Below are 72,089 nucleotides of genomic sequence, written 5' to 3' on the forward strand. Positions count from 1 at the left end.
TTCCGGTCAAGCGCCAAGTTCAATCCCAAGAATAGCTTGAACCTATCTCTTATTTGTATTCCTCGGTCAAGTGGCTAGTTCGACCCAAAGAACAACTTGTACCCTTTTTTTCTCTATCCCTAGTTTGTCTACCCTGTCAGTGTCTATCTGAATCCCCAGTGACATGACAGGTTCCATAGACTCCAGTTGTTTGTCTTGCATTCATAATCAAAGTATTGCATGGCATTCACATCTTTGAAACTCTGAAAATGTATTTTTATGTCCAAAAGCAGTGCAAATGTTAATATTTAAGTATCTTCGTCCCGTCAAATCAAAGACTTCGTCTCTTGACTCTCCGGACAAAGAAACTTAAATAGGGGCAGCTGTTATACCCTAATTTTGGACCTAAAAATACCAACTCAATTCTTCTTTTGTATTTCAAGTCATTTGATATGTCTCTGATCAATTGCATCTTTCTCTGCATTTTATTTCAATTTTATTTGCAAAATTCACAACAGAAGGGTATTTTGGTCATTTCCTATGTCAAGATTTCTTTCAATCTTTTAAAATTTTGTTTGAGTCCTTTCAAATAGTCTGAATAAGTCCTTGCTTCCATCCTATGTCAAAACCCTTTCCAAAAGTTGCATTTGGAGTCATTTTGAGTCAGTTTTGCCCCTAGGGGCATTTTAGTCTTTTCAAGTGTCAAAGCACTGTTTAAATCCTAAAAATTGTCTCTGAGTCTTTTAGTTTTGCTTGTATGAGTCTTTGCTTCAATTTCTTGTAAAAAATCCATTTTAAAATTTGTATCTGAGTCATTTTCAGTCGTTTTAGCCCCAGGGGCATTTTGGTCATTTCACACGAAATTTCGGCAGAGAGAGGTTACTTTAAAGTACCTCATTTAGGCCATTGGTTCGTTTTAGTCCGTTTTGTCAATTTTATTCGTCTCACTTTACGTTATTTTCCAAATTACCAATTTTAATTCATTTTATTTTTTTTATTTTTTTTTTAGTCCTAAAATTCCTAAAAATTGCATTTTAGTCCTTAATTGTCCAAGTCAGCAGTCCAGGTGCCACGTGTCAGTCTTTTATTTGTCCAAGAGTTAGTTATGCCACATGTCATCATCTAACAGGTCCAGGCAGTCACACATCAGCTATAAAAGCTGACTCAAGGGCCAACTCATCAGATTCACCAATCACTTTCTGCACAGTCATCACAAACAGATTCTTTTCTCTCTCTCTCCACATTTTCAGATCAAAGCACCAAATTCTTGATGAACTTGATGAATGTTCATCAAGAACACCAAGAACAAACCCTAACAAACTTTTCCAGAAATCAATTCTGCATCAACACATAATCATCAACGCAGAATCAACAACACAGAATCATCAATCACGCAAAAACTCGATCCAAAAATCATCACAACACAAAAATCGAAACTGTAATTCAACAAGAACACGTCAAATCCAGTTCCAGATTCAATCACGAATCCAATTCCACAGTCATCATCGTCGCTGGTTCAACCTTAACACAAAAGCTTTCAGAAAGATGCGAATCCAGTAACACGTGTGAGAAAGATCCGATCCAAACAGAATCGAAGCTAAAGCTCACAAATCCGAAACCGAATTCGTTGTTGTGTTCATCTGTGTTCGTAAAACAACTCTGCACCTCCGTTTGAGTCTGGATCGAAGCAAGAAAGAGAAGGTCGTGAATCTTGAAGATTCCTGTTATCCCGTTCGTTTTTCCGATCTCAAACAGAGGTAAATCATACACGTCTCATTCTATTTTCGTTCTTTGTTGCTTTGATTCAAAAACTGCGAACACGTCTTTGATAGATTTAGGACATGTTAAGGCCGATTTGCAAAAACTAGCGTCAAAACAAGAAAGAGAAGAAGGAGAGGATCATTTTCGTATAAAAGATTTCAAAAAAGGACGAAAAATAGACTCCGGCACGGCGGCGTTAACGCCAACCACCGTGCCGGAGGTGTTTCCGACCGACCTCAGCCTTCTTCTCCGTTTTTGTTCTGCAACTAGAGAGAGTTGATAGGGTTTAGGGCATTAGAGAGAGAAAGAGAGTTTAGAATGAGTAGAAAACCGGATTTGTGCATATATATAGGTGTGAACCGGACCGGTTCACGTGGACCAGGCCGGTTCACCATCGGTTCAGTTTTCCCCATAGCGTAGACCGTTAGATCTTGGTCTGATCCATCCGGATCGATCTAACGGTCCCTGAATATCCTGCGTGAGGTGGATCTCTTTGTGTTGGGCCTGGGCTGGCTTTGCTAACGTTTTGTTAATTTCCTCACTATTTTGACATTGCTTACTGCTTTTCACACCTCTGTTGGGCTTAAAACCTTTGTGAAAAATCAAAAATAAATCATACATGTGCTTGGTGATTTTGTGATAATTTTGTGATATTTTTGCACGTGAAAATTGATAAAAAAATATATATAGCATTTTTTCTTGTTTTTGTTAAGAATTGGTAATTTTCTTGCACTTTTTAGCCTAAAAATCCTTTAAAAAATTCCTAGAAAATTCATATAGGTTTCTTGATAGTTTTGTAGCGTTTTGTGATATTTTTTTTTTTTACATATTAAAATTGGTTAAAAAATAAGGTGTTAATTTTCCTACTATTTTGTGGTATTTTGTGCTAAAAATGAGTGAAAATTTGCTTGATTTTAATCCAAGTTGCTTGATGAATGTTGATGACCTCTACCACTTGATTTCATAGGGTTTTAGCTACTGTTTGTGTTTAATATTGTTGCATAATTGTGAATCTTGGTAGGTTGCTTAGCTTACAAGTCATTGTGTAAATAAATAATGTAAATATGCTTAAAGTTTGTTTTAAAATGCCAAGTAAATCATGTTGCCTTAATTCCCATTCCAAGACTTGATTCTAAACCTTTAAAAATGCATTGGAATGTGAGAATTATAGGTCATATGGTTCTTGCATTTTATGAACAAATTTTAGTCATGTTTGCACTCATTTTGCCTTTATTTTCTATCCTTTATATTCTAGTGTTTCTCTTGCTTTATTTCCTTTGATATTGTCATGTGCTACTAACTCCTTTCATTTCATGTTTCATCATTTCATAAGCATCTCCATTTCATCCTATATTCATCTCTATTTTTCTTGCAATTTAATTTGTACCAAAATTAGAATGTAATACTTATGAAATTCTTGTATTTTACTTTCATACAATTTTAACTTCTTGGCAAAGAGGCCATAGAATGTATCTAGGGCAATGATGTAAAGGACAATGGACTCTAATAATGTACACCGACACAAGCACCGACACATGCACATACATCACTTTAGATATAGCTAGAATATGCATGTTTAGATGTATGTTTAGGATTGTATGTTTAGATGAATGCCTAGGGTTTATACTTAGAAAAATCAATTTCCCAAAAAACTTAAACAAACTTCACTCAAATCATTTTCAAAACAAACCTTGGGATCAAAATCCCATTGCATTTTCTTTTTTCATTTTCTTAATCAAATCTTAAAAAAAAATCTTAACCATACTTAGACCCTTTTGCAAGTAACTAATTTCACCTCACTTTTTTTCAATCTCATGCCCTTGAGGCCTCCCTCCCTTATTCTTCAAAATCCCATTTTCAAACTTAAAATCAACCAACAAAAACAAAAACATTTTTTGAGAGAGAACTACGGTGGATTTGATCCCTTAATCGGGTACGTAGGCAAGGAACAAAATTCCTTCAATTCAACTAAAATAAAATTCCAAAAACATTCTTCTCCCTCCAATTCTTCACTTAGAACATTCTTAGGTTTAATAAACACTTTCAAAATAGCATTTAAAAATAAAGCGCTCGCGTAGAAATTAAAGACGGTTCCTATAGGATACTATAGTCGTTATGGGTGCCTAACACCTTCCCGTAGCGAAAACAACTCCCGGACCTCGATTCTCAAGGGTTTTGCTTACTTTTTCCCTTCCCAAGAAAAAATAAGATATCACCGGTTTAAAAAGGTTCAAACGTAATCAATGTTTGACACCCGAAAAACCAAGATAAAACAATGACCTGATGAAATAAGGTAAAACACTTTTAGAAAAACAGTTGAAATGATCTTTTTTATTACCAGATTATTCTCCTAGCCTAATGTACTTGTAAGAGTTCCTTTCACTACTTTCTTTTTTCCAGCTGTGGCAAGATATAGTCAATTTAAGGACCTTCCAACGCCTTATACCATTACTTTCAGAGACCAGAAGAAAAGAAGACTTCAATATTGTAAGATTTAATTTGTAGCAATGCTCGTAAAAAATCAAAAACTACTTCAAATTAAAATTTTGAGCACACTCTTCCACTATAATCATAATAATATAGACTTATAAAGTTTCTAGGAAAATTACAGTAAAAGTTGAGTAAAAACTTCAGGTACACCATGTTTTCATTGATGAATGAGTTTTCACAGACTACTTTGCATAAATGTAAAAACCTGAGTATGCAATCAATGTATAATCATTCATTTTTGTTTTAAGCTTTGGTCAAATTACCATAAAATTTAGATGCTTTCTAATATCTATTGGGTTGAAAAATATTCATTTTAACATTCCTAAGATTGAATTGAAGAGTATGTTAAAAAGAGAATTTAGTTCCTTCCTTCTTTGAGAACGAATTAAAATCCAACCGGTATGAAAACAAAGAAGTAATTAACATGTAAAATATAGGCCTGGTCGTTGTTCAGTTCGGTACTCTGCTAAACCAAATTGAACTTATGAAATAGTTTTATGAACTGAACCTAACTGTTTAAAATATATGAGAACCAAACTAAACTGATTCTGAACTTCGGTGCACTGCTAAACCAAATTGAAAACAAAGAATGACTTAGGCACTACTGATGCTTATGCCTCCTAATCTCGTGATTTTCTTCTGTATACGAAGTTAGTGTCTGACTTGGTTAAAAAAGATCTTTTTTAAATAAGAAAAACTGAAGCAGTATCACTCTTCCACTATAATCTATTGGGTTGAAAAATATTCATTTTAACATTCCTAAGATCGAATTGAAGAGTATGTTGAAAAGAGAATATAGTTCCTTCCTTCTTTGAGAACGAAATAAAATCCAACTGGTACGAAGTAACATGTAAAAAATAGGTCTCGTCATAGTTCAGTTCATACATAAAACCAAATTGAACTCAAAAATAGTTTGATGAACTGAACCTAACTGTTTAAAATTTTTATGAACCAAAATAAACTGATTCTGAACTTCGGTGCGATGCTAAACCAACTCGAAAACAAAGAATGACATAGGCATTGATCCTTATTCTCCTAATCTTGTGATTTTTTTTGTTGAGGTCACAATGTGAGTATAGATGAAGTCAATGTCTAACATGATTAAAAAATATATGAAAATCTGAAGAAAGATATAGTGGGAGTCTATAAAGAAGTAAGCATGTGGAGGAAAAACCAGGCTATTTCTTCCTACCATTCCACTTCATTGTCATTACTCATTCTTTTCCAACCCTCAGTTATTCGGTTATCAAATTGAACTGCATAAAGGATTTGGGTACTGAACCATGTTTCACATCAATTCCGTTCGGCAACCTTTGTTAACAATTTGATTATTTTCAGTTTGGTTCAAGGGCAATTCACAGTTTGGTTCATTTTTTTATGCTAACTGGACTGGAAAGCTTGGGAAAAGGAAACTAATTACACTGCACAAATCCTCCCATTAAGGATAACTATTCCGATAATAAAGATATGAAACCTGAAATGGTAAATGAGTTTATGATTTTAATTTGTTTTATGACAAATTATAAGTACTTTCTGTCAATTTCATATATGTAAATTTTAGCTCTCACCAGAATCCCACCAGCAATTACTTTCGTTCGACAGTTAATATCCTGCGCTGCTGCGAAAACTATTAGGACGGTGTTTTTTCTGATATAGAAGTACATTGAGATATTATGACTTCAAATTGCATTGAGATATTTTTCTGATATAGTATGTGTACCTTTGCTTTTCCAGTTGCTTTTCATGTATTTTTTTTTACTTGTAGAATACTTCATTAATGTTTCTGATATAAAAAGTTATTACAAGTTGCAACACTCAACTCAACTAGAGACTAGTGCACAAGAGATAAATGACATAACCATGTATAACAAAGATAGATAGTTTCTCCTCGGCCATCAACATCTCTCTAAACACTCAATTTGTCCTGATTACATAATCCGGATGTGTAAAACCAGGTGCCTTTTGAACGTCTGAATTGTATAATCAAAACAAATCAAGTATTTTGAGACATGTTGGGAGAAATCATGTTCCTAGATTTACAATGCAAATAATTCACAAACCATTCATAAAAGAAAATAAACCATTCATCTTCCTATAGTAGATCTTTGACTGCACACCTTAATCTGATTCACCACCAACGCACTATCGAGTACCGTTTGGTGAAGATGGCACCTATATAATAGTTTAAGTGTTAACCTCATTACATATAAAGTCTAAAATATAAATATTTAGAAAACTTGTAACTTGAAACACAATATCATGAAAGATAACTTTTGAGTTATGAACATATATGGCTTACACTATCATCAAAGATAGATAGATACAAGTGTGGTATAAAAACATATGCTTATTTTAAAGGAAGTAAGAAAAAATTCCTTTAAACTCTTCAGAATTACTAAGAACACATTATTTAAGAAACTGTAGACACTAAAAATGAACAGTATTTCAATAGAAATCATATGTAAAAATATATTATTAGATAGTAAACTTAATGATGTATTATGATGACAATTTGATGTTAAATGTAAGTATATATGAGATTTATAAAGTTAAAGTATTATTACCAGTTAACCATTTAGCCCCCATCTGCATTTGACGTAAATTTTACCCATCAAATTGTTCATGAACTTGAAATAAGCATGTCTCCATGAACGCTTGATTAGGATTGAGCCAAATACTCCCCAGAAGCCTATAATAAATCCAAATATCAGACTGATGTAAAATCCATGGTTGAGAAGCAAATCTTCATCGCCTTGATCTTCTACTTTTGGTTCATGTGGTGGTTTCCCTTCAACACACAATTTTACAAGTGGTGGTCCACAAAGATCAAGATTATCATCGTAACTTGAGGTATTGAAACTTTGTAGTTGTGTACTCGTTGGAATCTCTCCAGATAATTGATTATGTGACAAATCTAACATACCAAGCCGGTCTATTTGAGAGAGACTAGCAGGAATTGAACCAACCAACTTATTTTGTGACAAATCAAGAAAGTCAAGTGATGTTAACTTTCCGATATTTGATGGAATTTTCCCTGTCAAGTTGTTTCTTGATAAATTTAGTGACACCAATTGAATCAAAGTTGCTATTTCAGGCGGAATCTCTTCTGAAAAGTGATTGCTTGAGAAATCTATGCTCTTTAGAAGATACAATTCATTGTTGTTGAACACATGTTCTACACCTTTCCATGTCAAGAATGCATTCATTTGATAGTCTATCTCAGAAAACCAAATTCCTTGGCTGACATCATAATAATGATGGGTAAAATCTTCTGATGAAGCTTGTTGAGTCATTGAAGTGAGATTTTTAATGCATTTGGGAATTCTTCCCGATAGATTGTTGAATGAGAGATCAAGAAGTTGAATGCTTTGTAGATGACAGAGTTCAAATGGTAAACTTCCAAAGAAGTGATTCCTTTGTAAGCTTAAGATTTGCAACTCTTTTAATTTGCTTCCAATCCAATGAGGGATGAGTCCTTCTAATCCATTGTCTCTCATATCAAGCATTACTAACTTGGTGCAGTTCATTAAGGAGAAAGGGATCTCCCCTGTTAAGCTGTTGTTCCTCAATAGTAATGCTTGCAGTTCTACAAGTGATCCCATTGAACTAGGAATCTTCCCTGAAAAATTGTTGTTGCTCAAATCTACAAAAGCTAATGACTTGAAATTGCTCCAACAATCTGGAACTCGTCCAGATAATTGATTATTTGAAAGGTCAAGTTGGCCTAACATTGCGTCAATGCCATTTGCACATAAGAATGGAATAGAATCACAGAATTTATTTTTGGACAAATCAATAATTGTAGAACCTTTTAGAAATGGTGGAATGGGCCCTTCAAATTCATTTGATGAAAGATATAGAAAAGAACAATGATTTTTGAGTTGAAGATTTGGAATTGATCCTTTGAGATGATTGTTTGAAATGTTGATGCTGATGCACTCTTGTGATGATAGTTTAGCCCAAAACCACTCTGGAACATTATCTGAAATTCCAGCATTCGAAATATCAAGATCTTTCAGGTATTTTTGTGTCTGAATCCATTTAGGAAATGTAGGACCAAGTTTGCATGATCTCAATTCTATATGGTACAGTTGAAAAGGTGGCACCCAATTTTCGGTAAATCTCAATGCTAGTGAATTGTCTGACAAGTCTAAATAATTTAACATTGACATACCAGAAAAATGGAAGTCAGAGATCACACCACTTAAAGAGTTCGAATCCAACTTCAATTTCCATAGTTTAGTTGGAAATCGAATATCTTCAAATATCTTCCCGTTTAGTCTATTTTCAGAAATATCAAATATTTCCAAAAATGAGAATATTGAGAGATCAGGTAGTGTGCCATTGATTTGATTACTGCTTAGATCTAATTGTTGAAGTGAGTATCTTGCACATCTAGATAAGTGATGGATTATTACTTGAAGCTCACCACTGAAACTGTTATTGGACAGATCCAATGATTTCAACTTACATGCATTCATCCAAAATGATTTTGGAATCCCCCCTTCTAATGAGTTTGATCTGATTTCGAAATATTCCAACTGAAACTGTTCCAGTGATTCCATTATAACTGAGGTCTAACACTTGAAGTGAGTTTCTAACACAACCACTAGACAAATTATGAAGAATTGTTTGAAGGTCTTCCGCGAAATTGTTTAGAAACAGATTTAAAGAACGTAAGGTGCATACATTCATGAAGGATTTAAACACCCCACCCCTCAAGCTATTACGTGACAGGTCAAGTACCTCAAGAGACTTCATCACTATGCCGTAGCCATTTGATGGTGGATCCACCATTTGATTACCACTAAGGTCAAGCTCAACAAGATTGAAACATATGTTTGACACCCACTGGAATATCAAAGATGACGCAAAGTTGTTTTCAGAGAGATCAAGGATAGAAAGAGAAGTGGAAAAGTTGAACTTGGATTGACTCAAGGAATGGATAAAATGATCAGAAAGGCCACAATCTCTTAAACTTAGTTCTCTCAGTTTTGGCAACTTACCAACCATTTCCAGCCAACTATTAAATTTATTAAGATTAGACATCCTCCACATGTGATCCTCCACTGTGATCCTCGTTGTCAATTGTTAGAGAACTATCATATCCTCCAAAGTAAAGCTCTTGTAGGTTCGAAAGCTTTCCAAGTTGAGATGGTATTATTCCTTTAACGGAATTTCCAAGGAGATCAAGATACTGCAAGTTGGAGAGATTTCCAAGTTGAGATGGAATGCTTCCTTCCAAACCATTCCAGCTGAGATCAAGAAATTGCAAGTTGGAGAGATTTCCAAGTTGAGATGGAATGCTTCCTTCCAAATCATTGCGGTTGAGATCAAGAAATTTCAAGTTGGAGAGATCTCCAAGTCGATGAGGAATCAAACCATCTAGAAGATTTTTGGAAAGATTCAAGTATTTCAAATGTGAAAGAGACTCAAGTTGAATAGGAATTTGTCCTCCAAAATAACAATTTGAAAGATCAAGGTATCTTAGGTTTCTTAGAGATCCAAAGAAACCTGGGATATATTTGCCTTCAAAATTATTTCTACCAAGGTTTAAATATTGTAATTGTTGCAACTCAATCAGTGACTTGTGGATATCACCGCTGATATAAAATTTATGGCCATCATAATCATAAACATAATGAGAAGCATAACCATAACTATAATCATAATCACCATATAGGTCAAGCATAAGTACATGGCCAGTGAGGTTGCTGCAACCAATTCCATACCATTGGCAGCAATCTTCTGTTGTCCAAGATGACAACATGCCATACTCATCAGCAAGGCCAGACTTAAATTGCAGGAGTGCCTGCCTTTCACTTTGAATGCATCTAACAACCTCTTTTGAACAAACATGCAAGTCTGCTTGCAACACCAAAGACATGAGAAATATGGATTGAATCAATTTCAAACAAAATGGATTCATAATTGACATTGTGGTCATCACAAGTTATGTATCAAAATATGTATGTAATTTGATTGATTGTTTTGTGTACTTAATCACATTGCCAGTAGCCGAATTTATAACATAGACGACTTTAGAGAAAAGATAACTTAGAAAACTTTAGAGTCATCCATAATAAGCAAAATACGCAGACTTGGAAAATTCTTAGTCAATATTCTTATTCTCTATCATTTAACATATTCAATTCCTCAAGCTCAAACTTATTGAGCTACCCCATCTCCAATTATATTTTAGTTTTTAGTAAACCTTTTAAAAAAAAATTAAAAATATAGAAAAGCATAATTTATACCATTATTATGGCATTATATACAGGGTAACTCCAAAATTTTCCACCCGTTAACACTTTTTTATCATACCTTTTTCTGGACAAAATTACTTACTAAATTAGTTAATTTTCAAATTTAAATTTAAATTTATATTCATCCCAAATATACCAAATTTAAAAAGTATCTATTTTTGAGTGGAACATTTTTTTGCTACAAATTTACTCATAACAACCTAACATATTTTTCAAATTTAAAAAGAAAAATTTAAAATATAAATACAATGAAATATAAAAGAAAAAATGCGGAAAGACAGCAATCACATAAACATCTTCCAATCATAAGCACTGTAGCTTACTTATTTGAACTAAATAATTAAATGAGTTAATGAATCCAAAGTCCTGCGTTTGAATCTTAAAAAAACCCAAAAATTAACATAAAAAAACCCAAAAATTATTGAATAAAATAAAATAATTACAAAAAAACATACTAACATGTACCATTAAAAAAAAACCAAAAATTATTAAATAAAATAAAAATAGACAATAGATTTGGGGCTACATAAATCAAAATCAATCAACAAAAAAGATACAAACTAGTTTTTTTCAACAATAGCCCTTTGGATTAAGTTTTTATGACGAAAATAGAAACGTGAAAAGAAAAAAAAAATGAAGTCTCTCCTCTCTCTCTTTATCCATAAATACGAGTTAAGGCTTTGGACTTAGTCTCTTTCTATCTTTTCCTTTGTACTAAGAACCAATTTTAATTGAGTTCTAGTGTATCAATTTTACCTTTCACATAATAATGAATTCACCATTATCAATTTATCACACTTCATTTTAGAGACCATTACAGAATCTTACATTATTTCTACACAAACTGTTGTGAACTTTTTTCAAAATGATGTCATGATGAAAATAAGGACACTCAGAAAAATCAGTACTACAAAGACTTGGAAATTGTCGGGTCTTCAGAGCAATCAACACGTCAAGTAATAAATAATTGATGACTTATAACCACCACATGTAGAAAATATTAATCAGAAATTAATGATTTTGAAAGATTATTCATGAAATTTGTGTGGACTAGTATTCTCAAACTTATTTTTCGGTGAAGGCAATAAATTTTTTTAGGTGAAGGTACATCATTGTTCTTATTTATCATTCTCGTGTAACTGTCCCAATAACGAAAGCTTAGACTTTTAGGTGAAGGTACATAAATAGTTTTTTTAAGAAGAAAAAATAAAATTTATTAGATTAAACATAAAACATCCCAAAGTACAAGATATACTATATTTTGACATTTTTATAGCATATTTTTCTTTAAAAAAAAAAAATATGCTATTAAAATGTCAAAATAAAAGACAAGATCAAAGATTACAGAGGACAAAACCCTCTGAGCACCAAAAACAACAACCAGGATGCTAAATAACTCCGAAAGGGATAAATAAATTTGAGCACTAAGATAACAACTAAAGTCACCTAGGCAAAACCAAGACAAAAGCTTTAATGCCAAAGAGTTGAAGCTCCAAAGTGAATTAGTAAAAAAGCTAAAACTCCACCAAAGAGCACCTTTCGAGCGAATTGATCAAGAACAAATGACCGAGGATCGAAAAGAAAGAGGCACTTTAGGATCTCGCTCCAAGCCACTAACGAGCTACCAGAAGACTGTAGACAATGCAAGGAACATCAACTATTACGCAGGAGCAAACGGGCTATGATATGAGATCTGTTACGGATGATGGCAAAATAGCCGGGACAGAACTGAATGGAGAAAATGCAAATGGCTGCTACGGAGAAAAAGAAAAACAGAACAAGCACAACGAAAGTGCAACACAAATATGCTGCAACTACGGCAGCAAAGGACTTTCTTCTTCCAAATGCACTTGGGCTATTTCATCAATAATGGACTGAAGACGATATAGTCAACTTATGCTATTTCTTTTAGGGACCAGAAGAAAATAAGACTTCAAAAAGAAGTCACTATCATTTGGAGATTGCAAAAATTTAATTAAAATTATTAAATCAGTTGGAATCTTGAATAAACTTTAAATGTTGAATGCTGATGGCTTGGGACTTTTCCACCGTTAAAGTTGAGCTCTTTGAAAACTCGAGATTTCACCGTGTTACTGTCTGAAGAGTTTTCCATAAATATTATGAAAGATAGAAAATATAACAATGTTTGATTTACTGGACTCCGATAAAAGAACTTCCGTTTACAATTCACAATCTCACCCGACTTGAAAGAGTGGTACTGATTGGTTGTGGAGTTGTTCAGTTACCAAGTAGTAGTTTTGTGATGCCGGAACTTCATGAATTGATAGTTGGGGAACGCACGTTGTTATCACCAAAATCAGCCGATTTTGAAGCCCAATCGAGCTCAGTGGTCTTAAATTTAGGTCTTTCAGGCTGCCACGTATCAGAAGATTTCCTTCGAATTCGTCTGCCTTTGTTTTCTAACGTGAAAGAGTTATACTTGTCGCAGAATAAATTTACAATTCTTCCTGCATGTATCAAATAATGTTACTTTTTAACCGAAATTCATTTGAATGGTTGCAAGAATGTTAAAAAAAATTGTGGGGTTCCTCCATACTTGGAAACATTATCTGCAAAGTGGTGAACATCCTTGGTAAATTTAGTTTGGATAACTGCCGGAATCTTCAACAAATTAGAGGAATTTCGCCCAACATTAGATCTTTCTCTGCCAGAAACTGCCTTTCCTTAATTTCTGGTGTAGAATCATGTCACTGAATGAGGTTCTTATTTTTCTATTTCTTATGTATTTGATTTGATGATACTAATATATATGTTTTTAATTTTTGAATCGATTAATATTATCAGAAACTGCACGCGGAGGGTGGCAACAAGGAGTTTCACTTGCCAGAAAGACGTATTCCATTGTGGTTTGATCACCAAGTCTATGGTCATGATGCATCAATTACTTTCTGGTTTCGTCAAAAGATCCCTGCAATATCTCTCTGTCTTGTTGTTCGACCAGGTTCATATGAAGAAATTATTCAGCCCAGATTTATCATCAATGGGAGTCGAGAAACAGATGTATTAGAGCAAAATTTCGAAGACAGTGGCCATGTGCATGACAGAGTAGCAGATCATATAATAGTTTTTGATATTAAACAGATACCATTAGATTCCAAGGATGTTATTTTCAAAAACGAATGGAATCGTGTGGAGTGTACACTATTTAGCCTCAGAAACAAACTTTTCATTGATAAAATTGGAATCAGTGTATTCAAACAAGGAATCAACATGGAGGACATCCGATTCACCAATCCAGATTTTCCGAAAGATAAAATTGGAATCAGTGTATTCAAACAAGGAATTAAAAGAGTTTTTTACAGACATCCTATGGATTTTTTGAGTATGTTGTCTTGGAATTGGCATAGGAAGACCGACCGCTATTTCTGTTATTTAGGGGAGTTTGGGCACAAGATTCTTGGTATCTCTTTTTACTTTTTGATTTATTCCATATAGTTTTCAAATGTACTGAATATTGCATATCACATCAGTTAACAACAATTAGTTAGGAAGAGGTCTATCATCATACATACCTGTTATCGACAAATCTCCTCAGTTAAGATATAATGTTTATACACCTTCAAGTTTGAGACTCTCTAGATCTAATAATATTTGAAGCAGTGTCATGCTTCAAATGAGTGAGTGGTTGTAAGGTGGTATTTTTGGAATTGCAACCGTTGTGCTCTCATGTTCAGTCAATTTTGAGGTCTTAGTCCAATCACTTTTCCTACGTGTATTCTTATGTTTTCGATGGATGTGAACTTCAATCAGTTTAATTTTGGTTAGTAAGGTTTTGATATTGAGGCCAGTAAATGAAAAATAGAGAAAATAAATGGTGATTGAATATAAGAACACGAAATGATGTGTAAAATTGGCATGTATACCACATGTACTATATTTTTTTTATCATGTCTTATTACAAAGTGATCATCGCCGTTTAAGAGTGATTGATCTCCGTATGGAAACTTCTTTATGTTATTTACAATGCATGTGAAAGCCCGCTAGGCTTTATATATTATACGGATGCAAAAAGCCAAAAACTACTTAAAATTAAAATTTTGAAACACACTTTGCAGAAATTCAATGAAGTCATGTTTCTGTTAATGAATGAGTTCTCACTGAATACTTTGCAGAAATATCTAATGCTATAACAGCAGGCGTAGCAATATCTGAATGTCATTGCATTGTGTTTTTTAGTAGCGGCCAAATAGTGGCTTCTGATAAACGCAAATGCTGATGCAGGGTTATAAATTTAAAAGCAGTTAACAAGTTTAACTATTGGTTGCACAGTTTGTTCTAAATCAATGCACCTTTCCATCAAAGAAACGGCCATTGCTACTGATATTTGAAATTTTCCAGAGTACTCGCTAAACCATATGAAACATGTGTAGCCTTTGCTTACTTACATTATAAATAACTTGTACATACAAAAAAACGTAGGTATTGCTCATATGATACATAGAGCATATGTGTTCTACTCAGTATTGCTTGGTTCTCCCATTCTATCCTCCACAAAATTACAGAAAAATGCAATCCAGGACATGTAGCTTCATCTGGGAAAAGCACTTCAAATGAAAAAGATGAAACAAAGATCAATTTTGGTAATCAACGACAAATCTCCTAAAAGAAATAATCAGCAATGAAGAGGTTTTCAGCTAACTACATTGTATGTTCAAAAAGAAGTGAAGAGAAAAGAAACCATAAAAGTGTTATGCTCTAACCTTCTAATTTATATCCTGACTATTTTGCTCTAACCACAAATTATTGAATGACTAATTATAAGAAATTACAACAATTGTTACACGGTTTTAATTTCGGAGGTGTTAAAACTGCCTCTATATCAAGCGTTGCGTAGCAGACCTTAGGTGTTATGCAAAACTGCCACTATAAACAATTTGACTCCTGAGGTAAGTCTATGTTACTGAACCATTTTCATAAACAATTTCACATTTTCATATTCTTCATTACTTCTGATGCATAACTATATATGTAAATTTCAGCTCCCAGCAGTAATTACATCAACTGCAAGCTAACTTGGTTGGACGATTAATATCCTGCACTTCTGCGAGAACTATTATCAAGGTGTTTTCGTGATTTTCTTTTTCCTTCTCAGTAAGATAATTGGGTAACATTAAGAATATGTGAGTAAGATAAATAAATTAGTAATCTGAATTGATTTTTATAGACGAAGATACTTCTAAGTAGAATGCATGAGAAAAACAACATGTATTTTTACTAGTAGAATACTTCACCAATGTTTATTGAATAAATAAATTACAGAGAATACAAAAGGTATTGCGAGTTGCAACTCAATTCAACAAGAGACTATTACATAAAAGATAAATGACATCACCACACATATAACAAAGAGACAACCCAACAATCTATTTCCTAGAAGACAGTTTCTCTTTGGCCATCAACATCTCTCAAGTACTTGTCCAGATTACACAATCCAGATTTGTAAAACAACGTGTCTTTTGCACGTCTGGATTGTATAATCAAGACAAATCGAATGTTTTGAGACATGTTGGGAGCGAGGAGAAATCATGTTCCTAGATTTACAATGCAAATAATTCACAAACGATTCATAAAAGAAGAGAAACCATTCATCTTCGTATAGTAGGTCTTTGACTGGACGCCTTAATCTGATTAACTACCAACGCACTATCGAGTACCCTTTAGTGAAGATGGCACCTATATAATAGTTTAAATGTTAACCTCATTAGATATAAAGTCTAAAATATAAATTTATAGAAAACTTGTAACTTGAAACACGATATCATGAAAGATAACATTTGAGTTCCGATCTCCACTATAATTACCAATTAATTATTTGGGTAAGCTTGATATTGGATGTGGAACTAAATTTGAAGAAGATACTAATAAATTGATTAAACAAAGACTACAAAAGTGACACTGCATACGTAAGTCTAGAGACAGCAACGCGAACGAAAGAAACTACTCCCTCCGTCCCATATTAGATGACTTGTTTGACAATATGCACTATTGACCTGACAAACTTTGATCATATTTTTTTACTAGTATACAAAGATAAATAATATCATATAAGATATTGTTGAATTCGTCTCCATGTATATTTTCAAAATATTAAATATTTTTATAATTTTTTTCTAATAGATAATTAATGATATTATATATAAAAAATATGCATTTGTATGTGTGACAGAGTACACTGTATCACTTAATATGTGACGGAGGGAGTATAACATGTCAATTGTCAAGTGATCAAGATTTGATTGATAAGGTTGAGAAGTGATACTTGTGTGGTAATAACTATACTTTAAATTTCCTTAAAAAAAAAACTATAATTTAAATTTCTTTAAAAAAAACTTTTTTTTTTTTTTTGATAAGGCAAGAAGTAGGTTAAGCATCAAGGATTTACATCGAAGATGTTGAAGGCTATTACAACCACATTTATGATTGGCTTTCATGGCTTAAACCCATAGTTTATGAGGATTAGCTACCATTTGCTAAGATAACTTACACATTTAAGCCTGATTCATAGTCTTCATACATTGAAACCTCAATCCACCTTCAGTTTTTATTTTATAGATAATATCCTAAGAAATTAAGTTTCTGCAAATTCTTTCAGCCTTTTTACATATTAACACTAGAAGAGGAATTGTTTGAATAACGTAGCCTGGAATATTGCAAGCGATAAATGTATTACATTACAGAACGATGAAATCTGCAATGAATCTATGCTAGCTCCTAATCTTCTACTAACAGAGTGGAAAAAAATGCAAAATTGCAAACTCAGCTCAGCTATAAACAAATTATACATTAACGATAGATTCTTACATGTTGTGTTTAGTTTAGCTTGAAAAATTCTAAATTAACGATAAATTCTACATAACAAGAATACTGATTCAAATGTCGAGTTTCATTCACTTGTTGAGCAAGTACACTTTTGACAATCTGTATAAGTTAATGAAAGAACTCTAAAGAAGGCTGAAACTCGACATTTGAATCAGTATTTTTGTTAATGGAAGAAATCGATCCAATGAGATCAGTTTGATTATAAGTTAATGGAAGAACTCTAACTACTCCTATGATGTAGGATATGATTAGAGACAATTATTTACAATTTGAATTTTAATCAATTTCTGATCCTTTAACTGATGTATAAGGACTGTCGGTAACTTCAATCTCAACAAAACTCCTATGGTGGCAGAGGTTTTGTTAGAATGTCAGCTGTTCATGCTCGGTAGAGAAATGATGGTTTGAGCTTTCCAACTTGAACTTGATGCTAATAGCATATCGATATATTCGTCCTTGTGAGATTTAGATATTGGAGAGTTCCAACAATTCTCTGGAATTGTGTGACAACCGTAGATGTTGATCCAACATGGTGTTGAAGTCTAGCAGTGAAGGATGGTTTTGCCCCCCTTCATATCAAATTTCTTGAATATATTTGTTAGTATGATGTTTAAGAAATAGACCCACTTGAGTTTTTGCTGACAGAGATAAGAAAATTAAATTTACTTTCTTCATTTTACTATCTGAAAATATTTAATCAATAATTTATCAATGTACTATCATTTCTCATCTTCAAGCTGTATTTTGATCAATTTAATGGTATCAATGTTCTAACAAGGTTTCACAACAGTCTCTGTGGCAAAACAGAAGACCTTAGTAACGCAACCTTGTACTGTTAGCATTTCCCTTTTCTAATAATGTCCCGTCATGGTGGTACTATTGATAATGTTTCATTGACATTATTCTTAGGGAATATTACACTCACATCCCTTATGTTTTGTTAAAATGTCACTAATAACCCCTCTAGTTTTGAAACTTACAATAATCTCCCTTAAATTTTCATGAAATAGAAAAACAATCCCTTTACTATTAACACCGTTAATTTTCCGTCAATTTATTTTTATTTTTTTTAGAAAATTTTCTGTTAACTTTTAACGGGATTCTTCAATTGGAAAAAGACAAACATTCTTTTTTGTTGATTCTTTATACTTATGCAAATGATTTTAAAAATTCCAGGGTTCACGAACAATTACTTTACTCATCTCCGTGCTGTATTAGAAATGGATCTTTTGGCTGTCTTTATCGATTCTCATGTTGATGCGGTAGATTCATTACCTGAAGTCTGCACTTGAGTTTTAGATGAACCTTTGATCGTAATGACAGACAACGTAGGAACGTACTAGAAGTCTGTGTCGTTTTAATAGCACATAGGGGAGGTAAGTGTAATTTTCCTTATTCTTATCAATCTCGTGCTTCTCTGCAATTACTCTGCTGTAACTCTATATCAGTATTGTCAATTGTCATAAACTAACTATCTTAAGCTTTGTGAACATAAATACATTTTAATTCCACCGGTCATGTGCCGAAATTCCGTTAGACAATTACATATTTTGAGCTGACTGATCTCAAGGAGGCCATTCTGATGGATTATGGATTATGGAGAACTAGCTAAAACAGAACTGAATGGAGAAAAAGAAAATCAGAATATATATGGCAGTAAAAAATTTAATTTTGGATGATTATTGATTGATTTTCCTTTAAAAGAACTACGATTTGTAGTTTACACACAAAGAAGAAACTATATCTATGCATTCTTATAATTCTCTATCATTATGGAATTTTCTTGGCTTGATGGTTAACCTATGAAACTGGAACTTCTGTATGGAAAACCACTAAGCTTTTTATATTATACGGAAGCTAAAAACCAAAAACTGCTTCAAATTAAAATTTTGAAACACTCTCGTACTGTAATCATAATATAAACTTCTAAAACTTCTAGGAAAATGACAGTAAATAAATCAGTCAAGTCATGGCGTAGAAATATCTGGAATTCAATTGCTAACGTTGTAGCAGCATGGCGTAAAAATATCTGAATGTCATTGCATTGGGTTTTTGAGCAGCGGCTAAATATTGGCCTGCCGCTACAGTCAAAAGCTGCCTCTGTAGAAGCGTTGCATAGCTGTGCTTAGGAATAAAAACAGAGAATTATAAAATGTCCTGAGTAAGTTGTGAAAAGGAAACATGCGCGCAAAATTGATGTCTATTACATGTTTTCTTTTTGGTTTCTTCATTGCAGTATATGAAAAATATGAAACTTGAAATGGTTAAGGGTAAATGGATTTATGACAAATTATAAGGCTAGTCCTGACCAGAATCAGTTTGACATTCTTCCTGTTCTTTCTGTCATTACTGAGGTAAGTCAAATAAGGTTTCGTAAACAATTTCACAATTTGATATTCTTCATTACTTCTATTGTATGACTACCACAAAAAAAAAAAAAAAAAACTCCTTGCCATGACTTATTTCTCAGGACTTATATCTCGGAAGAAGGTCACCAAGAGGGAGGGATTGTTTTCTTTATTTATTTATTTTTTAGGATGATGTTGTAGGTGCCTTTTTCTTATTTTTCTTCAAGGATGGGATATGTGGTTTTTTTAAGATCTTATACACTTTTTTTTTTAACGAAGATCCTATACACTTGTACATTTGTTCTACTTTCTTCTTTCATATATATTTTCTATCAAATACCGAACCAGACCAAACAAATCTGTTATTGATATGAATTTGATCACGATCGTGATTGGAAATAAAAATAGATCTACACCAATAATAAAAAGAGTAAAGACCACGTTATGACTTAATAGTCTTTCAAAAAAAAAAACAAAAATACAGACTTGGAAAAGTCTTGGTCTATTAGTATGCAAAGACTGTTTTCATCCACATATGTGTTTATTCTATTGTCCTCTAACTTATCAGCATTATGTGAATTGGTCATAGTAAGGGAATTCTGTGTTAAGGGAACGAATGGTAAAGAAAATTGAATTTCATGCAAAGGCAAAACTTAGAAGAGAAAGAATGTTTTCAATTCATAAAAAGAAACTCTACATCATTATGCAAATTATGGTTGGATATATAATTGAATGTTAAATAGTAATATGAAACAATAAAAAGGAAAAAGAAGATAAAAATCCTATAATCACTATTGTTTTGAATATAAATAACGAGAAATGAATAGAAAACAAAGGATATTATTCAATTTAATGTATTTATTTAGAATTTTAGTTTTTATTTTGAATATATGTACTTAACGAGCCATGATCCATTAACACTAAGTGAAAGTCATTTAAGAGTTTCTTCTCCCATGATGAAATTGGTAAATCAATTTCTTCTCCAATTAGTAATTGATGAGAATTTGATATTTTCATTTCCGTCTATCATTGCTCGAGATCCATTCTTTACTAAGACATGGTCTATAATGAAACAAACGGTGATGGTGTTGAATGACCTTTGATTAGGCTATCTTTGTCAACAACCTTCTTCTCTCGACGAATGAAGATGGTGTACCTGCACACACTCTAACGGTCAAGTCATGAAGTATCGTAGAATGATAGGTATACATGGGTAATAGTGAGCGTACTTGACCACCAAAAGTTAATATTTACATAGTAGGTTTAAGGTGTTTGGCCCCTATACCTTTACCTAGACAACTGTCTTTGAGGACAACTATTTTGTGCATAACCTGTGCCATTGACGAGTCAATCGATGCATGGTCTTGTGTGTAGCTTATGCTAGAGATCATATTTGGTCAGTGCATAGCTCCATGTGCAGCTTGTGCTATGAACCATACTACTTCCAAGTGTAGACGCAAACATGCAATCACGGGTACCACGAGTGCTACAAATCCAGCAAACCTCGTGCAAGGTACAATTTGAAACATATGGAGCATACCTGAACTTATAGCGGGGCATCGACCCATGTCTGAACGCAAAGTGTGGTAAATCTGAGTCGAACAAGATGATTCACTTAAGAAAGAAGATAAAGGGGCCATATGTCTTCTTTTTATAATCTATTTAACTATAAACGAACTAGATTATTACACGATGAATTCATTTAAACGGATCAAATTTTATGTAAGTTAAATGACTTATATCTAATGTCAGGGGATCCTAACTCGTATTTAATAATTATTATTTTAGTAATCACGCCTAATTTTTTTCTATAAATTCAAAGCATAGTTTGTAATGTGTTAAATTATTTTTCACGTAACGTGATCTTATTTATAAATTAAATAATAAAATTCATTGTATAAACTTAATTTCCTTAATTTATGTATTTTATTACCGTAATTTTATACATCAATGTAACAGCTTCGTATAATTTCATTATATCTTGTTCATCCAAAAACAATATGGCCTAGCTTAAAAGTTTGACGTAGGCTAGCCGTAGGTACCGTTAGATATTTGAAAACCAAACCAGAAATTTGATTAACTGGAAATTAAATTCCATATTTATATATTTGATTTCTAACCAAATCAATCAAATTTTATCTCAATTTATTTGAGTTTCAGTTTTAGGCCATTTAAAAATTGATCATCCGAAATCGAAACCAAATCATTATATTTAGAGGAAATTATATTCACCTTCTCTAAGAAGGTGAATATGAAAGCCGGTCCTAGTTTTCTAGTGAGAGAAACTCCAATTTCTCTCTAAACTTTCTTTCTCCTTCGTTCATCGAGGAGGGGTGGTTTTAGGTCATTTTTTGACCTAGAATCACCCCTCTACATCTTTTTTCCTCTTTTCTTTCAATCTAAATAAGTGGTTTTCACATATATCAAGTTTTTCCTTTTGTGTTTTTTGTGATTTCGTCGTCTAAGTGCGGCGTTGTGTTGTTCGTCGTCTTGTGCGGCGTTTGATTTCGCGTTTTGTCGCGGTGTTCATTTAATTCCTATTGAAAGATCTACATCAGTCAATTACAAATTCAACCAATGATTTGGGCGTCAAAGTTGCAGATCCGGAAGCATGGGTATTTCGGTGACTTAGGTTTTATCATATTATTTGTAGGCATTTTGCCGTTGTATGCTATTAACTTGGGTGCTGTGAGTTTGTTCGCAGATTCACCCTTTACGTTTTTAGCGATGTTTGTATCTGATGTACTCTATCGATTTGAATGAAATGAATATCGTTTTGCTTTTGTCAAAAAAAAAAAAAACAAGAAGGTGAATATAATCACCTTCAATAATTTCATAGAAAAAAAAAATAGAACATACATGTTGCCTTTATTGATTTTGGTTCATTATTTTATGATATTTCTCTCACAAAATTCATTGGTTCATTTTCATTTCTTCAAAGCAATCAACATCCACAACTATCTTGGAAACAACCCAAAAGAATTGAATGGTCGTGACTCAAAACATAAATGGGTCTAGACTAATAAAAAAAAGTAAAGACTACGCAATGACAAAGTAAGTGTTTTAGAAGAAAAAATTGTTAAAAAAACTATTTTAGAAAAAACAAAAAGATAGATTTGGAAAAGTCTCTAGTCAACTACACCTACAATGGAAAGACTACTTTCATCCACACTTTGTTTTTGGTTTTGTTTTGTTCTTGAACTCTATATCATTATGATAACTTGGGCATAGAGTCGGAACGAAAACATCATTTTTTAACTGAATGAGTGGTTAAGAGAATTGATTTCCAAAAATTTGGGAAAACGTTTTAAAAAAAATAAGAAGGTTTTGTAACCGTACGAGTCTAAGAGGACCGATCCAATTATCTTTGAAAGTTGATTTTTCCACATAAGAAGCGCTTAAAAACACAAGAAAATGACCAAAAAAAATATCGTTGTTCTCATCTCAAATATAACACAACGTCGAAAAGCTACACCGCCTTAAAAGATAACCAACTTTTGGTTAGCTACCGGGTAAATGTAGAGATTGGGGTCGAGGACGAGGCAATCCAAAAGAATTGAACGGTCATGACTAAAAACATAAATGGGTCCAGAGTCCAAACTAATTAAAAAAGTAAAGACTACGCGATAACAAAGTAAGTGTTTTAGAAGAAAAAAATATTGTTAAACAATATATATTTTAGAAAAAACAAAAAGATAGACTTGGAAAAGTCTTACCTTCATCCACACTTTTGTTCTTGGTTTTGTTTTGTTCTTGAACTCTATATCGTTACGTGAACTGACCATAGAGTCGGAACGAAAACATCATTGTTAAGTGAATGAGTGGTTAAGAGAATTGATTTACAAAAAATTGGGAAAATGTTATAAAAGGAAGATTATTACTTTTCCTACCCTATGCTATTCTCGTGCGCCCTATAAGATTCCCAAAAATGGCCATGGGTTTTCGATTATAAAATTCAGAAACATCCAAACAGAGTTCGGATTTATAATCCGAAATATGCTTATGTATAATCAGCAATCAGAATCTCCTATTTAAGCAATTTTGAATTTTGCTTTTAAAAACAACAAAAAAAAAAGTAAAAAAATGATAAAAATCTGTTAAATAAAATCATAAAATATAAAAATACCACCAAAAAATTCCAAAAATCAAATAAATCTAATGCAAATTTTTTCGGATTTTTTAAGAATATGAAAAATTAAAAAAAAAATGGAAAATGCATCTAAGCGATGACATTTTGGATTTTGAGGGGCGGAGTCCCGTAAGAACACCTTTTTAGGGGACTCTTGATCCTTTAATTTTTTTCTAATTTTCGGGGGATGTTTTGGAGCAACAAGTAGCCCGAAAATCGGATTTTTTTTCTAATAACAGCTAACAATGACCTAAAATAGAAGGTTGAGAGTTAAGAAGATTAAGATGGTCGTTAAACGAGTTATCCGTGTTACAAACAGACTCAAAATTTGTGCTGATACAGTTTGGATTATATAATCTGAACTATTTTTTCCCCTGAAGAAGGTGTTTATGGGGTGTTCGGATTCTATAATCCGAAAAAAGCAAGGAACGCGCCCTATTTTTTGAAGTTTTCGGATTATGAAATCCGAATTGGTGAAAAACTCACTTTTTTCACCCATAACAAAGTAAAAACTTAGTTCGGATTCTAAAATTCGAAAATCTCAAGGGCATTTTCGAAAGAAAAAAAGGGCGCGCGAGAAATTAGTTGGGTGAGAAAAGTAATAGTTTAAAAGAAATAAGAAGGTTTTGTAATCGTACAACTCCAAGAGGCTGGATCCAATTATCCTTTGGGACTTCCAATAGCAAAGTCCATCAAAAATAAGGAATGAAGGCCCAATAAACAAATCGAGTCTAAGTCTAGAAAATTGCTCTTCTCCCTTTGCTTTTTGCTCATTCTCATCACGAAATTTCCCTAATTAATCCCAACGCAAGTTAACTGCAGTTCGCTACCAACGACAATAAACTCACGCTGGGTACTAGTGGCAGTTAACATGTGCTAACCCTCAACAGCAGTTAACTTGCGCCGATTTCATGTATGCTGACAGAACAACAATTTGAAAAAATTGCTAGCGACACTTAACTTACACTAGTTGTTTTATTAAGCACCTAGACATGCATTTTCACAATACCAATGTTCACCACATTCATTCATTTCACAATACGTTATATTCATTTTTTCCATTTCCAATCATTCACTACATTTTTTTAAACACACTCATTTTTTTGAAAGAGACTAGAAATGCGTTCTTGAGTATAGGTAACTAGAAATCTCAAGGACATGATGGATTCCACCCAATTTTCTTCAAAAATCAATGGAGGATAGAGGGAAACTGTATTCATAATCTTATATTTGAGTGCTTTAACAATCCTACTAAAATCAGAGAACTAAATCACACTCTTATTACTTTGATTTCTAAATGTAATCATCTTACTAAAGCGAGTCACCTCAGAGCCATTGCTTTATTTAGTCCCCGTTTGGGTTGAGCTTATTTTGAGCTTATGAAAAACAGCTTATGTAAATAAATAAGTTTTTATTTTAATTTATAAACTCTCTCTAACGAAAATTATATCTTCATAAACGGTTTTTTCACAAACTACCTTAAAAACTTATAAATATTACATAAAAACTTATTTATTTGCATAAGCTGTTTTATATAAGCTCTAAAATAAGCTAATCCAAACGGGCCCTTAATGTGGCTATAAAATAATTACGAAATTCTTAGCTTATAGAATAAGGAATATCATACCTTATGTTATCTCCCAACATCAAAATAGTTTCATTATAGAAAGATCTGATAACATTGTAATCTTATAGAACGTGATCCATTCTCTTAACTATATGCAATGTTTACACCTCGTACCTATTATAGACGACTTGTTTCTTTTAAATATAACTTCTTACTCTGTCTAGAACCCTAATTGTTCATTGCATCATAGCTCTCAGAAAATAAAACACTCCGACCACTGTTTCGATAGCTGTGAACTTCAATCAGTTTAATTTTGGTTAGTAGGGTTTTGATATTGAGGTCAGTAAATGAAAAATATTGAAAATAAATGGCGGATGAAAATAAGACCGCGAAATGATGTGTAAAATTGGCAGGTATACATATTTTCGTCAAGTAGTAAGCATGGAATCCACATGTACTATATTTTTTTACCATGTCTTAGTACGAAGTCATCATCGCCGTTTAAGAGTGATTGATCTCCATATGGGAAACCTGTAGGGCACATGGACAGGATTTTGAAAAATATATTTGCTTTGGACATGAGGTTGTATTTACAATAGGCACGTTTAGATTTTTATACAAAAATCTCAAGCAGTTCTAGGTTTGTATAATTTCAAATTATTGATAGCATCTTCTTCCTTAATTTGAAATTTTTTTCTTTATTCCATTTTTTATTATGGTTTAATTTGATTAATTTCTAATTAATTCCTATTCGTAGATATAGTCCTTGTTTGTGACCAAAAATTGATTTGTACAAGTCGTAAGGTATTTATCAAGGTATTTTCTTTCATGATAAAGTCATTGTTCAAGAATTTCTCCCCCGCGCCATCCACGTGACCAGGGACGGAGCCAGAAAAAAACATCGAGGGGGGCGAAAAATAACAATAAGCAATAAAAACAATAACTAACTTTGACTACTGAACTTGTAGAAAATTTAGTTTAATAAAAATAAAATACTATATATACATCAAAAGAAAATACGCATAGAAATACAGCCATGAAAATTATATTGTTATTTGATTACTTATTTGCTAAAACTCTTCTAATAAATGCCTTCACAATATCATTTTCGATATAAATAGTCAGAATTTTCAGCAGAAAAATTATATTTCTAGTTTTATGAAACCTTATTTTCACTACCATTGTGCTCATTTTATTATGAAACGATAATAATGGTCTACATTGAGCCTGTGTTGTTTTGAATGTTGAAATTAGATTTTTTTTTATTGTTTTTTTATTGAACTTATTGTCTAATGATGCTTTTTTTATTAGATTTGTGCTTAAAATTTTAAATACAATGAACAAGTGACACCTTTTAAATTAGTAAAACAAATAAGTGACACCTTGTAAATAATAGTAGTTTGAGTAAAACCAAAAAAAGATTGTATTTATTAAGTTTGTGTGTGAGAAAATTTGAAGTAAAAAGTCATAATATTACTCCTATTATGCTATTCTAGTTTAGTTATCAAGGTTGGTTGCATTGATTACCCATATTATTAGGGGGGTGAAAACTGTATATTTTTGTTTTGTTACATGGAAGTACTACATGTTAATATGGAGGATAAGTAGTAGTACATAGTTCTTGGGGTGGCGGCAGCCCCTTTTCCAATATACTTCCCTCCGTCCCTGCACGCGACCTTGTACGAAATGCCCACCAATTCGACAAACCGGTGTTACTGCCCTTTCAAGATTCACTGGCGATCCAGGTTCCAATTCTACTAGTGAAGTCTTCGTCAGTGTGGAATTTTGTCACGGTGAGACACGTACCATTGACAGTCTCCGAGGCTGACGCCGTTAAGAACCATCTTTGCCTTGACCTTTAAGTCGAAACTGCTGTCTGAGGCCACTCCGAGTTGCTAGGCGGTACCCATTTCTTCTACGAGGCGGGTAAAGTGGCATTGGATGGGACGGTGAATGGATTTTAGTGAGGACGATGATTGACGGAAGAAACGCAGAGGGGATGGTTTGAATCGAATATGAGGGGTGATTTTGGAATTATGGAATCTGTGGGTAAGGTAAGACAAGAACAAGATGAAGAGCAGGCGCAGCCATTTGTGTTGTGATGGTTACCAGAAAATCTCGTCAGTTATGAGATAATGTTAGTTGTACAACTTGTTTCTATTCAATGTAACATCTTATTATTACCACATCCTTATTTAATTTGTTCATTGTATCATAGTTCTTAGGAATATGAACTTTACATCATGTTCAATTTTTGGAATTGCAACAGTTGTGCTCTCATATTCAACTCAACTTTTGAAGTCTTTTTAATCCAATTATTTTTAGATACATGTATGTTTATTTTGGTTTGTAGGGTTATTAATGGTTAGTTGGGAACGTACATTTTGTTGAGGGTTGTATTGTAGGTGAAAAATGAAGAAAATGCATAATATTGTGGAAAAAGATAAATGTATTATTACATTACAGAAGATTAAATCTGCAGTCAATGTACCCTCTACTAACAGAGTGCAAAAAAATGCAAAGTTGCAGACAGAGTGCGAAACCAGTTCTACATTAACGATAGATTCTTACATGTGTTAAGTTTTACTCTCATGTATTCTTCTGATTTAGATGACTGTGAACTTTGAAGATATATTGTGGAAGAAGATAAAAATGTATTACATTACTAACAGGGTGAGAAAAATGTAAAGTTGCAAAATCTCTCCCTCGGCTATAATCTCCAAATGAAAAGGTCTTACGCCCATTCTTCTCTCATAAACCTGTCCCTTCTTACATGTTTTATGTTGTTTAGTTGAACTTTCTATTATTTAGGGTTTAGGGGGTTATTTCATTGTACATATTTGTAACTGCACTTCTTTCATTAATTGAATATATAAGACAATCAGTACAACAGTACTGATTCAAATGTAGAGTTTCATTCACTTGTTGAGCAACGCTACGTAGTTGATCTTATGAGATCAGTTTGATTATAAGTTAATGGAAGAACTCCAGCTAAATCACATTCTTACCACTTTGATTTCTAAATGTAATCATCTTACTAATACGTATCACCTCAGAGCCATTGCACAAAAAATAAATATAATTACTGAAAAAGTGTGACAAATCATCCATATTTAATAATTATATGAGTCGTACATTTTTGCTTTGTAAAATTCTTGTTTTGATTTATTTATTTTTTTGTTAAAATTTTCGTTTTGATTTATTTTATAGGGATATACAGATTTAAATGAAAAGTTGGTAAAAATATTAAAAGGAGGGTGCGCAAGGAAGGATCATATGTGTTCAAACGATTGTGGACTAGTACAGAAAACCCTTTTTAAATCAATTTAAAAGGCCTTTTAAATTAGATGCGCGCCTGATCAAATATTAACCGACATAAAAAGTTTAGGCGTGTTAAGTCGGGATTTTGAGCCGACTTAATAAATATTGCTAAGTCGGTTACCTAAGAGCCGCCTTTGGTAGTATGGCCCACCAAAAAGACAAATGTCATATCAATCCGACCTTAGAAACTAATTTGTTAAGTCGTTCAAATGTTAACCGACTTAAGAAATAACAGAGTAAGAAACACTCCTTCTCTTCTTCTCTTCGTCTTTAATGACGCAATAAGATATAGGCAAGTGAAGGACCTTCCAACTCCTTATGCTATTACTTTCCGAGACCAGAAGAAAAGAGGACTTCAAAACAGTAAGATTTGTACTTTACACATAGCAGTTTCTACTATTCAATTTCTCCTGAATGTAGGGAGTTAGTTGCTTTGTAGTGGTTGCTGCTATAGTCAAAAGTTGCCGCTATAGAAGCGTTGCATAGCATTCCTTAGGTGTTACGCAAAACTCCATAGCATTGTGGTATAAAAACATAGGATACCTGTGCTCAGAATTGATGCCTATTACATATTTTCCTTTTTGTTTTTTCATTGCGGTATTTGGAAAGGTTATACCCTGTCCCTAACTATTCAAATCAACATTCTGATAGAGATCAACTAGTATTATTAGAAGAAATATGGAAAATTCCAAAATTGCAGTAGAACCGCAAGACTCTAGAGTATTCCAGAGACTGTCCCAATGAAAAAATGCCTTATTTGGCCTTTCTATTTATAGGCAGGTTCAAGCCAGTGAACCATTTTTCTTAAACAATTTCACATTTTGATATTCAATTTCCAAACGCATTTTAGTATAAACCATTTTCATGAAAATGTGCTCAGCCGTAAATCTTCAACTGCTAGCTAACTTTGTTTGAAACATTAGGAGGGAGTTTTGATATAGTGTATTCCGATAACGTTTCCGCTTCCGACGTGCTTAGGTCGAATAAGTAACCTGACTTTGCCGTAAACGAATCATCACTGTCGGAGAGGGATGCGGAGGTGGTGCATTTAGCGGAGTACCAACTGCAACGATGACGGTTAGGGGAAGTGGAGATGGAGAAACATTACACCCTCCTTCACCACTAAAATTCAGAACTTTTGTATTTCATGTTTACGTTTTGGTTTCAAAATTGGCTCCACATTCCAACAATAAATAAATATATGAAACTTTGAAAAGGTAAATACCCTATGATTGGAGACACAAAAGGTTAGTCCTGACCGGAATCAAATATTGTACACTGAGGAGTTGTCTCCAGTTTTAAACCAAGGCTAGTCCTATGATAAGTCTAAGCCACTGAACCATTTTCAAAAACACAGACAAGTTCCTAGTCATAAACAATTTCATATTTATCACTGTTGATGCATGACTATATATATATATATATATATATATATATATATATATATATGTAAATTTCAGCTCCCAGCAACAATTACTTTAAAGGCCAGCTCACATGGTTCAACAGTTTATATCCCGCGCTGCTGCGATAATCGTTAGGCGGGTGTTTTAGTGATTTTTTTCCCTTCTCAATAAGGTAATTGGAAAATATTAAGAACCTGTGACTTGACTTTCCATCTTTCTTTAATTTTATGTCCAAGTATAAGTACCTTTTAATTTTCAGTTGGTTTTCATGTAGTTAGTATTATTAGTTTTAATTGCTTTTTGTAGAAGCAAAAACTTATTAGTAGACTGCATGAGAAAACGACATGTATTTTTTACTTGTAGAATACTTCACCAATGTTTATTGCATGAATACATTACAGAGAATACAAAAGGTATTGCAAGTTACAACTCAATTCAACAAGAGACTAATACATAACAGACAAATAACATAATCATATATTATATTACAAAGAGAAAGCAAACTATTCTATTTCCTAGAGGAAAGTTTCTCCTCCAACCTCAACATCTTTCAAAACACTCAATTTTTACGGATTACAAAATCCAGACGTGTAAATCAGGGTTTCTTTTGCAAGACATTCGGATTGCATAATCAAGACAAATCGAGTTTTTTGAGATATGTTGGGGAAGAGGAGTAGCCATCTTCCTAAAACTACAATGCAAATAATTCACAAACCATTCACAAAAGAGGAGAAACCATTCATCTTCCAAGGGTAGGACTTTCACTGCACACCTCAATTTGATCCATCATCAACGCACTATACCCTTTATTGAAGATCCACTATATTTTGCCACCCTATATCATAGTTTAAAGTGTTAACCACTTTAGATATAAAGTATAAAATATAAAATTTTTAAAATTTTCAAACTTGAAATACAATATCATAAAAAATAACTTTTGAACATATATACAGCTTACGCTATCATGAAAGATAGATAGAAACAGGTATGTATAAAAACATATGCTTATTTTCAAGGAAATAAGAAAAAAAAAATCCTTTAAAATCTTCCAAATACTAAGAACGCATTATTTAAGAAACTATAGAGACTAAAAATGATCAGTATTTTAATAGAAATTTAAAAATGATCAGTATTTTAATAGAAATTATATGTAAAAAAATATACTTTTAAATACTACAATGATATATTATGATGATTGTTTGATATGAAATATAATTATATATGAGAGGTTAAAAGTTAAAGTATTATTACCGGCTAATCTTTGAGCCACCATCTGCATTTCATGTAAATACAATCACCTAAATTGTTCATGAACCTGAAATAAGCATGTTTCCAAGAACGCTTGATTAGGATTGAGCCAAATATTCCCCAGAAACCTATAATAAATCCGAATATCAGACTTATGTAAAATCCACGACTAAGAAGCAAATCTTGATCGTCTTGAATTTCTACTTTTGGTTCATGTGGTGGTTTTCCTTCAGCACACAATTTTACAAGTGGTGGTCCACAAAGATCAAGATTATCTTCATAACTTGAGGGATTGAAACTTTGTAATTGTGTACTCTTTGGAATTTCTCCAGATAATTGATTATGTGACAAATCTAACACACCAAGCCGATCTATTTGGGAAAGGCTGGAAGGAATTGAACCAAGCAAGTTATTTCGTGACAAATCAAGAAAGTCAAGTGATGTTAACTTTCCGATATTTGAAGGAATTTTCCCTGTAAAATGTTTCTTGATAAGTTCAATGAGACCAATTGAATCAAATCTGCTATTTCTGGTGGAATATCTTCTGAAAAGTGATTACTGGATAGATCTATGCTTTTTAGAAGAAGCAATCCATTGTTGTTAAACAGTTTTTCTACTCCTTTCCATGTCAAGAATGCACTCAATTCATACAATTCTATGTAGCTCGAATATCCTTGGCTGAAAACATAATAATGACTGGTAAAACCATGTGGTGAAGCTTTTTGAGTCATTGAAGTGAAATTTTTAATGCATTTTGGAATCCGTCCAGATAGATTGTTGAATGAGAGATCAAAGAGTTGAATGTTTTGTAGATAGCAAAGTTCGAATGGTAAACTTCCAAAGAAGTGATTCCTTTGTAAGCTTAAAACTTGGAGCTCTTTTAATTCACTTCCAATCCAATAAGGGATTCGTCCTTCTAATCTATTTTTTCTCAAATCAAGCATTACTAACTTTGTGCAGTTGATTAAGGAGTAAGGGATCTCGCCTCTTAAGATGTTGTTCCTCAATATTAATGCTTGCAGTTCTACAAGTGATCCTATTGAAGTTGGAATCTTCCCTGAAAAATTGTTGTGGCTCAAATCTAGATAAGCTAATGCCTTGAAATTGCTCCAACAGTCTGGAACTTGTCCAGATAATTGATTATTCGAAACGTCAAATTGGCTTAAAATCTTATCTATACCATTTTCACATAGGAATTGACGAGAATCTGTGAATTTATTTTTGGATAGATCAATAAATCCAGAACCCCGTATAAATGGTGGAATAGGCCCTTCAAATTCATTTGATGAAAGAGATACAACAGAACAATAATTTTTCACTTGAAGATTCGGAATTGATCCTTTGAGATTGTTATTCGAAATGTTGATTTTCCAACACTCTTGTGATGATAGCTTACCCCAAAACCACTCCGGAACATTACCAGAAATTCCAGCATTAGAAATATCGAGTTGGTACAAGTGTTTTTGTGTCTGAATCCATTTAGGAAATGTAAGACCAAGTTTGCATGATCTTAATTTTATAGTGTGGAGTTGAAAAGGTGGCATCCAATTTTGGGTAAATCTAAATGCTAGTGAATTGTCAGACAAGGATAATCCCTTTAACATTGACATACCAGCAAAATGGAAGTCTGAGATCACACCATTTACTTTATTTTCAGAAATATCAAATATTTCCAAAGATGAGATTATTGAGAGATCGGATAGTGTGCCATTGATTTGATTGCTTCTTAGATACAGTTCTCTAAGTGAGTATCTAGCACATTTAGATAGGTGATGGATTAATACTTGAAGCTCACCATTGAATCTGTTATTGGATAGGTCCAATGATTTCAACTTACATGCATTCATCAAAAATGATTTAGGAATTCCCCCTGCTAAAGAGTTTGATTTAATGTGGAATTGTTCCAACTGAAATGGCAAGGTACTACCTTCAGCAATCTTTCCATGCAGCTTATTATTAGAAAGATCCAATGTTTTCAATGATGTGAATATAGAAAGGTCGGGTAAAGTTCCAGTGATTCCATTAGAACTAAGGTCTAACACTTGAAGTGAGTTTCTAACACAAGAACTAGACATATTTTGAAGAACTAATTGAAGGTCTTCAGTGAAATTATTTTCTTTCATATCTAAAGAACGTAAGGCGCATAAAGTCATGAAGGATTTAAAGACGCCGCCTTTTAATCTATTATGTGATAGATCAAGTCTCTCAAGAGACTTCTTCCTATAGTCACTTGAAGGAGGAGCCTCCAAGAGGTTTCCATAAAGGTAAATCTCAACAAGATTGGAACTTATGTTTGACGCCCATTGGAATACCACAGATGACTTAAAGTTGTTCTCAGATAGATCAAGGATTGAAAGAAAAGTGGTAAAGTTGAACTTGGATTGACTCAGAGAATGGATACAATGATCAGAAAGGTTACAATTACTTAGAGTTAGTTCTCTCAGTTTTGGTAACTTACCAACAATTTGAAACCAACTATTAAATTTATCAAGATTAGTTATCGACCACATCATAAGATGGGTTAAAGAAGTAAGATTAGACAACCACTGACCTCCATTGTGATCCCCGTTGTCAATTGTCAGAGCACTATCAAAATCTCTTCCAAGATAAAGTTCTTGTAGGTTCGTAAGTTTTCCAAGTTGAGATGGTATTTTTCCTTTTAAAGAATTTCCAAGGAGATCCAGATATTGCATGTTGGGGAGATCTCCAAGTTGAGATGGAATGCTTCCTTCCAAATCATTATAGCTGAGGTCAAGAAATTGCAAGTTGGAGAGATGTCCAATTTGAGATGGAATCAAACCATATAGATGATTGAATGAAAGATTCAAGTATTTCAAATGCGAAAGAGACTCAAATTGAATATGAATTTGTCCTCCAAAACGACAATCTGAAAGATCAAGGTATCTTAGGTTTCTTAAAGATCCAAAGAAACCTGGGAGAATGCTCTCTCCAAAATTATTTCCGCCGAGGTTCAAATATTGTAATTGTTGCAACTCCATCAATGACTTGTGGATATCACCTCTGATATAGTAATTATAATCATGATTATAATTTTTATAATTACCATGAAGCTCAAGCATAAGTACATGACCAGTGACGTTGCTGCAACCAATTCCCTTCCACTGGCAGCAATCTTCTGTCATCCAAGATGCCAACATGCCATACTCGTCAATAAGGCCAGCCTTGAATTGAAGGAGTGCCTGCCTCTCACTTTGTATGCACTTAACAACCTCTTTTGACCAAACAAGTTGGTCTGCTTGCAACACCAAATGTATGAGAAATATGATTTGAATCAATTTCAAACAAAATGGATTCATGATTGACATTGTGTTCGATATATTTGTAATTTGAGTGATTGTTGTGTGTTCTTACATTTCCATTAGGTGAATTTATAGTATATTGTAGCCAATAGCCATTAGAAATTAAAAAAAGAGATAAAGATAACGTGGAAAACTTTTCAATATAAAGAATTATCTTCCTTTGTTTTTACGTCATCAAATTTAAATCTCCTCTCTTTACCTCCACCAATTTCTTTGTTTGGCAAGAAAGAAATGATAAAATCTTTAATAATATGAAAAATTCTATGCCTCACTTGTTGGATAAAGTAAGTATTTATCGATATGGTGTCTGAAGAAAAATGTTGCTTGGATGTTGGTTAGATGTTTTTATTTTGCTTGTTCTTTTATTTGAAGTGTTATATTCAAACTTTGTTGATCTTCTTTGGCACACCTTATGTTAAGAGGAGTATCTTTTGTCGATTAATATAAGTTCCATTTTGGCAGGTAACCCAGTCACGTGCCTGTTTTTCCGCTCTTTTTATTGCGCTAACGTTTGAAAATTATGAACAGTGTTTTTTTAATGAAATTTTGATTTTGATTAAAACTAAAAAAAATATAAATGTTTGTTGCTTTCAAGTTATAAAAAATCAAACCAACCATGATTATCTATTTCAACGACACCGACAATAATACAATATAGAAAAAATTGTTTAAGGGTATAATTGGAATGATGAAAAAGTAAGTAAATATACTCATCTAGTTTGTTTCACTTTTTCAATAATAAAGGAAAAAAAACAAAAAAATAATATTCATATCGTGTTTGTTACATTTGTTTTCATATTTAAATTTATTATTATCTATTTGTTACATGTGTTAATTATATTAAAAATGAAGGGTATTTTTGAAAAGAAAAATCAAACCCAAAAGTGCTTAAAGAAGTAGTTTTCTTTATATAGTATAGAATAGATAGAATAGATTAGAATAGATTATAGATTTTTGTCTTTTAATATTGTTTTAATTTATACCCCTACAACATTACAAAATGTTTTTAATGTGTTTTTTAATTAAAAGAGAAGTATATGAGCAATTTTATTTGATGTGGCAATATACCCGATTTGTACAAAACAACTTGGAAAACTTTTCTTTAGGCTTTCATTTTTTCTTCCAATATTCGACAACTTATTAACGAAATTTTGCCATAAGTGAAATTTTGCCATAAATTTGCATGATAAGGGAGAGAACACGAGAGTAATCATGACAATAAAAACAATGACACTTTCAAAAGGTAAGCATTACAATTTAAAAACTTTACCAAAAAAGGGACCTTTATAAAAAAACTTTAAAAAAAGAAAAGAAAAAATAAACAGCACTACAAAATGTCTATGGTCTTCACTACAATTACAAAAGTGGCACATTTACAAACAAACTTATCACGTAATCACATTTTGCATGATAAGATCGAAGAGCAATGATTGTGTAGTCACATCTATAAATTTAAAAATCTAAACGTATATTTTGAAGGCAATTGGATAAATGATCTAAACATATTTACAAATGGAAAAATATCATAATAGAAAGAAAAAAAAATCATCTTATTGTTATTAAAATTGAAAACATTAGATAAGGAGTAACATTGTGTCTGTTTAAATGAGTTGAATTTGTAGTCATAACCAATGTAGTCAGGATCAGGATCCTATGTAGGATCGGTAGGTCGGTGAAAGAACGTAAACACAAGGAACGTAACAAGGTTTGTAAGTAGGATCGGTAGGTTGTTGATAGAGTTGAGAGAAATAGATAGAGAAAATAGAGGAAAACAGAGTCAAGCATAATGTCACGACCCAAAAACAATCATCGTGACCGGCGCACGAACTAGATCATTCTAGCCCGGCAAGCCTATTAATCAAACTTGACAATTAAAATAAATAAATAAAAATTCCAATTTGAATTTCATTTCAAAGAAATATTCATTGAAATTTCGACAGAGTTTCCTCTGTATTTTCAACATTTCCAAGATGTAAATCCTGTTTTAAAAATCTGTTCTATCAGCCAGAATCTCCAAATAACATCTTTATTTTTCATACTACTTGTACAACTCAAAATAAAACGTCATATCAGATAAATACTTCTGATACAAAATTACTATCATATACATCATATATATGTATAAAGTTTGACATTAATCTATAATCATTTCCTATGTCATCAATATGCGTCAATATTAACGTTAATCAATTCAATAATATAAACTAATGGCAATATCCATATAATAGAATGGAACCTCATGAATTCCATTAACAATGGCAAGGATAAAGTGAGTCCTTCCTCCCTATAGCATCAGAGGAAGCAATGCTCCGCTCGGCACCAATCCTAAAATTTATTTCAGCGACAATAAACAAATCATATAACAAATATAATCATAATCACCACAATCATATCAATCACAATCATATATCCAATATATCGTATTTTGATATAACTTATACTTTGACATTCTTATCTGAGTATGTCTCTGATCCTTTTCCGATACTAACTAATTTCGGCTAACTAAGCCGGAGTTCCATAGCTAACATTCCTCATTTCCAACTATTGATAAAATACCCATGAAACATTGCTCCGTAGCTAATTCATTCTAAACATAACTTTCATGTTAAAATGTGTATGCTATGTTAGTATTCATGTTGGAGGGTTCTTAGAATTTTCCTTGGTTCCATAATTCTATTTTTGTTCTTTCAAATATTATTCCAATAATTTTAGACTTAAAATTTCATATCATTTATTATACATTTCATTCGTTACTATGAGCCGTACCTCATAGGCTACATTATCTCTCGTTGTAGCAAACGGATTACTATGACCCGTACGTCATAGGCTACATTATCTCTCGTTGTAGCAAACGGTTTACTATGACCCGTACGTCATAGGCTACATTATCTCTCGTTGTAGCAAACGGTTTACTATGACCCGTACGTCATAGGCTACATTATCTCTCATTGTAGCAAACGGAGTTTTTATCAATATTCTCATTTCTTTCTTTTTTTTCTTTCTTTCTTTTTCTATGAGCATGTTACTCATAGGTTGCATTTCAAATTTTCTTTCAAATCTTCACTATAATAACATCAATTGTCTTGATATAATTTCCCTCCAACATTTATACTAGCATAAACATACTTATTAACATAAAAGAGATTTTATGATACACTAATAAGGATACCTAATTCAAAAATAATCATTCTACTATCTCACCCAACTCAACAACTTTACAACACTAACAGGTTCAAGTACAATACATAAATGGTATAACCTAAATCAATCCATCAATTAACATTATCATTTTGCTATAATCCTACTTTCTATCACTAACACAAAAGTCTTAATTTCACAATCATCATTGTCCAAAACATGCAATTGAAAGGCAAGACATGGAAACTCAACATAATCATGCTAATTCACACTAAAGCATATACATTCTCTTTAATTAAAAATCATCCAAGCAACATGAAATTCATAGGATTAAATTATCAAACACCTAGAGTGCATGTAAGACCTACTAAGCTCAAAAATCATTAAACATTCACTTCTGCATCTTTCCGCTATGCGAGGCTTCATGCTCGCTCGGTGAACTAACACAATTGAACCCATATTCTGCACAAATTCTATATCAGACCCCATACTTTAAAATTTTCTCCAGACCTCAATACTGAACCGAAATTAATAAAACTGGTACTAAAACGTCCGTAATTTCGCTAGCTAACCATAGCATTAAAAATCACATGATTCCAGATGACAGAGAGAAAATTATTAATGTTTTAGTCGAGCCCTGTCCCAGAACCCGTAAGTATATTTTCTGCAGAATTTTATCAACTTCAGATGCACTTTCCGAGTTCATTGCTAAACGGAATCACATGAAATTTATATCCGATTTGAAGGAAATTGAATGAAGAATCTAAAAATTCAACAATCACTTAACTCCAAGTTACACAGCAAGAGACACGAATCAAAACCAGACCTGCACTTCTTAATTTTCATGAAATTCAGCCATAATCCCTACAATTCCAAACATGCTTTTCATCTATAATCCTACTCATGAACAATTTACAAACTCAAGTCCTAAATTCACACACCATTGCTTCTAGCTTTCTATCATTCTTCATATCATGTTTCTAAACACCATTACTACACATAATCATCTTCAAAAACACATACAACACACACCAAGCTTGAATTGAATAAATTTTCATGAAAAGTGATTATGCTATTTACCTTGTGATTAATCCATTCTTTGGTGCTCTAATACAAACTCATAAGCTAATTCCCATGAGGCTTGAATGAAAATGAAGGTTATGAAAATCATGAGGAGGGGGTGGATTTGAGAGTAATGGGGAAAAGAATGATTTTTGAACTTAGTTCTTGCTTACTCCACCACTAGAAGCTCATATACATGCTTTCTTGTATGACTCCATGATGATTTGGGTGAAAAAATTGTGAGGGTTATGGTGGTGAATGTGGAGACCGAACTTGAGAGGGAAGGAGAAGAGAAAAATGTTCTAGAGTGGTGTAGAAACATGAGGAAAAGTGGTAGAAAATTTGACCTTTAGCCTATTTTTAAAAAAAATCTTGAGTGGCAAGATTACCAAAATACCCTTCAAGTTAAAAAGACATAATTATCCTCCGTTAATTCGTACCATTTAATTTCTCAAGCCCGTTGGAATAATATTACGAGATACTTACAAAATATCGTCGATTTCTCAATAAATAATTAATCCTTTGAAAATTATTTCCGTTCTGACATGTAACTGATACGACAATTTATTTAAAATTATGTGGGACATTACAATCTACCCCCCTTAAAGAAATTTCGTCCTCGAAATTTAAGGATTTACTTACTAATAAGCACAAATAATTCCTCCAACTTTCAACTTTAGATTCCATTAACCCAAGGCACGATCTGAATCGACCTGCTCTGATACCAACTTTGTCACGACCCAAAAACAATCATCGTGACCGGCGCACGAACTAGATCATTCTAGCCCGGCAAGCCTATTAATCAAACTTGACAATTAAAATAAATAAATAAAAATTCCAATTTGAATTTCATTTCAAAGAAATATTCATTGAAATTTCGACAGAGTTTCCTCTGTATTTTCAACATTTCCAAGATGTAAATCCTGTTTTAAAAATCTGTTCTATCAGCCAGAATCTCCAAATAACATCTTTATTTTTCATACTACTTGTACAACTCAAAATAAAACGTCATATCAGATAAATACTTCTGATACAAAATTACTATCATATACATCATATATATGTATAAAGTTTGACATTAATCTATAATCATTTCCTATGTCATCAATATGCGTCAATATTAACGTTAATCAATTCAATAATATAAACTAATGGCAATATCCATATAATAGAATGGAACCTCATGAATTCCATTAACAATGGCAAGGATAAAGTGAGTCCTTCCTCCCTATAGCATCAGAGGAAGCAATGCTCCGCTCGGCACCAATCCTAAAATTTATTTCAGCGACAATAAACAAATCATATAACAAATATAATCATAATCACCACAATCATATCAATCACAATCATATATCCAATATATCGTATTTTGATATAACTTATACTTTGACATTCTTATCTGAGTATGTCTCTGATCCTTTTCCGATACTAACTAATTTCGGCTAACTAAGCCGGAGTTCCATAGCTAACATTCCTCATTTCCAACTATTGATAAAATACCCATGAAACATTGCTCCGTAGCTAATTCATTCTAAACATAACTTTCATGTTAAAATGTGTATGCTATGTTAGTATTCATGTTGGAGGGTTCTTAGAATTTTCCTTGGTTCCATAATTCTATTTTTGTTCTTTCAAATATTATTCCAATAATTTTAGACTTAAAATTTCATATCATTTATTATACATTTCATTCGTTACTATGAGCCGTACCTCATAGGCTACATTATCTCTCGTTGTAGCAAACGGATTACTATGACCCGTACGTCATAGGCTACATTATCTCTCGTTGTAGCAAACGGTTTACTATGACCCGTACGTCATAGGCTACATTATCTCTCGTTGTAGCAAACGGTTTACTATGACCCGTACGTCATAGGCTACATTATCTCTCATTGTAGCAAACGGAGTTTTTATCAATATTCTCATTTCTTTCTTTTTTTTCTTTCTTTCTTTTTCTATGAGCATGTTACTCATAGGTTGCATTTCAAATTTTCTTTCAAATCTTCACTATAATAACATCAATTGTCTTGATATAATTTCCCTCCAACATTTATACTAGCATAAACATACTTATTAACATAAAAGAGATTTTATGATACACTAATAAGGATACCTAATTCAAAAATAATCATTCTACTATCTCACCCAACTCAACAACTTTACAACACTAACAGGTTCAAGTACAATACATAAATGGTATAACCTAAATCAATCCATCAATTAACATTATCATTTTGCTATAATCCTACTTTCTATCACTAACACAAAAGTCTTAATTTCACAATCATCATTGTCCAAAACATGCAATTGAAAGGCAAGACATGGAAACTCAACATAATCATGCTAATTCACACTAAAGCATATACATTCTCTTTAATTAAAAATCATCCAAGCAACATGAAATTCATAGGATTAAATTATCAAACACCTAGAGTGCATGTAAGACCTACTAAGCTCAAAAATCATTAAACATTCACTTCTGCATCTTTCCGCTATGCGAGGCTTCATGCTCGCTCGGTGAACTAACACAATTGAACCCATATTCTGCACAAATTCTATATCAGACCCCATACTTTAAAATTTTCTCCAGACCTCAATACTGAACCGAAATTAATAAAACTGGTACTAAAACGTCCGTAATTTCGCTAGCTAACCATAGCATTAAAAATCACATGATTCCAGATGACAGAGAGAAAATTATTAATGTTTTAGTCGAGCCCTGTCCCAGAACCCGTAAGTATATTTTCTGCAGAATTTTATCAACTTCAGATGCACTTTCCGAGTTCATTGCTAAACGGAATCACATGAAATTTATATCCGATTTGAAGGAAATTGAATGAAGAATCTAAAAATTCAACAATCACTTAACTCCAAGTTACACAGCAAGAGACACGAATCAAAACCAGACCTGCACTTCTTAATTTTCATGAAATTCAGCCATAATCCCTACAATTCCAAACATGCTTTTCATCTATAATCCTACTCATGAACAATTTACAAACTCAAGTCCTAAATTCACACACCATTGCTTCTAGCTTTCTATCATTCTTCATATCATGTTTCTAAACACCATTACTACACATAATCATCTTCAAAAACACATACAACACACACCAAGCTTGAATTGAATAAATTTTCATGAAAAGTGATTATGCTATTTACCTTGTGATTAATCCATTCTTTGGTGCTCTAATACAAACTCATAAGCTAATTCCCATGAGGCTTGAATGAAAATGAAGGTTATGAAAATCATGAGGAGGGGGTGGATTTGAGAGTAATGGGGAAAAGAATGATTTTTGAACTTAGTTCTTGCTTACTCCACCACTAGAAGCTCATATACATGCTTTCTTGTATGACTCCATGATGATTTGGGTGAAAAAATTGTGAGGGTTATGGTGGTGAATGTGGAGACCGAACTTGAGAGGGAAGGAGAAGAGAAAAATGTTCTAGAGTGGTGTAGAAACATGAGGAAAAGTGGTAGAAAATTTGACCTTTAGCCTATTTTTAAAAAAAATCTTGAGTGGCAAGATTACCAAAATACCCTTCAAGTTAAAAAGACATAATTATCCTCCGTTAATTCGTACCATTTAATTTCTCAAGCCCGTTGGAATAATATTACGAGATACTTACAAAATATCGTCGATTTCTCAATAAATAATTAATCCTTTGAAAATTATTTCCGTTCTGACATGTAACTGATACGACAATTTATTTAAAATTATGTGGGACATTACAATCTACCCCCCTTAAAGAAATTTCGTCCTCGAAATTTAAGGATTTACTTACTAATAAGCACAAATAATTCCTCCAACTTTCAACTTTAGATTCCATTAACCCAAGGCACGATCTGAATCGACCTGCTCTGATACCAACTTTGTCACGACCCAAAAACAATCATCGTGACCGGCGCACGAACTAGATCATTCTAGCCCGGCAAGCCTATTAATCAAACTTGACAATTAAAATAAATAAATAAAAATTCCAATTTGAATTTCATTTCAAAGAAATATTCATTGAAATTTCGACAGAGTTTCCTCTGTATTTTCAACATTTCCAAGATGTAAATCCTGTTTTAAAAATCTGTTCTATCAGCCAGAATCTCCAAATAACATCTTTATTTTTCATACTACTTGTACAACTCAAAATAAAACGTCATATCAGATAAATACTTCTGATACAAAATTACTATCATATACATCATATATATGTATAAAGTTTGACATTAATCTATAATCATTTCCTATGTCATCAATATGCGTCAATATTAACGTTAATCAATTCAATAATATAAACTAATGGCAATATCCATATAATAGAATGGAACCTCATGAATTCCATTAACAATGGCAAGGATAAAGTGAGTCCTTCCTCCCTATAGCATCAGAGGAAGCAATGCTCCGCTCGGCACCAATCCTAAAATTTATTTCAGCGACAATAAACAAATCATATAACAAATATAATCATAATCACCACAATCATATCAATCACAATCATATATCCAATATATCGTATTTTGATATAACTTATACTTTGACATTCTTATCTGAGTATGTCTCTGATCCTTTTCCGATACTAACTAATTTCGGCTAACTAAGCCGGAGTTCCATAGCTAACATTCCTCATTTCCAACTATTGATAAAATACCCATGAAACATTGCTCCGTAGCTAATTCATTCTAAACATAACTTTCATGTTAAAATGTGTATGCTATGTTAGTATTCATGTTGGAGGGTTCTTAGAATTTTCCTTGGTTCCATAATTCTATTTTTGTTCTTTCAAATATTATTCCAATAATTTTAGACTTAAAATTTCATATCATTTATTATACATTTCATTCGTTACTATGAGCCGTACCTCATAGGCTACATTATCTCTCGTTGTAGCAAACGGATTACTATGACCCGTACGTCATAGGCTACATTATCTCTCGTTGTAGCAAACGGTTTACTATGACCCGTACGTCATATGCTACATTATCTCTCGTTGTAGCAAACGGAGTTTTTATCAATATTCTCATTTCTTTCTTTTTTTTCTTTCTTTCTTTTTCTATGAGCATGTTACTCATAGGTTGCATTTCAAATTTTCTTTCAAATCTTCACTATAATAACATCAATTGTCTTGATATAATTTCCCTCCAACATTTATACTAGCATAAACATACTTATTAACATAAAAGAGATTTTATGATACACTAATAAGGATACCTAATTCAAAAATAATCATTCTACTATCTCACCCAACTCAACAACTTTACAACACTAACAGGTTCAAGTACAATACATAAATGGTATAACCTAAATCAATCCATCAATTAACATTATCATTTTGCTATAGGAAAATGCTCAATTGTGCGACAAAAACCATCGTGTGTATCCCGCGAATGCGCTGGCAACTGAGGTCCCCACTCTTTTTCATACAAAATACCGAAATTAACCTTAGAGTTGTTTTGTCCAACTACTGCAGCTTCTGGTCTGAACATAGATGCAGAAATTCAACGAGAATGAACCTATAATCACCAGAAACCAATCAACCTCCGATCCCCAATCATTCTGATCACCGGAAACCAATCAGAACGCGGATCCCCAATCTCCGATCCCCAATCTCGAATTCTCTCTCGGTGACATCTCTACCTCAACGACTTCAATTTCATTAAAGATTAGATTTTGTCTAATTCTCAATCAAGTTGAGATGTTCCCAAGCCTTATGCCTCATCTCTTCCATTTGTTAGCTTTTCAATTCTCAATTCCATTTTTATTTTATTTAATTTTATTGCAGTAACTCTGTTTTTAGCTAGTAATGACATTTTCCAAGTCTCACTTGAATACCTTTGGATGCCTTGATTGGGAATGTTCAAGCTTGGGTTGTAATATAGTGTAGTCCCTACGGGACACTGAGATCAGAAATATGAAATTGATAGATTGTTATTACATAAACTTACACTCAGAAGTATGAAATTGATAGATTATTATTACATAAACCTTTTATTACAATTAGGTTGTAACTTCTAAGTTATCAAATTTGAGTGGATATTGGTCTAACCTTTTTTATTATTTTTTTTTCCCGCCAGTGGTGTGGAATCCTTGGGATAAGAAAGCAAAGGCTATGGCTGATTTTGGGGATGATGAGTATAAGCATATGCTTTGTGTAGAGGCTGCTAATATTGAAAAGGCTATCACTTTGAAACCTGGAGAAGAATGGAAAGGAAGGACGTGCCCGTGTCGACGTGTCCATGTTGGATTGTTATCCCTTGGTTACATTTTAAGCATGTTTTGCAGCTGCTGTAGAGGTAGAGAGACAACTTAGATTTTGTTAGAATAACATAGAGAAAGAGCTTGTTGCACATATTGTGTACATTGAAAGTTTTTGAATAAATTGTCATTATATTGTGCATCTGCTTGGTATTTTTGTTTCTCTATTTTATGATACTCCACACACTATATTGTCTTGATAATTATAGAACTATTAAAACCTATGCTTTGCTAAAAATTCAATCGATACTATCTTTATTTCTTCTATTTGCAGAAGCTGAATAGCACAAGAGAATCAATTACGCCAAAGCTGTTTGCAGGAGCTGAATAGCACAAGAGAAACAATGATGCTAAAGAGAAATGATAAAATAGATAGTGTTGCTGGCCTAATATGGAATGGTATCTTGTACTTGTGGTGCGTTTGCAGCTGCTGTTTTGTTTGAGGTTTTCCGACGGCTTGCTTGGTTTATTAAGTTTGTGCTCAGCACGGCTTTTCTTGTTGAGCAGCTGTTGTGTAGGCATTGTGCTGATCGTGTTTTTCTCAGCTTCTGCATCTTTATTTGAGATTGATCGATGTATTATTCCTATTGAGCAGAAACATTAGTCTGTCTTTGTGATTTTCAGGGTGATCCACCTATATATGGCGCCCTTTAGAATAACTTTGTTGTAATATTTGAATATTTAATATTGAAGAATGATACTTTCCCAAATCAATATTCAACATGATTATTCTTTTTAGAAACGGCAATTTATTCACGTTGAGTGTGTGCAAGAAACACAACAAAAACTCGCAGCCACAAATAAAAAAAATACAAAGGGCTCTGATATAGCAGGAAAATGAGGCTACCATATGCCTGCTAACAGAAACTCAATTTTTCTCCATATGCCTGCTAACAGAAACTCCATATGCCTGCTAACAGAAACTCAATTTTTCTCCAATATATGGTGCCCTTTATATTGTTAATGTAATTACGTAAATGTAATATATTTTTTTTAGAATTACATTGTTGTAATATTTGAATATTTAATATATTGAAGATTGATACTTTCGCAAATCAAGTTTCAACTTGATTGATAATCTCTGTTTCAAAATCAATTACATAAAAAGGACTGAAATTGAAATATATTAAAACATTCAACCAATCAGAAAGAGTGCAATGATGGAAAAATTACAAAAAGTTTAAAATGATAAATGAAGGCTAAGTAACGTTAAAGCCAAAATGAAACCAAACTAGACCAAACTGAGAAATGGCACTGCCCTGCAACTTACATACACCCCACAACAGAGAAACTACTGCAAATATGCAGGAAATCTACACAGTTGAAACAATAAGACTCCACCTTACAATATAAACTCAAATTTTACTCCAATAGTTTAATAACCATTTTCACCCCATCATGATGATGAATGATCATTTATATGGTGTTGTGCCTGCAAAAAGTACACACGAATGAAATAATTAGTGACTTATGTTGAAATTTGACTATATTGCGAAAACAAATCATAAATCAATACCTGTAAAAGTTCTAAATATGAAACATTGTGGTCTATGCTTTGAGAAGAATATGGAACCTAAAACCAATAGATTTTGAATGAGTTATTTTCATAATATATATTTATATGTGTAAATAAAATTGGAGTGTTGAAATCTATATTCACCTGATTAACATCAAGATATTTTTGATTTGGATTGAAGGGAGCTAACATTTGTTTTACTTGAATGCTCTCTTGTGTGTCAATCACATCAAGATCAATGGTCTGAGATATAGAGAACTCTTGATTTTCTTGAACTTTAGATATACTAGGCCCCTACATAAAAATAAATAAATTAGACATACATTTTATTACGTGTAAAGGAGATAAAATAAACTTGAAAATTTCAAGATTACCTCTTCTTGACTTTGATAAGTGTTACTTTTTTTGTTGCTTTTTTGTCCTTTCTTTCCAGCAAGCTTCTTTTTCACAATTTGATCAACTTTAGAAGCCTTCCTTTTTGAAGGAGGACGCCCTTTACTTCGAGTCGCTACAGGATCAAGAATTTTAGTCATCTGATTTTGAACTAAGTTATCTCCTTCAGTGATCTCTGAAAAACTTTCTTGACATGTCATCTCCAGTTTTAAGTTCTCTATTCTATCCATTACTTTTGATAAATCATTTTCAGTATGGATACATGAAGAAGCAAATCCGTAAAAGGCATCGCAGGCTTTAGCTACACGCTGCAACTCTTCATTTCCGGCTAATTGATCAAAACCACTTTTAATAAGTGTATATCTTCGCTTAATATCCTTCCTCCATCTTGGCAATATATAACAAGAGGGCACTGACTCTGTTTTAGCTGTGAGCTTAAGAACACAAAGGATATGTCTACATAAAATACCCTTAAACTCAAATAAACAGCATGTACATCGTATTTCAAAGTCTTTCTCATTGAAGAATACCTTGAACATTATGTCTTTAACTGTATCAAATACCTTTTTACTTTCTGTAACACAATATGTTAAGTTCAAAGCCTCCATTCTCTCAAAGAAAGCATGACAGTACATCATAGAAGCCACTTCTACTTGAAACTCTTTGAATTTTGCATTGGTATATGCCTTTTGAAATTGAGATTCAAATCCAAAATGACTTATACAAGCAATAATTCTATTGGATGAACTAAAATCAGCCATATTTTCCTTTTCAATTTTATCTTTCAATGCATTATCATATTGTTCAACAAATTGCTTCAATGATGTCTTTGAGTGCACATATCCATCAAAAAATGCGTTCATACTTTCACTTCGTTGTGTTGTTGACATTCCAGCCCAAAATGTGTCTCTCACATACACAGGAACCCAACGATGACGCTCATCAAACAACCCTTTCAACCATTCATTATCATGAAGTTCATAACATTCAATCATTTTTTCCCACTTCTCCATGAAATCACTTATGCTCAAAGAATCATACACCGCATCATGCAAAAGTATTTTGATAGACTCATAGTTAGAGAGTCTACTCAATTTTTCTGGAACCTTTTTCATTATATGCCACAAGCACCATCGATGGCGAGCTTTCGGGAAGACGGCCTCAACTGCATTCTTCATTGCTCCATCCTGGTCAGTAATTATGGCTTGTGGAGCACACCCACGCATACATTCTAACCAAGTAGTGAACAACCAAGAAAAAGTTTTAGTATCCTCCTTCGACAATAGGGCGCAACCTAACAGAACTGACTGACCATGATGATTTACTCCAACAAAAGGAGCAAAAGGCATGTCATATTTATTTGTTAAGTAAGTGGTGTCGAAGGTTATTACTTCACCAAAATACTCATAAGCAGCCCTACATCTCGCATCTGCCCAAAAAACATTTCGTAAACGACTTTTGTCATCCACATCCATTACATAATAAAATTCACTATTTTGTCTTTGCATTCTAACAAAATAATTTTGAATGGCTTCAGCGTCTCCTGTCCCAAGTCGAAGCCGCCTCACTTTGTCAATGTAGTTTCTAACATCTTTTTCCCCGAATGTAAGGTTATCATATCCACTTGCTTCAACAACCATAGACCGAAAATTTCTACTTACATTAATCCCAGCTTGGTCATTAACCTCCAATCTCCTTTTTATACTAGGGTCTATATTCTTGTTGCATCTAAAATATCTTGATTTGCTTGGACTTATTAAGTCATGATTATGTTCAAGAGCAACCTTAGAAATAGTAATTGTTCCATCTGAAGACACACATACATTTATTCTAGCCTTACAGTGTGTTTTCATGCTAGGATTTGGCTTTAAAAGATTTTTGGACTTACTCACATAGCTTCTTGCACGGTTACACCCTAGAGTAAAATACTTTTTTCCATCATCTCCCTTTTTTGTACTGATTGTGCTAACTCCAAAACCTAAACATCTTGCATAATTCTTGTAATATTTGTCAACTTCCTCTGTAGAATTAAATTTCATGCCAACCTTAGGTTCATCATCTTCATTTTCTGTTAAATTATCCTCACAATTTTCATTTATGTGATCACTCTCTTCTTCATCTTCTTCAAAAGATCTAAAAGTTTTCTCCACTAATGCAACAAATTTTTTAAAAAAGAAACTTAAATTAATCAACTGAATTAAAAGTAAAGGCAACAGGATTAATTCTAAAACAATAAATAAATAGATAAATTAGACTTACTATTGTCTCTTTAACTGGATGCTAAAATAGGGAAATCAAATTTCAATTGATGGTTGAGGTTAGAGTAGCAATGCTGATAAACAGAGGCATAAGAGAATGACGACAACGAGTTTGAAAACGGCGGTGAATGTTGGTAACCGGTGAGTTTGTGTTGTTGAACAAAATCAGAACATATAAGGTTATGGAGAAGGAAGATTGTACTGTGATTGTCCAAAATCAAAACGTGTGCCGTGATTGTCTCTTCCATATATTTATTTATTTATTTTAATGTTAATATTAAAAAAATATAAAAAGGAAATTGGATGGTGGGGACAGTCATTCTTTCGTGCAATTCGTGGGGTGCTTGTCGCACCATATAGCACAACTGTTTGCTATAATCCTACTTTCTATCACTAACACAAAAGTCTTAATTTCACAATCATCATTGTCCAAAACATGCAATTGAAAGGCAAGACATGGAAACTCAACATAATCATGCTAATTCACACTAAAGCATATACATTCTCTTTAATTAAAAATCATCCAAGCAACATGAAATTCATAGGATTAAATTATCAAACACCTAGAGTGCATGTAAGACCTACTAAGCTCAAAAATCATTAAACATTCACTTCTGCATCTTTCCGCTATGCGAGGCTTCATGCTCGCTCGGTGAACTAACACAATTGAACCCATATTCTGCACAAATTCTATATCAGACCCCATACTTTAAAATTTTCTCCAGACCTCAATACTGAACCGAAATTAATAAAACTGGTACTAAAACGTCCGTAATTTCGCTAGCTAACCATAGCATTAAAAATCACATGATTCCAGATTACAGAGAGAAAATTATTAATGTTTTAGTCGAGCCCTGTCCCAGAACCCGTAAGTATATTTTCTGCAGAATTTTATCAACTTCAGATGCACTTTCCGAGTTCATTGCTAAACGGAATCACATGAAATTTATATCCGATTTGAAGGAAATTGAATGAAGAATCTAAAAATTCAACAATCACTTAACTCCAAGTTACACAGCAAGAGACACGAATCAAAACCAGACCTGCACTTCTTAATTTTCATGAAATTCAGCCATAATCCCTACAATTCCAAACATGCTTTTCATCTATAATCCTACTCATGAACAATTTACAAACTCAAGTCCTAAATTCACACACCATTGCTTCTAGCTTTCTATCATTCTTCATATCATGTTTCTAAACACCATTACTACACATAATCATCTTCAAAAACACATACAACACACACCAAGCTTGAATTGAATAAATTTTCATGAAAAGTGATTATGCTATTTACCTTGTGATTAATCCATTCTTTGGTGCTCTAATACAAACTCATAAGCTAATTTCCATGAGGCTTGAATGAAAATGAAGGTTATGAAAATCATGAGGAGGGGGTGGATTTGAGAGTAATGGGGAAAAGAATGATTTTTGAACTTAGTTCTTGCTTACTCCACCACTAGAAGCTCATATACATGCTTTCTTGTATGACTCCATGATGATTTGGGTGAAAAAATTGTGAGGGTTATGGTGGTGAATGTGGAGACCGAACTTGAGAGGGAAGGAGAAGAGAAAAATGTTCTAGAGTGGTGTAGAAACATGAGGAAAAGTGGTAGAAAATTTGACCTTTAGCCTATTTTTTAAAAAAATCTTGAGTGGCAAGATTACCAAAATACCCTTCAAGTTAAAAAGACATAATTATTCTCCGTTAATTCGTACCATTTAATTTCTCAAGCCCTTTGGAATAATATTACGAGATACTTACAAAATATCGTCGATTTCTCAATAAATAATTAATCTTTTGAAAATTATTTCCGTTCTGACATGTAACTGATACGACAATTTATTTAAAATTATGCGGGACATTACACATAAAAACAGAGATAATAGAGGAAAAACAGAGGAACCAAACAACAAAATAGAGAAAAATAGTGGAAACATAGGAAAAATGGCAAAACACAAAGAAAACAAAGGAAATCTGAAGAAAGAAAAAAGAGAAAAAAAACCGAAGTAAAGTCGAAGCACGGTCATGGTGTTCTGAGACGTAGGATCGTACGATCCTACGAGCCATCACTCGATACTGACTACACTGGTCGTAACCATACGTTTAGTCTCTTAAACACAACAAGAAGTGTCAGAGCAGAGCTAAGATATATAAATTATTCTTCAAAAACATGTTACCATAAAAACAATGACAATTTAAAAAAGCAGTATAAATTTTGTTAAAAAAAAACAGTATAAATAAAATAAATAACTTGATAATAAAACTCTATATACAAATTAGAAAATACTAACAAATATACTTACGAAAATGATTTTATCATCTTAAAAGGTTTAACGGCATACCTTGTTGTCCGTTTATCTTCCACTTATTTTCTTAAATATAAAATTCTTTCTTTTTTTTGGGTCAAGTAGCTTGTTGACTAAAACTCACACAATTTAATTGTGGAGAAGTGGGGTGTCCGGGGTTCAAATCCCGGCCCCTACATATAATATTCAATGTCCCTACCAACTGAGCTAAGTTCAAAAGATATATAAAATTCTATTTTTTTTTTTGGTACAAAAGAGGACGGCCTATAAAAAATTCTTTATCTATAACAAAAAAATATCCACATAAATTTTCTAAATACTGCCCTTCCAACAATTATTAACATGAAGAAGAAAACAAAAAAAGCAGCATCAAATTATAACACGTCATGTAAACATGGTTTGCGTGATAAGGTCGTGAGTCACCATGAAGACAAGATATTTCAAAAAATTAAAGCAGAATTACAAACTTTATTAAAGTATCTTTATAAAAATAAGACTTTAAAGCATGCAACTATTTTTGATCTCTGAATTTGTGATATGTTGTCACTATAACTTTTAAATGTATTAAATAAACTTTCAAACACATATCAGTCAAGACATTTGTCATTCATACTTGTCTCTAGTGGTTAACAATGTATTCCTTAAACTACACCAACCATTATATGTATCAGTACGTAACAAAATTGAGATTAGTATATGCTTGATCATAGTATTAAAATCAGTTATTCTTGAATTTTCATAAGCTAGCTAGGAACAACACAAATTCATCAATTGTCCATAAAAATGAAATTCAGTAAAAATTATTTAATAGATCAAACTAAGTAGAAATTGAGATTCCAAATGAAAGAGGAAAATCACAGATAATTCCTAATGTAATTCAGACTTTCTAAAAATTGAAGTAATCCGAGATCTTATATCATATATGAAATCAAACGTAATGGTAAATAAGCGGAAAAATTTAAAATGAAGTATGAAATGGAAACTCAACTGATGATAGATTGGAGATTCAAACACTGGGATTATGGTATTGATCGTCCCATGTGAAATGGAAACTCAACTGATGATACCTTGTTGTCCGTTTATCTTCCACTTATTTTCTTAAATATAAAATTCTTTCTTTTTTTTGGGTCAAGTAGCTTGTTGACTAAAACTCACACAATTTAATTGTGGAGAAGTGGGGTGTCCGGGGTTCAAATCCCGGCCCCTACATATAATATTCAATGTCCCTACTAACTGAGCTAAGTTCAAAAGATATATAAAATTCTATTTTTTATTTTGGTACAAAAGAGGACGGCCAATAAAATTCTTTATCTATAACAAAAAAATATCCACATAAATTTTCTAAATACTGCCCTTCCAACAATTATTAACATGAAGAAGAAAACAAAAAAAAGCAGCATCAAATTATAACACGTCATGTAAACATGGTTTGCGTGATAAGGTCGTGAGTCACCATGAAGACAAGACATTTCAATAATATTAAAATCAGTTATTCTTGAATTTTCATAAGCTAGGAACAACACAAATTCATCAATTGTCCACAAAAATGGAATTCAGTCAAAATTATTTAATACAAACTAAGTAGAAATTGAGATTCCAAATGAAAGAGGAAAATCACAAATGAACCAGAATCTAATTCAGATTTTCTAAAAATTGAAGAAATCCGAGATTTTATATCATATATGAAATCAAACATAATGGTAAATAAGCGGAAAAATTTAAAATGAAGTATATGAAATGGAAACTCAACTAGATATTCTGAAACGGAAAGATGATGGTATTGATCTTTCAACTGATGATAGATTGGAGATTCAAACACTGGGATGATGGTATTGATCGTCCTATGTGGTTTTAACTAGCAACAAATTTTGTAGCAAGTTTCTGAACATAAATTACTGAATTTCTTTTAGTGTGCTTATTTCTTACATTGAACATAAGAACCTGCTAGAGAGTTCCCTTCCTTGAATTTCTGGTGTAGAAACATGTTACTGAATAAGGTTCTTATTTTCCTAATCCTTGTGTATTTGATTTGATAATACTTACATATATGTTTCTAAATTAATGAATCGATTACAATTATTGGATTCTCTAAAACAAATAAGATCTTGCTAGAGACTACCCTTCCTTGAAGTTGTTTCTAAAACAAATGTATTACAGCTAAATTTCAACGACGGTGACTATGTACACAATAAACTAGAAGAACATCCAATTTCATCATACTAATTTTTTATATAAAACAGAGAACATTCAAATTAACGGATATATGCTGATTAAAAAACAAAAACGGATGTTAGTTTTGAACACACGAATTGAATTGTGTCGGGTGTACACTATCAGGTCTCTGAAACAAAAACCCATTTCCGCCAATGTTCAAAATACGGGCCTGACTGCCAATGATGGGCCTCCGGCTCATCAGGCAGATAAAGCCGCTGCATTGGAAGAGGATACGGATAGGGTTGTGGTGATGGATAAAAATTATATTCATAATTACATCCTCTGATCGACGGATACAAAACAGACGGAGGCGGCGGCGCCACCGCAAACAGTCCCTCACAAACCGGTGGATAACAAGGCGGTCTGTCACAAACTATATTAAGCAGATTTTGAAATAAGTCAATCGAGAGATACGATAAAATGGAAGAAAGGCAGATTTTCTGCGATTGGAAGTTACACTATGATAAATTGGTAAACTTTGTAGCAAAACTGAGGGACCGTAGACCAATTCTCTGCGATGAATGAGCTTCGATTCTTCTACTAACAGATTGCAAACTCCCTCCCTAAAGATATTAATGATGGATTCTTACATGTTGTGTTAAGTTTTACTCTCATGTATACTTTTTTTTAGATGACTGTGAACTTTGAAGAAGTATCACAGAAGAAGATAAAAATGTATTACATTACTAACAAAGTGTGAAAAATGTAAAGTTGCAAACTCTATCCCTCAGCTATAATCTCCAAATGAAAAGATTTTACTCACATGTTTTATGTTGTTTAGTTTGACTTTCTTTTATTTTGCTTAGGGTTATCTTATTGTACATATTTGTTACTGCACATGATTCAAATGTAGAATTATTGCATTCATTTGTTAAGAAAACACGGACAAGCTCTTTTGGCTGTCTTTATCTCTTCTAATGTGGATGCGGTAGATTCATTACTACTAGTTCTATTGTAAGTAGGATCGATAATTATTGATTGATTTTTCTATAAAAGAACTAAGAATTGTAATTTACACACAAAGAACTAACTACATCTATGCATTCTTATAATTCTCTATCAATATGGAATTTTTTTCAAGGCCACTACAAATCTTAACTTGATGGTTAACCTATGAAACTGGAACTTCTGTGAAAGCCAGCTAAGCTTTGTATATTATACGGAAAATTACAGCTAAGATTTATATATTATACGGAAGCAAAAAGCCAAAAACTGCTTCAAATTAAAATTTTGAAACACTCTTGCACTATAATCATAATGTAAACTTCTAAAGCTTCTAGGAAAATTACTGTAAAAAATTCATTGAAGTCATGTTTCCGTTGATGAATGAGTTCTCACTGACTACTTTGCCGAAATATCTAGTAGTAAATAGATAACGCTATAACAGCATGCGTAGCAATATCTGACTGTCATTGCATTGTGTTTTTGAGTAGCGGCCAAATAGTGGCTGCAGCTACAGTCAAAATCAAACGTTACGTGGCAGTGCTGGTGTTACGCAAAACTGCCTCTATAAACAATTTGACTCCAAAGGCTAGTCCTGAATCCTGACCAGAATCAGTTTCACTGCCATGAGGATTAGACATTCTTCCTGTTCTTTCTGTGATTCCTGAGGTAAATCTATATATTCACGTTTTGATATTCTTCATTACTTCTGACGCACGGCTATATATGTAAATTTCAGCTCCCAGCAGCAATTACTTCAACTGCAAGCTAACTTGTTTCTACAGTTAATATCCCGAACTGCTGGGAGAACGATAAGGAGGTGTTTTTGTGATTTTCTTTTTCCTTCCCAGTAAGATAATTGGATAACATTAAGAACCTATGACTTAAATTATCATATTTTATTAAATTAAAATGTTAGTCTTAATTTATTTTTATAGAAGAAAAAACTGCTAAGTAGAATGCATGAGAAAAATAACACATGTATTTTTACATGTAGAATACTTCACCAATATTTATTGCATGAATAAATAACAGAGAATACAAAAGGTATTGCAAGTTGCAACTCAATGCAATAGAAGACTACTACATAAGAGATAAATGACATAACCACATATTACAAATAGACACCCCAACAATCTATTTCCTAGAAGATAGTTTCTCTTCTGCCATCAGCATCTCTCAATTTGTCCGGATTACACAATCCAGATGTGTAAAACAAGGTGTCTTTTGCATGTCTGGATTGTATAATCAAGACAAACCGAGTGTTTTGAGACATGTTAGGAGCGAGGAGAAATCATGTTCCTAGATTTACAATGCAAATAATTCACAAACCATTAATAAAATAAGAGAAACCATTCATCTTCCAAGAGTAAATCTTTGACTGCACACCTTAATCTGATTCACCACCAACGCACTATCGAGCACCCATTAGTGAAGATACCCCCTATATAATAGTTTAAGTGTTAACGTCATTAGATATAAAGTCTAGTTTAGTGTTAACGTCGTTAGATATAAAGTTTAAAATACAAATTTTTAGAAAACTTGTAACTTGAAACATAATATCATGAAAGATAACTTTTGAGTTTCGAACATATATCGCTTACACTATCATCAAAGATAGATACAAATATTGTATAAAAACATATGCTTGTTTTAATGGAAGAAAGAAAAAATTCCTTTAAACTCTCTAAAATTACTAAGATCAACAGTATTTCATAAGAAATTATATGTAAAAAATATATTTTTAGATACTATACTGATATATTATGATGACTATTTGATGTTACATGTAAGTATATATGAGATGTCTAAAGTTAAAGTATAATTACCAGTTAACCTTTGAGCCCCCATCTGCATTTCACGTAAATTGTATCCACTAAGTTGTTCATGAACTTGAAATAAGCATGTCTCCAAGAACGCTTGATTAGGATTGAGCCAAATACTCCCCAAAAGCCAATAATAAATCCGAATGTCAGACTTATGTAAAATCCATGATTTAGAAGCAAGTCATCATCTTCTTGAACTTCTGCTTTTGGTTCAAGTGGTGGCTCCCCTTCAACGCACAATTTTACAAGTGGTGCTCCACAAAGATCAAGATTATCTTCATAACTTGAGGCATTGAAACTTTGTAGCTGTGTACTCGTTGGAATCTCTCCATATAATTGATTATGTGACAAATCTAACACACTAAGTCGATCAATTTGAGAAAGACTAGAAGGAATTGAACCAAGCAACTTGTTTTGTGACAAATCAAGAAAGTCAAGTGATGTTAACTTTCCGATATTTGAAGGAATTTTCCCTGTCAAGTTGTTTCTTGATAAGTTCAATGAGACCAATTCAATCAAATTTGCTATTTCAGGTGGAATCTCTCCGGAAAAGTGATTGCTTGAGAGATCTATGCTTTTTAGAAGAAACAATTCATTGTTTTTGAACACATGTTCTACACCTTTCCATGTCAAGAATGCATTCAATTCATATCGAACACCTCGGTTGTTGATAATATATGCATGATTGGAAAAACCTTGTGATGAAGCTTTTTGAGTCATTGAAGTTAAATTCTGTATGCATTTTGGAATATGTCCAGATAGATTGTTCAATGAGAGATCAAAAAGTTGAATGCTTTGTAGATGGCAGAGTTCCAATGGTAAAATTCCAAAGAATTGATTCCTTTGTAAGCTTAAAATCTGCAACTCTTTTAATTCGCTTCCAATCCAATAAGGGATGTGTCCTTCTAATCTATTTTCTCTCAAATCAAGCATTACTAACTTTGTGCAGTTCTTTAAGGAGGAAGGGATCTTCTCTGTTAAGCTGTTGTTCCTCAATATTAATGCTTGCAGTTCTACAAGTGATCCCATTGAAGTTGGAATCTTCCCTGAAAAATTGTTGTGGCTCAAATCTACACAACATAATGACATGAAATTGCTCCAACAGTCTGGAATTCGTCCAGATAATTGATTATCTGAGAGGTCTAACGTGCCTAACATTGCATCTATACCATTTGCACATAAGAATGGAAGAGAATCGGAGAATTTATTTTGGGACAAATCAATAAGTGCAGAACCTATTAGAAATGGTGGAATAGGCCCTTCAAATTCATTTGATGAAAGAGATAAAAGTAAACAATGATTTTTGACTTGAAGATTTGGAATTGATCCTTTGAGATGATTGTTTGAAATGTTGATGCTTATGCACTCTTGTGATGATAGTTTAGGCCAAAACCACTCTGGAACATTACCAGAAATTCCAGCATTAGAAATATCAAGTTGGTACAAGTGTTTTTGTGTCTGAATCCATTTAGGAAATGTAAGACCAAGTTTGCATGATCTTAATTTTATAGTGTGGAGTTGAAAAGGTGGCATCCAATTTTGGGTAAATCTCAATGCTAGTGAATTGTCAGACAAGGATAATCCCTTTAACATTGACATACCAGCAAAATGGAAGTCTGAGATCACACCATTCACTTTATTTTCAGAAATATCAAATATTTTCAAAGATGAGAATGTTGAGAGATTGGATAGTGTGCCATTGATTTGATTCATGCTTAGATCTAATTCTTGGAGTGAATATCTAGCACATCTAGATAAGTGATGGATTAATACTTGAAGCTCACCACTGAAACTGTTATTGGACAGACCCAATGATTTCAACATACATGCATTCATCAAAAATGATTTTGGAATCCCTCCTTCTAATGAGTTTGATCTAATGTATAATTCTTCCAACTGAAATGGCAAGCTACTACCTTCAGGAATCTTTCCACTCAGCTTATTATAAGAAAGATCCAATGTTTTCAATGATGTGAATATAGAAAGGTCGGGTAGTGTTCCAGTGATTCCATTATAACTGAGTTCTAACACTTGAAGTGAGTTTCTAACACAACCACTAGACAAATTTTGAAGAATTGTTTGAAGGTCTTCTGTGATATTGTTTAGAAACAGTTTTAAAGAACGTAAGGCGCATAAATTCATGAAGGATTTATATGCCCCACTGTTCAATTTATTATTTGAAAGGTCAAGTACCTGAAGGGACTTCATCACTGTGCCATAACCATATGATGGAGGAGCCACCAAGAGGTTGTAAGAAAGGTCAAGCTCAACAAGATTGAAACTTATGTTTGAAACCCACTGGAATATCAAAGATGACGCAAAGTTGTTATCAGAGAGATAAAGGAAAGAAAGAGAAGTGTAAAAGTTGAACTTGGATTGACTCAAGGAATGGATAAAATGATCAGAAAGGCCACAACTTTTTAAACTTAGTTCTCTCAGTTTTGGTAACTTACCAACCATTTGCAACCAACTATTGGATTTATCAAGATTAGATATCGACAACATGTGAAGATGGGTTAAAGAAGTTAGATTGGACAACCACTGACCTCCATTGTGATCCTCGTTGTCAATTGTTAGAGCACTATCACGGTATCGGCCTCCTCCTTCAAGATAAAGCTCTTGTAGGCTCGTAAGCTTTCCAAGTTGAGATGGAATACTTCCTTCTAAAGAATTTCCAAGGAGATCCAAATACTGCAAGTTGGAGAGATTTCCAAGTTGAGATGGAATGCTTCCTTTCAAATGATTCCAGCTGAGATCAAGAAATTGCAAGTTGGAGAGATCTCCAAGTCGATGAGGAATCACACCATCTAAATAATTGTTGGAAAGATTCAAGTATTTCAAATGTGAAAGATACTCAAATTGAACAGGAATTTGTCCGTAAAAATTAGAATATGAAAGATCAAGGTATCTTAGGTTTCTTAGAGATCCAAAGAAACCTGGGATATAAGTGTGAAAATCATTTCCACCGAGGTTCAAATACTTTAATTGCTGCAACTCCATCAGTGACTTGTGGATATCACCTTTGATATAGTAATTATAATCACCTCTGATATAGTAATTATTATAATCTCCATGAAGGTCGAGCATAAGTACATGACCAGTGATGTTACTGCAACCAATTCCATACCATTGGCAACAATCTTCCGTTGTCCAAGATGACAACATTTCATACTCATCAATAAGGCCAGCCTTGAATTTAAGGAGTGTTTGTCTTTCACTGTGTATGCACCTAACAACTTCTTTTGAACAAACAAGTTGGTGTACTTGAAACACGAAACAGATGAGAAATATTGTTTGAATCAATTTCAAACAAAATGGATTCATGATTGACATTGTGGTCATCACAAGTTATGTTTTGTTTTCAAGATATGTATGTAATTTAATTGAATGTTGTGTGTACTTAATTACATTGCCAATAGCTGAATTTATAATAATTACGTTGTGGTCATGATTAATTGTTGCCAAGAACTATAACGACAGGAGTAAAGACTTTAGAGTCTTTCATAAAAAACAAAACATGGAGACTTGGAAAATTATGATGTACACTCTCCGGTCACTAATATAAGCAAAAATCCACTTTTTAGATACATTCAATTAATGATGTATGTGATACATAATAAAAACTACATACATCATTAATTGAATGTATCTAAAAAGTGGATTTTTGCTTATATTAGTGACCGGAGGGTGTATTTTTTATGGTCCCAATAATTAATTAGAAAATATAATTTTTTTTAGAGCGGTAATAATTAGAATTAGGGTTAATTATGTTTCTAGTCCCTATAAAATAGCGAACTTGTAAGTTTAGTCCCTACTTAATTTTAATAGCATTTTTAGTCCCTATAAAAAAAATTACTTATAATTTTAGTCCCTGCTAAAACAAAGATTGATTAATTATCCTTAAACTCTTAAATTTTTGAACAATTTTTTTGAGACAAGATTAGAACACTATGAAAGGTTCGTTTACTAAAATTTAGAATTTTCTGACATGAAATGAATTAAATATGAATTTTTTAAAACGACAAAAGTTAAAGATAAAAAGTAATAAAATCTGGATGTAGAAATCAAATTTTGCGATAATTTTTTGCGGACGAACTTTTAGTAATGTTCTAAACATGTCTGCAAAAAATTGTTCAAAAATTTAAGAGTTTAAGCATAAATTAAACAAATTTGAATTGAGTAGGGACTAATACTCAGTGCAGAAAAACAAAATTAGGGACTAAAAATGCTATTAAAATTAAGTAGGGACTAAACTTATAAGGTCGCTATTTTATAGGGACTAGAAACATAATTAACCCTTAGAATTATTTACCCCTCCACGAAATCCTATCGAGGGATGTGAGACACGTATTATCCATCTTCTAATTAGTAACACCATTTTCTAAGAGACTGGTTGATGATTTTTAACCATGCTGGTGAGGGTGTCTCACTTGATAAGTAGCTGACTCACGTGATAGGCCGTGGCTTCAGTTGTCGATGTCGATAGAACATATTTTGTGGGTTATCTTTAAGTACCTATGCAGAGCTCTTTAAGCTTGAGGTCTGCCCTAACCCTGATGAGCATCAAAATCTCAACTATGCTTTTTTGTGGTCAATTTTTTTATTAAATAATTCATATTTTAAATAATAAATTGATAGAGTAAACTTCAAATAGTTATTTGATTAAAATTGAAATATTTATCCTAATCAATTTTATATATATATAAACATTTTTTTCTTACATCATATTCATTCTAAACACATATTCTTGATTATTATTTCAACTTACACAAATATAATTTATTTACTTTATATTTTAGTTAGATGTTAATGGTTAATTTAATAAATTTTGTGTTTTAATGAGTAATCTTTTTTCTTTTATTATTTCAGAGATATATGAACTTTACTGAATATTATATATATAATCCCAACTGTAATATTATATATGCAATCCAGACAATGCTGGAAAAATACACTAGGTATATTATAAGAAAGATAGACAATATAAAACCCAAATATGAAATTTTTAGGTAAAACAGAATTAATATAAACAGTTTATCACGATCAATTAAAATTATTTTTTTAGAAATATATATTTTTCATTTAGAAAAATTAATTATTGTTTTTTGAATAAAATAAATTATTTTTTGTTTATTCAGATTTTTTTTAAATACCAGACCAAACAAATATGTTATAATCTGATCATGATCGTGATTGGAAACAAAAATGGATCCACACCATTAATAAAAAGGGTAAAGACCACGTTATGATTTAATAGTCTTTTAAAAAAACAAAAATACAGACTTGGAAAAGTCTTGGTCTATTACTATGCAAAGACTGTTTTGATCCACATATGTGTTCTTTGTCTAGTTCTCTAACTTATCAGCATTGTGTGTTGATCCTTAAGCTATTTTACATTTTATGTGATACTTTTATGATTGTGAATTGGTCATAGTAAGGGAATTCTGTGTTAAGGGAACGAATGGTAAAGAAAATTGAATTTCAAGCAAAGGCAAATATTAGGAGAGAAAGAAGAAGGTTTTCAATTCATAAAAAGAAATTCTACATCATTATGCAAATTGATATATAATTGAATGATAAATAGTAATGTGAAACAATAAAAAGGAAAAAGAAGATAAAAATGCTATAATCATTATTATTAATCTATTTGTGTTCATGATAAGTGTCAAATTTACTTGTTTTTAATATAATTAACATGAAATGAATAGAAAACATGGGATATTACTCAATTTAATGAATTTATTTAGAATTAGGTTTATATTTTTTTTAAAGTAGAATTAGGTTTTTATTATGAATATATATCATTCTGTAACACCCACACTAGACGTATCTAGAAAGTCTAGCATGTGCGTTAGTTTAGTACTGGATACATTAAAATTTACAACAATAACTACAAATGAATGAATATACAACCAAATGCGTTCGTACATAATCTTAATACAACACAACTTCTCTAAAAAAAATAATACAAATGCATCCTTGATTATCCACATCATCCTGCAGCAGGTACGAACTTACACTTGTCGCATCATCCATTCGGCTACTAGCTTGCTAATCCAACCTGTTTATCTGAAACAAATAAGGATTGGGATGAGACATAATGTCTCAGTGAGTTCCCCTAAATCCTAGGCTATAGGCAACCTCAGGGGAAACCTACGGTCACCACGTGTCTAAAAATACAACCTGACGGTTGATTATACGTGTGTGGGGACTTGCATACTTAGACGGTCGTGCATACTAGGGCCGTCATAGTCTTATCTCACTTGTTATAAGCTTCACTTTCTATACGTGTCATGGCGGTCGAGGGGAATCTAAAATCGCAATGCCAAGAATACGCTCTACGTATCGAGGCCTAAGTATACTATAATCATGACACGATTCTAAACCGGACGATTAGGGGAAACCTAAGATCGTCTTCGGCATATCTTTCTCTATACTTGCTCTATGCATAATTATGTCGTATCTAACAACATATTCTATCTTACTATCATACTAGTTTTGACGTTCTACGTCTATGTTCTACTATTCTTGACGATCTACGTCAAGGCTCTACTAATTCTTGACGATCTACGTCAAGGCTCTATGACATAACATAAATATATCTAATAATATGCATAGTCAGATTCATTCATTAAGTTAGCGTTTAGCAAACAGCTATAATCTGAGTTCATTTTACGGAAAGCCCCGAGTGGAGTAACCCCGAGCGCAATCCCTATCTATCCGATGCAAACCTATCTAAGGTATAACCAACGGCACTCCTGCAGTGACGTGCGGGATCCTTACGGCTAACCCCGTTTCACCTAATGGAAACCTCTTGAACCAACCTAGTGGGGACACAAGAGACACGACCACTACATCTTATTAAAGCTTTCTTTGTGAATAGATATCTAATGGCTTCACAGCTTTATTAAAGTCTTAGTCTATAAACGCATAAGTATTAAATCTATACGTGCTATCTCTTTTACCTCGAATTCATATACGATCCAACTAGAGGTAAACTATATGCTTCCCTAACTTGCTATGTGAATAGATGTCTAATCCATTCACGTCTTGACATACTCGTATGGCACTCTAACTTCTATGCGAAGAGAATACTCTATACCACTTCACATCTACGCAAGCATACTACTCATACCTAACATTCTATTTCCTTATAAGCTATTCTAGTTCTTGACAAGCTATGTCAAGGCTCTAATTTCATTTCCCATTTTAGTTCATCACTACCCCATCATGCTTAAACTCTCTTGAGCCATCCTCGTGATACATGCTAAGATTGCCATGATTAATGGTGCAAGGATCAATTGACGACGTGTGCAAATTTCCAATACTTTCTAAAGACCGAAAATGCCATAAACCCAAGTTTCAAGCCATTTGAAAATTCTATGATTTGATAAAGCCAAGTTTGTTCCAGTAGAAAGATAAGTGAAAACAGCAAAAGAACACTTCGAAACGATCGCTACGGACCCCCGCACGACTGCCCCCAAGCACCCCGAACACAAAACAACCCGGAGGTTGTCCTGTCTGGGGCGCCTGGCGCCTAGCGCCCTTGGACAGGCGCAGCGCTCTGAAGCTTGCGTTTTCGCGTGTTTCGGCTGCGGGTTTTTGCCATTTTCGACCCAAAACTCGTCCAATTCGACCTTGTAATGCACCAAATACATCCAACAACATATATAGACTTATTTTAACATAACTCATGGCAATTTCAACATATACTCACCTAGGATTGGCTTGGGGTACTAAAATTCCATAAACTCTAAACTAACATAAATCATGATTTTCTACAAGATTAATCAAACCCAAAGGTAGATAATCTATCTATGGAACTCACCTTGCACAAAAGAAGTGAACTTCAAGCTTCCTTAAGCTCTACACCAAACCCTAGAATCTCTACTCTTGAAGAAAAGGAAAAACAAGATGATGAGACTTGTTCCTACACACCCAAAGCTTGCTTGTTCTCTTGCTTGCATGATCTTGATCTTTGGTTTGCTCCCAAAGAAGAAGGAGGATCGGTTCTTAGAGAGAGGAGAGAGCACAAGAAAATTGTTCTAACCTAGAGTGAGAAAGACAAAGAAATAATGAAGATTTTGGGTCCAATTCCAAATAAATATCCTTTGGCGTGCAATTACCTCTTTGCCCTTGTCTTAAGCGTATCTAGTTTGACACTGCTGCATAAGTCGTATTAAACTGACATCTCTTAATTAATGTTTCCTTCAAACTTTCTTTCCGCAACATTAATCCTCTGGCACGATCGACTGGTAATATTCTGATACTAACAGGCGGGATATTACACATTCAGTCACTGTTATAAGCAAAAATCAATATTTTAGATTCATTCATTAAATGATGTATGTTGTCTATAATAAAGACCTTGTACATCAATAATAGAATGAATCAAAAATGTAGATTTTTGTTTATAATTGTGACGGAAGGTGTATGTACATAATGAGTCATGATCCATTGACACTAAGTGAAAGTCATTTAAGAGTTTATTCTCCCATGATGAAATTGATAAATTAAATTTCTTCTCCAATCACTAAATAATGAGAAATGGATATTTTCATTTCCATGTTTCATTGGTTGAGATCCAAACTTTAACAAAGACATCGTCTTTATGAAACAAATGGTGATGGTGTTGAATGACCTTTGATTGGATATTTTCAATGTTAGACCTTGTCTGTAATATCCGGTACGTGTTTAACAAGGAATGTTCGAATTTTTCTTCTTTTAATTAAATTAAAGAAAAGCTTATTTTTTATTTTAAAATCTCAACCCTTAGATATTTGTTTGCCACATGTCTTGCATCTAACCCCTAAATAAAATAAATGGAGCATTACCTAAATGAAGCAATACCTGAACTCATCGACCCATGTCTAAACGCAGCACAAAGTCTGGTAAATCTGAAAATGATTATTATTTTGTTAGTCTTTTTTGTTCATACGTTTTCATACTTTATAGAAATTTACTTACATATATACCCGTATTTTGTTATTTTGGAAATGCGTGCTCTTTTTTTTTTTTACAAAAGAAATATATGCTCCTACTGATTTACCAAAAAAAAAATTATATATTTCACTGTTTCTTTTATAAAAAAATATAAATTTTATTTAATTAAAATAAGTAGCAGAATTAATTAATTAAATGTATCTAAATAAAATAATAAATTAATTTGGTTGAAAATGTTATTCAACATAGGGGCACTGTAGTACTTTTCAAAACAGGTAATACTTCTCTTTTCTCTATTTCTTCTCTTTATACCAAACATCCCTTCAAATCTACTTTATTTCTCACATACTTCTCCTTTCTCATACTCTCTCACTTATTTATCTCTTCACAACTTCTCTTCCAAACCAAACACACCCTTAAGAAAGAAGAAGATAAAGGGGCACATGTCTTCTTTTTATAATCTATTTAACTATAAACGAACTAGATTATTACACGATGAATTCATTTAAAGGGATCAAATTTGATGTAAGTTAAATGACTTATATCTGATGTCAACGGATTCTGACTCGTACTTAATAATTATTTTTTAGTAATCACACCTAATTTTTTTCCGGTAAATTCAAAGCACATTTTGCAATGTGTTAAATTATTTTTTACGTAACGAGATCTTATATGTAAATTAAATAATAAAATTCATTGTATAAACTTAATTTCCTTGATTTATTTATTGGGTTAATCGTGTTTTACTTCACTGTAATATAGGTCATTTCTGGATATGCCCCTTATAAATATTTGTTTTGGTTTTCGTCATTGTAAAAAAAAATTGTTTCAAATTATACCCCCGTAATAGGCCATTCAAAAACCAAAATTTCTGGAAAAAAATTTCTGAAAATGACCTATTAGGGAGGTATTTTGGTTAAATAGAAATTTACAAGAACGAAAAAAAATTACAAAGGGTAAACCCGAAAATAAGCTATATTACACGGTTTTCAAATACATGGATGTTAGACGGTGTTGCTTGTTTAAGGTGCGGTTACATGGGTTTTTGGTAGGTTTGATGGTTATTTTCGAGAGGTTTTTCTATGGTTTGGCACAAGATTTGTTTCTGTAATTGTGCAGGCGTTTAGAATTTGGTTTTTGGAGATGACTTCTTGGTTTGGTGTTTAGTTTTTATTGGTTTCGAGGGCCCTCGGTGGAGGCTGTTTTTGATTTGTTTGTAGAAGTTTGTATTTGATACATGGGAATTTGTTTGGCTGTTCGGCATATATACGGCACACTTTTCCTCTGTATGTTGCCTTTTAAGTCTCCTAGCCTAGCATTCCTTGTGCTTGCTAGGAAGCTGTGTTTTAAATAAATTCCATTTTAGCTTTTTTTTTAAAAAAGAAGCACTATTAACCCTTATCTATAGATAATAATGTAGCAAGCTTAGTATTTTGGCAAGTTTACCATTTATCAAGTTTTAAGAATGCTTACTTTTTTTTTTACCGTAATTTTATACATAAATGTAACAACTTTGTATAATTTCTTCATATCTCTTAGATCCCAAAACAATGTGGCCTAGCCTAAAAGTTTGACGTAGGCTAGCCGTAGGTACTGTTAGATATTTGAAAACCAAACAAAAAATTCGATTAACTCGAAATTAAATTGAATAAATTAAATTATTTCCGTTTTTATATATTTGTTTCCTAATCAAATCAATCAAATTTTATCTCCATTTATTTGAGTTTCAGTTTTAGATCATTTAAAAATTGATCACCCGAAATCGAAACCAATTATCAATATATTTAGGGGAAATTATATTCACCTTTCCTAAGAAGGTGAATATATTTCTTAGAAAAAATAAAATAGAACATGCATGTAGCCTTTATTGAGTTTGGTTTAATATTTTCTCACAAAATCCATTGGTTTAATTTCATTTCCTCCAAGCAATCAACATCCAAAACTTTCCTTCAACCTTCTAACGTGGAAACAACCTAAAAGAATTGAACGGTCATGACTCAAAACATAAATGGAAAAGACTAATAAAAAAAAAAAAAGTAAAGATTACGTGATGACAAAGTAAGTGTTTTAAAAGAAAAAATATTGTTAAAATAAGTATTTTAGAAAGAAAAAAAAAGATAGACTTGGAAAAGTCTCTAGTCAATTAGACCTAACTATGGAAAGACTACTTTCATCCCCACTTTTGTTTTTGGTTTTGTTTTGTTCTTGAACTCTATATCATTGTGTGAACTGGGCATAGAGTCGGAACGAAAACACCATTGTTAAGTGAATGAGTGGTTAAGAAAATTGATTTCCAAAAAATTAGGAAAACGTTATAAATGGAAGATTATTATTTATTTTACCATATGTTATTCTCGCGCGCTCTATACAATTTCCAAAAACACCTACAAGTTTTCGGATTATAAAATCCGAAAACATCCAAACTGAGTTCGGTTTTCTAATATGAAATATGCTTATATATAATCAGCAATCAGAATCTCTCCTATTTCAGCAGTTTTGAATTTTGCTTTTAAAAACAATCAAACCACCAGGTAAAAAATAATAAAAAAAATTGTCAAATAAAATCATAAAATGTAAAAATACCACCAAAAAATCAAATAAAGTTAATGCGAATTTTTTCGGATTTTTTTTAGAATATGAAAAATTAAAAAAAAAAAAAGAAAAATGGGTCTAAACGACGGAATTTTAGATTGAGGGGTGGATTCCCGTAAGAAGTCCCTTTCAAGGGGAGTCTTGATTCTTTTTTTTTTCCCTGATTTTCTAGGGAAGTTTCGGAGCAATCTAATCAAGTAGCCCGAAAACAGGATTTTTGACTAAGAATAGCTAACAATGTCCTAAAACAGAAGGATGAGAGTTTCTAAAATTCGAAAATCTCAAGGGCATTTTCGGAAAAAAGGGCGCGCGAGAAATGAGTAGGGTGGGAAAACTAATAGTCTAAAAGAAATAAGAAGATTTTGTAATCGTACAAGACTCCCAGTATTAAAGACCAACGTATTGTAAGTAACATTCAATTGCAACTTTGCAACTGACGTGAGTTAACTCACGCGGGCCAAAATACCCCTGCATGAGTTAACTCAAGCAGCGTGAGTTAACATACGCTGGGTATAACACCTGCGTGAGTGAACTCACGCAGGGGTATTTTGGGAAGTTCAGTTGAGCTCGAGTGATTTTTGTTGGGTAAAGAGCAGAATTCATCCTTTAGGACTTCCAATAGCAAAGTCCATCAAAAATATGGAATGAAGGCCCAATATCAAATCGAGTCTAAGTCTGGAAAATTGCTCTTCTCCCTTTGATTTTTGCTAATTCTCATCCTAAAATTCCCCAATTAATCCCAATGCAAGTTAATTGTCGTTTGCTACCAACGACAATAAAGTCACGCTGGGTACTAGCGGCAGTTAACATGTGTTGACCCCCAACGACAGTTAATTTGCATTGGTTTCATGCATGCTGACAAAACAACTAGACAAAATTGCTATTTTTTTTAAGCACCTAACTTGCGGTAGTTGTTTTATTAAGAACCTAAACGTGCATTTTCACAATACCAATGTTCACCACATTCATTCATTTCATATACCTTATGTTAATTTTTCCATTTCCAATCATTGACTACATATTCTTAAACACACTCATTTGCTTAATGGTAAGCATGTCTTGAAAGGATCAATTCATTCATTTCTAAAATAAATCTTAACTAAAAAGATGTTTTATCTTGGTTTTCGGGTGTCAAACATTGATTACGTTTGAACCTTTTTAACCGTTGATATCTCATTTTTTCTTGGGAAGGGAAAAAGTAAGCAAAACCCTTGAGAAACGAGGTCCGGGAGTTGTTTTCGCTACGGGAAGGTGAGGCACCCATAACGACTATAGTATCCTATAGGAACCGTCTTTATTTTCTACGCGCGCGCTTCATTTTTAAATGCTATTTGGAAAGTGTTATTAAGCCTAAAGGTTTTCTAAATGAAGAATTGGAGGGAGAAGAATGTGTTTGAATTTTTATTTTATTTGAATTGAAGGAATTTTGTCCTTGCCTACGTACCCGTTAAGGGATCAAATCCACCGTAGTTCTCTTCCAAAAATGTTTTTTGTTTTTGTTGGTTGATTTTAAGTTTGAAAATTGGAATTTTGAAGAATGAGAGAGAGAGGCCTCAAGGGCATGAGATTTGGAAAATGTGAGGCGGAATTAGTTATTTTGCAAAAAAAGGTCAAAGTATGGTTAAAATTCATTAAGGTTTTTATTTAAGAAAATAAAGGGAAAATTCAATGGGATTTTGATCCCAAGGTTTCTTTGGAAAATTATTTGAATGGTGTTATTCAAGTTTTTTTTTGGAAAGCTGATTTTTTCTAAGTGTAAATCCTAAGCATTCATCTAAACATACAATCCTAAACATACATCTAAACATGCATATTCTAAGCATACATCTAAAGCTATCTATGTGATGTGTGTGCATGTGTCAGTGCTTGTGTCGGTGTACATCATTAGAGTCCATAGTCCTTATTACATCATGCCCTAGTTTACATTCTATGGTCTTGCAAGAAATTAAAATTGCATAAAAGTAAAGTACAAAAAAAACTCCTAAGCTTTACATACTAAGTTTTGGTAGAACTTAAAGTGCAAGGAATTAAAGTGAAGAGGAAGAATGGAGTATGAGATGCTTATGGATGAATGAAACATGAAAAGAGATGGTTAGTGTGTTTAAGGCACAAAATGATAGAAAGATAGACAAGGATATGCTAAACAAAGAATGGTGAAAATGACAAAAATAAAGTGTCAAAATGTAGTGGAATTTTATCATAACCTCTCCATAAGTACATGACCTATAATTCTCTTATTATGAGCAATGTTCAAAGACTTCATTGTATTATGAGTGTGAGAATTATAGGGCATATTCAAGTCAAGGATTATGACACATTTTTAGGTATATTTTAGCACTTTATCTTCACTCACACACATTTACATAACTTGTAACACAAGAAACTAATTACACATATTCATATGCAGCAAGAAACACACACAAACAGTAGCTAAAACTTCACAAAATCAAGTGGTATAGGTCACAAACATTCATCAAGACAATGGAACTAGAATCAAGCAATTTTTACCAACTTTTTGGCACAAAACATCACAAAATAGCAATTACTTTTTATCAATTTGTTTTAGTGCAAAAAACATCACAAAACATTACAAAACTAATAAGAAGCCTATATGAATTTTTTAGAATTTTTTAAAGGATTTTTGGGCTTAAAGATACACAAGAACATCACAAATTTTAACAAGAATAGTAAACAAACCAAAAAAAAAAAATGCTACACATATTTTTAATCAAGATTTAACACATAACAACATCATAAAAATATCAAGAAAATGATCAAAAATACATAGGAATTTTTTAGGAATTTTTAAAAGAAACTTTGAGTGAACAGGGGTGTGAAAAGCATGTCACATGGTGCACATAGCAAGAAAGCCAAGGAACAAACGAAATCCAGCAAAGAGGAGATCCAGGCCCAAGGTCTTGATGGATCTGGATCATCCAAATGCCTCAGAGGCGTTGGATTGATCCAAACTCATCAAAACCCTAAATCCAAGGGTTAGGAACACGCAGCGCATGATAACACGAAATGAATACACAGGAAAGGTTAATCACGTCCACAGACTTCATCATCAAACAAGATCAACGGCTGAGATTGAAAGAGTGGACTGAACCAAGTGAACCAGCAGGGTTTGGGTGAACCGGCCGGTTCAAAAACGTTTATAAAAGGAGAGTGAGGCCGGTCCACCTCATTCCTTCCTTCTCACTCTCTCTCTAGGTTTAAACTTAGAGAGAGAGGCTCTTCCTTCTCTCTTCTCCTCCGTTGTCTTCCCTGCTGGTTTCTGGAACGAAACGGCCGGAGAAGATGAAGATTCATCGGAATCTTCATCAACTCCGCCGTGAATTCCAGATTCCGGCGAGCTTCACACTCGAATCAAATGACTCCAAACCCTAATCTATTCTATTTTTCATGCTGATTATGAATTTGAACTTGATTTTACAAAATAAGCGGTGAATCATCCTAGATCTACATTTTAGGGTTTCGACTTTGAACTTTTTCAATCTTTTTCAATCTTTTTCGAAAGGATGAGCCTCAAAACTTGCTGATCTATTCAGTTTCACCGTTTATTTTTTGTTACGAACTTTCGATGGTGAGTTGGAACAAAATGAGAAACGTTCGTGTGTTTACCTGACTTTTGATTTGGAGGTTTGAACAGATAACTCTTCAGAAAGCTTCGTTATGGCTTTAGATTCCTCTGGTGAGATGTTCGAAACTTTTGAGACCGAAAATAAATCGGTAAATCTTCTTCTCCTTCTTCGCTGGTTCAATTCCTCTTTAATTTCTCTTCTTCTCTTCCTCAAACCTTCTTCTTGTGATAGTCTTTTGACTTGAATTACAAGAAGATGAAAGAAAACAGTTCGATGATGATGATTTTCGTAGAAAATCACTGAGAACAAACCTAATTCAAAAGGATTTTGTTGAATTGAATGCTTCAGCTTTGATTTTCTAGAAATTCGTATTGATTTTGTATGCTTGGTG

The 72,089-nt window shown here is 32.8% G+C and overlaps 4 protein-coding genes, 3 long non-coding RNA genes and 2 pseudogenes across 10 annotated transcripts; 2 read left to right on the forward strand and 7 right to left on the reverse strand.

Moving 5' to 3' along the window:
• Window positions 1–6,032: 6,032 nt before the first annotated feature.
• Window positions 6,033–10,347, reverse strand: LOC146914593 (receptor-like protein EIX2). The gene is made up of 2 exons (XM_085717419.1): window positions 6,795–10,347; window positions 6,033–6,402 (listed from the first exon to the last, which is right to left on the reverse strand). The coding sequence occupies exon 1, from the start codon at window positions 8,793–8,795 to the stop codon at window positions 6,798–6,800; it is 1,998 nt and encodes a 665-aa protein (XP_085573545.1). The 5' UTR covers window positions 8,796–10,347; the 3' UTR covers window positions 6,033–6,402; window positions 6,795–6,797.
• On the reverse strand, window positions 9,272–10,177 carry LOC146914594 (receptor-like protein EIX1). The gene has a single exon (XM_085717420.1). The coding sequence runs from the start codon at window positions 10,175–10,177 to the stop codon at window positions 9,272–9,274; it is 906 nt and encodes a 301-aa protein (XP_085573546.1).
• A 2,313-nt stretch (window positions 10,348–12,660) lies between the features above and the next one.
• LOC146914595 (uncharacterized) lies at window positions 12,661–13,952 on the forward strand (annotated as a pseudogene).
• A 1,776-nt stretch (window positions 13,953–15,728) lies between these two features.
• Window positions 15,729–59,977, reverse strand: LOC146914596 (receptor-like protein EIX2). 2 transcript variants are annotated; one of them, XM_085717417.1, is made up of 2 exons: window positions 56,583–59,939; window positions 15,729–16,190 (listed from the first exon to the last, which is right to left on the reverse strand). In XM_085717417.1, the coding sequence occupies exon 1, from the start codon at window positions 59,919–59,921 to the stop codon at window positions 56,586–56,588; it is 3,336 nt and encodes a 1,111-aa protein (XP_085573543.1). In that variant the 5' UTR covers window positions 59,922–59,939; the 3' UTR covers window positions 15,729–16,190; window positions 56,583–56,585. The 2 variants fall into 2 exon arrangements, with proteins under 2 accessions (XP_085573543.1, XP_085573544.1); XM_085717418.1 differs by lacking the exon at window positions 15,729–16,190 and adding an exon at window positions 55,011–56,197 and having other exon boundaries at window positions 56,583–59,977.
• Window positions 30,803–34,716, reverse strand: LOC146914597 (receptor-like protein EIX2; annotated as a pseudogene). Its single transcript, XR_015014305.1, has 2 exons — window positions 31,356–34,716; window positions 30,803–30,939 (listed from the first exon to the last, which is right to left on the reverse strand). The product of XR_015014305.1 is annotated as a receptor-like protein EIX2 (transcript).
• Window positions 36,554–50,943, reverse strand: LOC146914598 (uncharacterized). Its single transcript, XR_015014283.1, has 4 exons — window positions 50,585–50,943; window positions 42,035–43,285; window positions 38,891–40,141; window positions 36,554–36,997 (listed from the first exon to the last, which is right to left on the reverse strand). It is a non-coding gene; the product is annotated as an uncharacterized LOC146914598 (long non-coding RNA).
• On the forward strand, window positions 44,209–45,830 carry LOC146914599 (uncharacterized). Of its 2 annotated transcripts, none has more exons than XR_015014284.1 (3): window positions 44,209–44,595; window positions 44,940–45,158; window positions 45,395–45,830. It is a non-coding gene; the product is annotated as an uncharacterized LOC146914599 (long non-coding RNA). The 2 variants fall into 2 exon arrangements; XR_015014285.1 differs by having other exon boundaries at window positions 44,209–44,489.
• LOC146914600 (protein FAR-RED IMPAIRED RESPONSE 1-like) lies at window positions 46,279–50,898 on the reverse strand. Its single transcript, XM_085717385.1, has 4 exons — window positions 47,011–50,898; window positions 46,781–46,930; window positions 46,637–46,693; window positions 46,279–46,552 (listed from the first exon to the last, which is right to left on the reverse strand). Exons 1-4 carry the CDS (start codon window positions 49,066–49,068, stop codon window positions 46,517–46,519), a joined length of 2,301 nt encoding a protein of 766 aa, XP_085573511.1. The 5' UTR covers window positions 49,069–50,898; the 3' UTR covers window positions 46,279–46,516.
• A 2,429-nt stretch (window positions 59,978–62,406) lies between the features above and the next one.
• Window positions 62,407–64,700, reverse strand: LOC146914601 (uncharacterized). The gene is made up of 2 exons (XR_015016841.1): window positions 64,408–64,700; window positions 62,407–62,648 (listed from the first exon to the last, which is right to left on the reverse strand). It is a non-coding gene; the product is annotated as an uncharacterized LOC146914601 (long non-coding RNA).
• Between the last annotated feature and the right edge of the window lie 7,389 nt (window positions 64,701–72,089).

This window comes from Medicago sativa, chromosome 6 (assembly GCF_051527215.1).
Source record: "Medicago sativa cultivar Bolivia chromosome 6, Bolivia_mono, whole genome shotgun sequence".
NCBI lineage: Eukaryota > Viridiplantae > Streptophyta > Magnoliopsida > Fabales > Fabaceae > Medicago > Medicago sativa.

Coding starts and splice junctions, on each gene's coding strand:
- LOC146914593 (XM_085717419.1), bottom strand. CDS start 8,795: ATGGAATCACTGGAACAGTTTCAGTTGGAATATTTCGAAATCAGATCA.
- LOC146914594 (XM_085717420.1), bottom strand. CDS start 10,177: ATGACCACAATGTCAATTATGAATCCATTTTGTTTGAAATTGATTCAA.
- LOC146914600 (XM_085717385.1), bottom strand. CDS start 49,068: ATGAAATTTAATTCTACAGAGGAAGTTGACAAATATTACAAGAATTAT. Junction 46,931..47,010: donor CTTATCAAAGTCAAGAAGAG/GTAATCTTGAAA, acceptor ATTTTTATGTAG/GGGCCTAGTATATCTAAAGT. Junction 46,694..46,780: donor AATATCTTGATGTTAATCAG/GTGAATATAGAT, acceptor TATTGGTTTTAG/GTTCCATATTCTTCTCAAAG.
- LOC146914596 (XM_085717417.1), bottom strand. CDS start 59,921: ATGACCACAATGTCAATCATGAATCCATTTTGTTTGAAATTGATTCAA.